Source organism: Ochotona curzoniae, unplaced genomic scaffold (genome assembly GCF_017591425.1).
Source record: "Ochotona curzoniae isolate NIBS_2020 unplaced genomic scaffold, NIBS_Ocur_1.0 contig_1221, whole genome shotgun sequence".
NCBI classification, from domain to species: Eukaryota; Metazoa; Chordata; class Mammalia; order Lagomorpha; family Ochotonidae; genus Ochotona; species Ochotona curzoniae.
In genome coordinates this window covers 117,237-179,866 of record NW_024464993.1, presented here as the reverse complement: position 1 = coordinate 179,866, position 62,630 = coordinate 117,237, and the positions used below count along the sequence as shown (strand labels likewise).

At 47.9% G+C, this 62,630-nt stretch overlaps 3 protein-coding genes and 1 long non-coding RNA gene across 12 annotated transcripts; 1 reads left to right on the top strand and 3 right to left on the bottom strand.

Moving 5' to 3' along the window:
• Positions 1–21,819: 21,819 nt before the first annotated feature.
• LOC121167114 (patr class I histocompatibility antigen, alpha chain E-like) lies at positions 21,820–28,305 on the bottom strand. 2 transcript variants are annotated; one of them, XM_040996506.1, is made up of 7 exons: positions 28,076–28,305; positions 25,951–26,217; positions 25,493–25,768; positions 24,689–24,964; positions 24,501–24,602; positions 24,087–24,119; positions 23,534–23,804 (listed from the first exon to the last, which is right to left on the bottom strand). In XM_040996506.1, the coding sequence occupies exons 1-7, from the start codon at positions 28,140–28,142 to the stop codon at positions 23,800–23,802; spliced, it is 1,026 nt and encodes a 341-aa protein (XP_040852440.1). In that variant the 5' UTR covers positions 28,143–28,305; the 3' UTR covers positions 23,534–23,799. The 2 variants fall into 2 exon arrangements, with proteins under 2 accessions (XP_040852431.1, XP_040852440.1); XM_040996497.1 differs by lacking the exons at positions 23,534–23,804; positions 24,087–24,119 and adding an exon at positions 21,820–22,641 and having other exon boundaries at positions 24,529–24,602.
• Positions 28,306–30,239: 1,934 nt separating this feature from the next.
• LOC121167177 lies at positions 30,240–32,970 on the top strand. Of its 2 annotated transcripts, none has more exons than XR_005885560.1 (3): positions 30,240–30,413; positions 31,949–32,026; positions 32,748–32,970. It is a non-coding gene; the product is annotated as an uncharacterized LOC121167177 (long non-coding RNA). The 2 variants fall into 2 exon arrangements; XR_005885563.1 differs by lacking the exon at positions 31,949–32,026 and having other exon boundaries at positions 32,748–32,785; positions 32,900–32,933.
• A 5,110-nt stretch (positions 32,971–38,080) lies between these two features.
• On the bottom strand, positions 38,081–39,250 carry RPP21 (ribonuclease P/MRP subunit p21). Its single transcript, XM_040996559.1, has 5 exons — positions 39,142–39,250; positions 38,961–39,061; positions 38,798–38,880; positions 38,358–38,483; positions 38,081–38,218 (listed from the first exon to the last, which is right to left on the bottom strand). Exons 1-5 carry the CDS (start codon positions 39,196–39,198, stop codon positions 38,121–38,123), a joined length of 465 nt encoding a protein of 154 aa, XP_040852493.1. The 5' UTR covers positions 39,199–39,250; the 3' UTR covers positions 38,081–38,120.
• An 870-nt stretch (positions 39,251–40,120) lies between these two features.
• On the bottom strand, positions 40,121–55,051 carry LOC121167062 (E3 ubiquitin-protein ligase TRIM39). Of its 7 annotated transcripts, XM_040996444.1 has the most exons (8): positions 54,832–55,050; positions 54,293–54,426; positions 52,511–52,970; positions 50,316–50,411; positions 44,577–44,807; positions 43,472–43,494; positions 42,802–42,921; positions 40,121–42,102 (listed from the first exon to the last, which is right to left on the bottom strand). In XM_040996444.1, exons 3-8 carry the CDS (start codon positions 52,964–52,966, stop codon positions 41,529–41,531), a joined length of 1,500 nt encoding a protein of 499 aa, XP_040852378.1. In that variant the 5' UTR covers positions 52,967–52,970; positions 54,293–54,426; positions 54,832–55,050; the 3' UTR covers positions 40,121–41,528. The 7 variants fall into 7 exon arrangements, with proteins under 7 accessions (XP_040852378.1, XP_040852387.1, XP_040852374.1 ...); XM_040996453.1 differs by lacking the exon at positions 54,293–54,426 and having other exon boundaries at positions 54,832–55,051; XM_040996440.1 differs by lacking the exon at positions 54,832–55,050 and having other exon boundaries at positions 54,293–54,620.
• Between the last annotated feature and the right edge of the window lie 7,579 nt (positions 55,052–62,630).

The window sequence follows — 62,630 nt, the reverse complement described above, 5'->3', positions numbered from 1 at the left end:
TGGCTGTTGCAGTCATTTAGGGAGTGAGTCATCGGATGGAAAATCTTCCTCTCTGTCTCTCCTCCTCTCTGTATATCTGACTTTGTAATAAAAATAAGTAAATCTTTTTAATAAATGTAGGTTCTTAACCACATCCTGTGACTACTTCATTGACATTTCAATTTTGGCTTACATACAACCGGCTTCTAACCACCTTAAAATGGCTATAGAGTACTATTCAGCTGTCTCGTGTCTATTATCATTTTAGTATTTAGCAGTTCATAGTGTTGAAGCATAAATTTTACTGAACTTGGCAGATTTTAGGGTAGACTAAACTGGCTTATAACGCTAACAAGGCATATGTCAACAGTTGAGGTGCAGAACAGTTTTAGGAAGGGTGTGCAGAGAAATCTTCAATGCCTTAGTGGGGAGTAACTTATCTTTGTGTCCTACCTAGTAAGGTATATGTGGGTCCACGCTGACCATTTCCTGTCTAGTTCTAAGTTTTCCTTGTTGTTCTCTGTCTATGTGTTCTAATTTTTTTTTTATTTTTTATTCTTATTTATTTCTTTTTTGTTTTATTTTAGGGGGGGTTCCGGGGCAATCTTGATGGTCATTGCAGGAGAGGATGGGGATCCAAAGTTGGAATTAAGTAAGGACCAGAGAAAGCTCCTCTCCCTAGTCCTGAAAGAAGTTTACTGTTCTTACGTTTCTGCGGGCTGCTCAGGGCTCCTAGCTGTTGTTCTGATGACCTTGGATGCCGCGAGGAAGGATTTGGGCTTCTTCCATCCCATGTGGTAGATCCAAACGGGAATGGATGACCTCAGAGTTCTTGGCCATGGTCTCCTTGGCAGTTGGGATGTAGTCCTTGGTGCCCGCACTGATAGTCCTTGGTGAGGATCCGGGAGTCTCCAGGGTTGGGATACAAGCCTCCTCCTGTCCACCTGCTCCATTGTGGGGTCCTCCCCTTCTCTGTGCATGTGACCTCCTGTTAAGAGGTTGTCAGAATCGCTCTTGATTCCCCCGTATGTCTTTGTTGTTTTACTAATGTCTAATGCTGATTCAAGTCTGCTGTTTATGAGTTACCTGTTATGTTCTTGATAGGTTATACTTCACGTCTTCCTCACACAATCTAAGAAGATGGAAGATTTCTCTGATCTCCCGCCCCATTACCTAGTGGCATAGGGTCTTAAAAGTATGTTAGGTTTTACAGGTCTTTGATGTAGGTCATAAGCAGTCTGACGCATATTGATTGTTGGTTCATTGGTTACGTTACAATACCTTATTGCGTGAGATACAGGCTGTTTGACAGAACATTTTATTTTATTTTTTTTTTAAAGATTTATTTTTATTTTTTTTTATTGGAAAGGCGGATATACAGAGAGGAGAGACAGAGAGGAAGATCTTCCGTCCGATGATTCACTCCCCAAGTGAGCGCAATGGGTCGATACTATGCCGGTCCGAAGCCAGGAGCCTCCTCTGGGTCTCCCACGCGGGTGCAGGTTCCCAAAGCTTTGGGCCGTCCTCAACTGCTTTCCCGGGCCACAGGCAGGGAGCTGGAAGGGAAGCAGGGCTGCCGGGATAGAACCGGCGCCCATATGGGATCCCGGGGCGTGCAAGGCGAGGACCTTTAACCACTTGCGCCACCGCGCCGGGCCCTGACAGAACATTTTAAAACCAGACTTCCTGTTCCTTGATGCTGTCCCTGTCTGTCTCTCAGGTGTGGTAGGAACCCTTTTCACTGAGACTTAACAATGTCTACAGGGAACAAATGAAGCAGCAACAAATGATAGGACATTTTGTATTTTAGAACTGACCAAAATTGTGACGTGTTGATATGTCTCTGTGGTGCTTGCTGGTTCTGTTGTCAGGAGATAGGTAGCTGGATCTGAAGGACAATGTGGGTCAGTGATTGGCAGCTCCAGCCAAACTGCTGGACAGCTCCTGCACGGAGCTGTCACTATATGGGTGATAATTGACAGTCCTGGCCAAAGGACTGTCAACAGAGTCATAGAAAGTTGTGACTAACCTGCCCTTGGCACTTGTGGCAACCTGGGCTGGCCAGTAGGACAAGTCTTCTGTGCACAAGGGAAGCCTCTGTGTATAGTGTGCTGTGCAAGCCTGCCTCCCACGCACCAACAAGCTGCAGCTCCTGCTCCTTTCCCAGAAGCAAAACATGCAAGTCCCACAGAGTTGCAAGCCTGCAATCAGTGCTTGCTGGAAATAGCTAATATGGCTTCAGGATGTGTCTCTGCCTCCAACCCATGACTTTGAGTAATAAATAATGTAATAATAAAATTATCATGGAGGGGGAATATACCCAGTCCCATCTTGCACCCGATACCATGACATTCCAACTCCCAAAGGGGCTGTAACCATTTCTCTTTTGTACTTCTTGGAAATGGACACCTCCCTCTTTCCAGCCCTTCTATAAAAGTCCTGGTAAACTGCTGCTCAGGGAGGCGGTTGCTTTAGGGTCCTCAACTTTTCTATAGGCTCCTTTATTTGTCATAAATGAAAGAAGCTTCCATCTGAGCAGCTGCCCTTTGAGGCAGGTGAGTTGCTGACCCCTGTGGATCCCCTGTGTCTGCTAAAAACAACAGATTCAAGGGACTGTTGGGAGCTTCCCAGGCCTTTACCATGGGTTCTCATGTGAGATTCCAAAATCTGAGCCATTCTTGGCTTCACAGGAAGGGAACAGAGAAAAAAAATATTATTAGTGTATGATTAAGATGACTTGTGTCTTTTCCATCTAAAAAATTCTTTTCTTGTGGGCAGACTTCCAACAACCTTACTACTGCACTTGCAGATTAATGTGGGGGCTGAGACATGGTGGTTTAGAGGCAGGAAATCAGAGGATTTCTTAGGGTCAAACCAATACACCCGCCTACGTAGGGGAACTGCTGGCCTTACTGGTATCATCCACTGCTTACTGCCATCCATGAAAGTCATGGCTGGTTACCTGCCTGGCAGGGCTTGACCACAGTGGCCATTAGTGAGTATTGGGGCAGGGGTGGACCATGTTTAGTTGGGCCATGACACTAATCAGCTCATGAGAAAACTGGGTCTGGGAGCAGATTTTCTGAGGGGATCAAGGGCTCATCCCTGTGGGATTGCCATACCAGCTGGTTAATTCTAGTGCCGGGGGGTGGTGATGAGTTGAGCTGGGATTGGGAACAGGCTGCACTGATCCAGACTGCAGCAACCACAAGCACATCCAAGAATAGGGTCTGGGGTTGGGCAAGGCCACAACATCTACCAGTCCACATGCAGGCAGACACTGGTAGACAGACTGTTCCAAGTAAGGGCCTGTGACCCACTGGCACATGTGAATTCTGGGTCTGGGAGTGTACTTGGTGGGGAAACTTGGGGAATTCCCCAGTAGGCCATTACTCAGGCACATAGGCTGGTTCGGGGGAAGGGAACCAGGCCAAACCATGGTACATTGATATGTGTGGGAGCTAGGATGGGGTGCAGGACATGCCAAGCAAGGTTAGGCTTTCACACTACTGTCTTGTATGAAAGCCAAGGCTGGGAGAAGGCTGGGGAGGGCTAAGCTACAGCAACTACCAGTGAGAGTTGGGACTGGGTGTGGGTCATACTAGGCCAGGTTGCAGCATCTGATGGCAAAGGCCAAGCTGAGTGATGGGTTATGCCAGGCTGGATTGCAGCAACCACTGGCATACACAAGATCTGTGGCTGGGAGCGAGCCTGATCAGAGAGCTAAGGGAATGCCCTTGCTAGGCTGCAGATCCCGTTGGTGAGTGTGAGAGCTGACAAAGGGGCAGTGAACTGGGCTAGACATAGCTCAATTATCCCTTGTCATGTGAAATGACTAGGTCTGGGGTGTGCCAGACTGACTCTTGCAAGAGCTGAGTTTGGGTGTGCGACATGTGTAGCTGGGCTGTATCACTCAACAATAATAACCGGAATGGGTGTAGACTATTTTGGCAAGGTCACATCCTGCCAGAACAGGATGTGGGCCAAGTCAGGCTGAACCAAGAACCCACCAGTGTACACAAGATCTGCCACTAGATAGTGATCTGATAGAGGAGTTTGGGATACTCCTCTGTCAGAACACAGTGCCTGCAGGTGAACACAAGAACCAGGGCTGGGAGCATCCCAGACCAGGCTGGGTTACAGCACCCACACCATACATGTGGGTCAGGTCTGGGTATGGGCCAGGCTGGGCTAGTTCATAACACCCACTAGCAGATCTGAGAACCAGGACAGAGTAAACAGAGTACAGGACAATCTGGGTTGGGCTGCAATATCAGCCAGTTCACATTAGGGGCTAGCTGGGATTAGAGGCTGGTTGGGCTGGGCTAGACTGAAGCGCCCACCAGTGTGAGCTGAAAGTAGAGGCAGAGTGGACCAAGCCAGGCACGGCACTTGCTGGAGAATGTCAAAGTGAAGTGAGACATGTCTGGGCCATAGCATCCGGCAGCACACAGACACTTGAGGGTCGGGGAAAGGTGTTAGGGGAGCTGCAAGAGCTCCCCTGCTGTGCAACTGCTCCTGCTGGTGATAAGAACTGGAACTGGGAGCAAACCAAGCTGAGCAAGGCTAACACCCATTGGTCTGCAATGTGAGCTGGGTTAGGGAGAGAGCCAGGCTGAGATAAACGACCATACCCATGGAAATGTACATGAGCCAGCATAAGTGCAGACTGGCTGGCTTTGCTGCAACATAAACTGACAAATGCTGGGATTGGGAGCAAGTTCTGTCAGGCTAGACCACAGAACCACCTGGAAAATGCAAGACCTGAGGCTGGGAGTGGGCCTACCAGGGAAATTGTGGGCATCTCTATTATGGGCTGCAGCTCCCATCAGTAAGGATGAGAACCAGGGCTGTGGGCAGGCCAGGCTGGACATGCAGTGACAATGCCCACCAAAAGTGTGGGCTGGATAGTGGAGTGAGTTGTGCTGAGCTAGGCTCCAACCTCCATTGATGTGTATGAGAGCTGAATGGATGTGGGATGGACTGGACCAGTCTGCTGCACACACTGTCACAGAAACTGGGACTGGGGGTGGGACTGGTTGGGATTAATGGGGTTGTTCCATTTAGGCTGCAGTTCCCACTGGTATACATGAGAGCCAAGTGTGTGGTGCACAGGGTTAGGCTGAGCTGCAACATCCGTTGGCTTGTGAAAGAGATGGGGCATGGGACAGAACTGACCACGCAACTTCCTTCAACCACTAGTGTGTGTATAGGCCGATGTGGGTGATGGACTAAATTGGACCCCAAACTGGCTGGAACACACAGGAGTCAGGTTTGGTGTCACCTCAGATGAGGTTTTTTGGGGGACCTTCCCACAACTAGATCATGGACTCAGAACTTCAACCACAGTGAAAATCACAGGATCTGACCTGGAGTGCATGTGTCACAACTGGGTCTCCTTAGTTATTTAAGCTTGTGCAGGAGACAGCATGCCCAGCTGCACATGAGGGAAAGGACAGCCAGCATTGAGGCCTCCATAGGGTGTCTAGCATCACGGAGGGCAGAACAAATCGGACAGCCCTTCTCGCCAAGCTTTGATAGCAAGTATCTGGGTGAATGGAGACTCCAAGGTAGACTATATCGTCATTTGACCTTGGAAGGATTTTCTCAACCTTGGGACAACAATGTCAACAACATCTCAGAATTATCAAAACTACTTAAGCAGTTCCCTCAGAACATGCTGCACATTGAGGATGTGGGGTGATATAAGGTAGCTGTCCCCCATTCCTGGGTACTGATGTGGTTGTACTGCTGGGAGGAGCCCTCTCTCCTCTCTCCATATTTCCCAGATACAGGGGGTGGGGGAAGAATTTAGAGGCAGTTGTCTTGTCCACTTTCCCTCATTCCTTGATCCTGCCCCAACCTAATTAGTGGTCCATATGAGCATGCATCCCTTTTCACTATGTAAACACCATCAAAAGTAAAATGAATTTATTATTAAATTTTAAAAAGAATAATAAAAAAGAAAAGAAATTATTTTTTTGGTCCCAGTCTGATGGCTTAGTGCTTAATTCTCTGCTTGCACACTCCAGGATCCCATGTGGTGCTGGTTCATGTCCCGGCTGCTCCACTTCCCATCCAGTTCCCTCCTTAGGGCCTGGGAAAGCAGTTGAGGATAGCCCAAAGCTTTGGGATTTTTCACCCACATGGGATACCCAGAACAAGCCCCAGATTCCTGGCTTTTGATCAGCTCAGCTCCAGGCTTAGAGGTTACTTGGGTAGTGAACTGGCAAATGGAAGATGTTTCCCTGCTTATCTCCTCTCTGTAGATCTGTGCCATCAGGAAGGGGTCTGATACCCTCAGTGTCAGTCAATATTCTCCACATGAAATCAAGAGCAAGTGGTTACACGTTAGTGTTAGAAAACTCACTGCATGACAAAGGGTCAAGTCTATTCCAGTGTCAAGTCTAATTTAGTTAAAGAAATGTAGACCCTTAAAGTCAGTCCAATTCTGTATGCCAGGATCCTGTATAGACAAGGCCCTGAGCATATCAAACAGTTTAAGTCAACTTACTCACTTAAGCATTCCTGGGTGGGTATTTGGAGATTCAGAGATTGGTTGGGTTCACCATGTTGCTTATCAGGAATCTTGGCGCACTTCTGCTGTCTAAGGAGCGGACCTCCTTTTATAATAAACAGTTGTCATTATTCTTATTGTTCATCTGAGCCTCACCCTTTGTCCTTGCCTTCCTACTCTCTGCTCCCACAAACAGCACAAAGTGGAAGGCATTTGGAGGACAGCTCAGGGCCCGCCTTGCCTGGGAGCAGCTCAGGACATCCTCTCTGCAAGGGGTGCAGTGAGCCCAGTGCACACAGCTGCAATGCCAGGGCAGGACTGCCTGCTAGAGAGCTGGAAAGTGCTTGCTGTTACACTCAGGTGTGATAGATGGAGTCCAAAGAAGTGGACGTGGGACAGCTGCAGTGTGGTGCTCAGGAGTGCCTGCCTGCCCTCAGGACCGCCTGGGTTTGAGCACTTTCTCCTCCCCAGCACGACCCTGGAACCCTGGACAAGTTTTCATTCACAGTGTGCTGGAGAGGATGATGCTTTATGGATGCTGAGGGTCACTTGAGCTCATGCACATGAGGTACTTGTAGTGTAGGCAAGTGCATCATGTTTGAAGGCAGGAGCTGAGGCTTGATGGTTCTAGGTAGCCCTTGGTGTAACAGCACTGTAGCTGACCTGACACAAGGCTGCCTGCTGACCTGTGTGTTGGGTGGCAAGGCCCACTGATCCCATGCAGTACTTAACCCATGCTGAAGCTCTAGCCAATCTGGCTCAGCACCTTTAGCCAGCCCCCTGAGGGGAGAGCCCATGCTGCCCACTCTGCCAACCTGACAGACCAGCCTACTTTCTCCAGTCCTGCCTTCTGGACCCCCAGCTTTTTCATGTTACAGGAAACCAAAAGGTCTGCATATCTCAATGCAGACCAGCACCTGCTGGACGTGTTCGATACAGCTGCAGATGTTTTATATATATGTAGATATACATACAAATATATGTATATATATACAGAAATGTCATAATATTATGTCATTATAATTACTATAGGGGGAAATTCCACTCTCATCATGTACTTATGCTATGACACATATTGTTAACATTTTTTTTATTTATGTTAATTGGAAAGCTGCTTTTCTTTTTTTTCTTAAAGATTTATTTTTATTATTTTTTTATTGGAAAGGCGGTATACAGAGAGAGGAGAGACAGAGAGGAAGATCTTCCGTTCTATGATTCACTCCACAAGTGAGCGCAACGGCCGATGATATGCCGAGGAGCCTCTTCTGGGTCTCCCACGCGGGTGCAGGGTCCCAAAGCTTTGGGCCGTCCTCAACTGCTTTCCCAGGCCACAAGCACGGAGCTGGAAGGGAAGTGGGGCTGCTGGGATAGAACCGGCGCCCATATGGGATCCCGGGCATGCAAGGCGAGGACCTTAACCACTTGCCAAAGCGCCGGGCCCGGAAAGCTGCTTTTCACAGAGAGGAGAGACGGAGAGAAAGAGAGAATCTTCCATTTGCTTGTTCATTTCCCAAATGGTCACAATGGCCAGAGCTGAGCTGTTCTGAAGCCAGGAGGCAGGAGCTTCTTTTAGGTCTCCCATGTGGGTGCAAGGTCCCAAGATTTGGGCCACCCCTTCTGTTTTCCTAGATCACAAGTAGGGAGCTGGATTGGAAGTGGGGCAGTTGGGACACAAACTGTGCCTATATGGGATCCTGGCACTCTCAGGGGGAGGATTAATCAATGAGTCATCACCCTGGGACCATGACACTTCTTAGATACCCCCTAAAAAAGGGTGTGGAGATGTGGACACACAAGTTCCGCGCCAAATCTCTACAATTTGAATATTCAATTAGGCCTCTTCCTGTACACCACATTATGCCTCCTAATACTATAAAAAGACAGCTTGAACTTTGTTAAGGTCTTTTATGCTTTAGCTTTTTACTCCTTGTCTTTGAAACCTTTTTAGAGACGTCCTCTGCAGCTTGCCTGCACATCTCTATTTGAAAGTCAGATCACACAAAGAGTGAAACTGAGAGAGAGAGACTGAGAGAGACCTTCCATACTCTGGTTCACTCCCCGGGTGGTCACAACAGCCAGAGAAGGGCCCGGATGAAGCCCGGAGTCAGAGGCAGAAGTACTCCAGCCAACTTCTGCTGACATCCCAGGCCATTAGCTGAGAGCTGGATCAGAAGTGGCGCAGCAGGAACATGAACCTTTACCTATATGGGATGCTGGTGTTGCAGATTTATGCAGTTATGCAGTTATGCAGTTTATGCACTACACCACAATGTGGGACCCTGACACTTATATCCTGATGTTGCCAGCCATATCTGTATGTACTGGCTACATGCCGTACCCAAAATGGCGCCGGCCAGAGAGGCTAGATCTTGGTGCCTGGTGGATAGTCACGTAGCTTTGGCAGTACCACGCATGCGCCTAACGCATGCGCAGTGAGCTGCGGCGCGGCAGGCACGTAAACACTGGGACTGACGAATCCAGTCGCCCAGAACCCTGCGTAATCATGACGCCGACCTATCATCGACGGAGGCGGGGCCAGACAGCACATAAGAGTAGAAGCCTGCCGGGATTCACGCTTCCCTCCTCATGTTAGTGTGCACAATAAATTTTACCGCAGGAGACTTCACACGCGTCTGCGTCTTATTGCTGGGCGGTAAGACACGTGGGCGCGACAACTGGTGCTGAATACCCGGGACCTGGAGGGAGCCTCCCGTTCAAAACGGGACGGAGTCAGAACTGCGGCCATAAGACAGGTAAGGAGCTCTGAGAGGGAGAACTTTCGGGTGACTAGGAGCATAAATCGGAGGTATATGAGCCGCCGCTTCTGGTCATAGACATGGGCGCACAAGTCTCTCTGGTGAAATTTTTGCAGATGGTTTATGCCCCGCATAAGGGAGCGATCAGAGAGAGTGACGAAGCCCTTCAGTCTGCCCAGGATAGTCTCTCAGAAACAGAGCGGGAGAGGAGAACCGGTTTGAAGCAAAAAATAAAGGTGAAACTTAAAGCAGTATCTTCCTCATCAAGTTCGGAGACTTCCGACGCTGAGGAAGGGTATAAGTGGGATAGGCGCTTAGAACGTAAACCTGCAGGAAATAGACAAGGATTAGAAAAGGAGAAGAAAGATAATGGCGGTGCTACTGCGCCGGCCACGCGTGGCCCATGGCCTCAGGACTCTGGAGCCATTTCATCAATGGTTCCTCCTCCTCCTGTGACGCCATCTGCCCCGCCCATGAGTTATGGTGCCGGCTCTTCCTTCATCGATGCAGCCGCGCGCCGGGAACTTCAAGATATGTTCCCCGTCTTAGAAGAAGAAAGGGAAAGAGTTTACAGACAGGTAGATGCAGCATTAGTGCGAGAATTGGCCATGTCTGTAAAGCAATATGGTCTTCATGCCAATTACACTTTGTCCCTGTTAGAACGTATGGGGGGAATGAATATGACTCCCTCTGATTGGCAATTTGTGGTGAAGGCTGTTCTCCCTAATATCGGATCATATCTAAATTGGAAGAGCCTATGGCAAGAGCTTTTGGCTGAGACCGCCCGGGCAAACCAACAGCGCGGCGGTGATGCTTTGACCTGGACTTATAATATGCTTTCCGGACAAGGCCAATACTCTGATAATCAAAAGAGATATCCATGGCCAGTTTATACTCAAATTTCTACTGCAGCTATAAAGGCTTGGAAGGCCCTTTCACTTAAAGGGCAAGAGAAACTGGGCATTACACAGGTTAAGCAGGAGCCGGATGAGCCCTTTGCTGATTTTGTGGCACGCGTAATGCAGGCCGTGGAAAGGACCTTTGGAGAGGGAGATCAGAACACTAGAATGGTAGAGCAGATAGTTTGGGAGCAGTGTAATGCAGAATGTAGAGCCCTACTCAAGGATCGTAAGTCCAAGGGAATTTCAGATTGGCTAAAGGTTTGTAGGGATACAGGAGGCCCCTTAACAGCTCATGGACTAGCAGCCGCCATTTTGAGGTCTAATCATAGGGAGAGAACATCACCTGTGTGCTTTCAGTGTGGTAAACCAGGACATATGAAAAGGGAATGCCGTGCAGGGCCTAGCAATAAGCCTCCTGGGATGTGCCCACGGTGCCGCAAAGGTAGACATTGGGCCAATGAGTGCAAGTCAGTGAAGGACATAGAAGGACGCCCTCTCTCGAGCCAGGAGTCAAAAAACGGGAGATGGGGACCGAAGGCCCAGGTCCCCTTGACCGACCGGGCACTCTTCCGTCATGCACGAGGGGACCCTGCCAGGAGCGACACGCTGCAAGCCTGGACCTCTGTGCCACCACCGGAGTCCTCTTAAAACCAGAGGACGGCATTACGCCGGTACCGGTCATCTTAACAGACACGGTACCACCTGGTGCGGTCGGGCTTGTGATAGGCCGAGCAGCCTTGAGCTCTCAAGGTTTTATTGTAACACCTGGAATTTTACATCCGGAAGCTAGCTCCTTTTCAGTGCTGTGCTCAGTTGCACGAGGTGCTTTTGCTGTTGCGCCAGGTGATCCTATAGCCCAACTCATATTTTTACCAGCTTTAATTAGTGCAGATAAGACTGTTCAGACCCGAGTAGAGGTTCCTTATATAAATTTAATGATGGATATGGTCGATAGACCCATACTTGAGTTGCAAATAGAGAATAGACCGTTTATGGGACTTTTAGACACAGGAGCTGATAAGAGCATCATAACCTCCAAGTATTGGCCGCGTGATTGGCCTTTGATTCAAACTTCTCACAGCCTACGCGGTCTGGGGTTTGAACAAGCTCCATCCCAAAGTGCCAGAGCCCTACAGTGGAAGGATAAGGAAGGCAATTGCGGGACAGTCACACCCTATGTCCTGAACCTACCGGTTTGCCTTTGGGGAAGAGATATTCTTAAACAGATGGGGATACGATTAGTCTCCAATGCCTCCGGTTATTCTGAAGTCTCTCAAAAGTTGATGGATAAAATGGGCTATATTCAAGGAAAGGGTTTAGGTAAACAGAGTCAAGGTATTGTCCAGCCAATTGAGCCCCGGGGAAATCCAGGCCGTAAAGGTCTGGGTTTTTAGTAGCGGCCATTGGCATGCAGCTGCCCATACCTTGGAAAACAGCAGAGCCGGTTTGGGTTCCCCAATGGCCGCTTTCTCTTGAAAAATGCCAAGCTGCTCAACAATTAGTTCAGGAACAGCTACATTTGGGACATGTGGAGCCCTCTATTTCTCCCTGGAATACTCCTATCTTTGTTATCAGAAAGAAATCAGGGAAGTGGCGTCTCCTACATGATTTAAGAGCTGTAAATGCACAGATGCAGTGCTTTGGTCCCGTTCAACGTGGCCTTCCAGTTTTGTCATCCCTCCCTAAGCAATGGCCGTTATTAGTGGTTGATTTGAAGGATTGCTTTTTTTCTATACCGTTAGCATCGAAGGATAGGGAGAGGTTTGCTTTTACTATTCCCTCCATTAATCATGAAGAGCCAGATAAGCGATATCAATGGAAAAGTTTGCCCCAGGGGATGGCTAACAGTCCTACTATGTGTCAACTCTATGTTGCCCAAGTGTTACAACCATTGCGAGATCGTTTTCCAGCGGCCCGCGTCGTCCATTATATGGACGATATTTTAATTTGTGCTCAAAAGCAAGATCAGTTGTTACAGATTTACGTTGATCTGAAGCGGGCTCTACAGGATTATGGCCTTATGATTTCATCCGAGAAGGTTCAAATGCAGCAGGTGAAAGCCTTCTTAGGGTCTTTAATTACAGAAACATATATTAAGCCTCAAAAGATAAGCCTCAAGATTTCTCATTTGCGAACTTTGAATGATTTTCAGAAATTAGTGGGGGATATCAATTGGTTGCGACCCTTCCTTAAGATCTCTTCTCAAGAGTTACGGCCTTTGTTTGCTCTGCTTGAAGGCGATTCTGATCTCGCTTCCAGGCGAACCCTCACCCATGAGGCACAGCAGGTCATAATAAAAGTCCAGGAAGCTATTGAAAAGGCTCAATTAGTACGCCTAGATCAAAATCAGCCTTTTGAGCTATGTGTATTGCCTACAGAAGTTTTCCCCACTGCTGTATTATGGCAACAGGGCCCGTTACTTTGGATTCATTCTCAGGTTTCTCAGATTAAGTCTATTCAATGGTATCCATCTGCGATCGCGTCAATAGTGTTTAAAGGATTAAAATTAGCCTTAATTCATTTTGGGCGTCATCCGGACCGCATAATAGTCCCCTATACTGTTCAGCAATTACAAGTGCTGAGTGGGTGTAGCAATGAGTGGTCCATCTTAATGTTTATCTATCAGGGAATTTTTGATAATCATTTTCCAAGGCATCCATTACTACAATTTTTACAGCGACATCCTGTGGTTTTTCCGATAAGAACCAGTGCCTGTCCTCTCCCTGGCGCCCTTACAATTTTTACTGACGGTTCCTCGACAGGAGCCGGAGCCTTAGTTGCCGGAGATACTGTGATAAAAAAGACCTTTGCGACGGTTTCTCCTCAGAGGGTAGAATGCCATATGGTGCTTTTTGCCTTACAAACCTTTCTAGAACCTTTGAATATTGTTTCTGATTCTCAATATGTAGTTAATGCAGTGAATGTTTTGGAGGCCGCTGGCTCTATTTCAGGGTCCGGCCCGGTGGCGGATCTCTTTAAACAAATTCAACAGGCCATCTGGCATAGAAGCCACCCCTTTTATATAACCCATATCCGAGCTCATTCAGGTTTACCAGGGCCATTAGCTCGAGGGAATGCTCTTGCCGATGCCGCCACCAGAACCCAAATCATGATTATGATGGTGTCTCCACCATCCTCAGGGGAGAAAGCACGCCAGTTTCATTCACAATTTCATGTTTCAGCCCAGACCCTCAGACTCCGATTTGGGATCACTAGAAAGGAAGCGCGCCAAATAGTTCTTGATTGCCCTGCCTGCTGCGAATTTAGACCTGCTTCACATGAGGGGGTCAATCCTAGGGGATTGAGACCCAATCAATTGTGGCAGATGGATGTGACGCACGTCCCATCCTTTGGGAGGAACCAATTTGTTCATGTATCTGTGGACTCCTTTTCTGGTGTGCTCTTTGCATCAGTTCTAACTGGGGAGAAGGCCATCCATGTAATCCAACATTGCTTAGAAGCATGGGCCGCATGGGGTAAACCTGAGTGTATTAAGACTGATAATGGCTCCGCCTATACTTCAGCCAAATTTCGTGATTTTTGCATGAAGATGGGCGTTAAATTAGTGACTGGCATCCCTTATAATCCACAAGGTCAGGGGATAATCGAACGTGCTCATCGCTCTATTAAGGAATTGTTACAAAAGCAAAAAACCACCTGGGAATCGCTTGGCCTCGCCAGTCAGAGCCCTCGGGCCACTCTAGCCCTGGCTCTCTTCACCATCAATTTTTTACAGCTGGATGAGAAAGGCCTCAGTGCTGCAGATCGTCATTCCCTCAAGACGGCGCAAGAGCAATCTTGGGTCAAGTGGAAGGATGTTCTGGAGTCCAAATGGAAGGGCCCAGACCCAGTTATTAGGCAGGCTCGAGGAGCCATTTGTGTGTTTCCACAGGACGCCCCAGTTCCAGTTTGGGTTCCAGCTCGATTGACTCGTTCCTGTCCATCACCGCCTTCTGACGTTTCTGCAACTGCTGGAACGCTTGCACGAGGATCTGACTTGGGGAAGATTCATGCAGACCCGCAATCAGAAACTCCTCCTACAATCCCACAGGACAATGGTGCCCCGCCCAGTGCAAACACGGCTGATGGTGCAACTAATGGTCTGTATGGCGCTTGTGAGGATCGTGATTGCTGAGCCACGATGAGGAGTTTTGAGTGTTCCACGACCCTTACCGGTCGCCCACTCAACCCGAGTGTTTCCTTGATTTTTTCTTCTTTGGATTTGCCTTTTCTCCCTTATGATGATATTAAGGAGAAAGTGAGTAAATTTTTTATTCCCCCTACAGGACACGCTTTGTTTTCAAACGTCTCCTGAGAATTTTAGTGTCAAGGTTTATGTGTTATTCCTTTTCAAAATGTTTCAATGGCTGCTAATCTTTCTTGCCAGCTTTCTTCCTATCTTTTAGGAAATTGGACGAGAGAATTTGATACTTTACAGTCGGAGTTGAGAATTGCCATTGTCCAGATTAATTCTACACGGGTGGATCCTGTTGTTGCTGAAACCCTGGCCACTTGGATTTGGAACATCACTTCCCATATTAAGGAATGGGTGGGAGTGGTTGTGTTGATTCTGCTCTTATGTGCAGGCTGTGCCTTATGCCTTTTTTGCCTGTGTCGTCTGAGACACCGCGCTCAGCGAGCTTGTGTGACAATACATCAAGCCCTACTAGCCATGCAGTATGGTGACTCCCCCATGGTATGGTTGAGCATGCTTCAACAGGCTTAGTTAAGAGCATGGACATCATGGCTCCTGCACCTCAGGTCATTATGGCATTGCACTGAGTTCGAGCATGATGCATAATGCACCTGACTAGCCCTTGCACCTCGCAGGACTTATCCATTGCACGCGAGAGGGTAGTCAATCTTATAACTAACTTGTCGAGACATTGCTCTTTACAACCACCGCGGTTGTAGCCCATGACGGGTAAGATAGACCCAGACAATTATCGGTCTAAGACAGGGACTACGTCAAGCCACGCAGCCTCCCTATGACGGATCGTGCGCCTTGAGTCTACAACCTAAGACAGGCCCATACCAGCTTATTTTTCTATTGTATAAGAAGGAGGGAGATGTTGCCAGCCATATCTGTATGTACTGGCTACATGCCGTACCCAAAATGGCGCCGGCCAGAGAGGCTAGATCTTGGTGCCTGGTGGATAGTCACGTAGCTTTGGCAGTACCACGCATGCGCCTAACGCATGCGCAGTGAGCTGCGGCGCGGCAGGCACGTAAACACTGGGACTGACGAATCCAGTCGCCCAGAACCCTGCGTAATCATGACGCCGACCTATCATCGACGGAGGCGGGGCCAGACAGCACATAAGAGTAGAAGCCTGCCGGGATTCACGCTTCCCTCCTCATGTTAGTGTGCACAATAAATTTTACCGCAGGAGACTTCACACGCGTCTGCGTCTTATTGCTGGGCGGTAAGACACGTGGGCGCGACATCCTGAGTGTTCACTTTTCCTTTGCTTTAAGTCAATACTGCTTCTTGCATCTCTTGATGTCTCCACCTTCAACACTTTCATACATGAATGGAGAGCTTGGAGTGAGCCCAGAATGGCCTATTGTCCACCACACTTAGACAACCCTGGTAGGGATGGTGTTGTGGGGCAGAGAGTGAAGGCACCCCTCGATGCCAGCATCCCATATCAGAGTGCCAGTTCAAGTCCTGGTTCCTTCATTTCTGATCCGACTTGTGGAGGCAACAAATACTTGGGTCCCTGCCACACATACAGGACACCAAGATGGAGTTCCTGGATTCTGGTTTTGGCCCAGCTTAGATCGGCATTTGGGGAGTGAATCGGTAAGTGGAAAATCTCTAAGTTGCTCTGCCTTTCAAGTAAATACATATACATACATACATATGTATATACATACATACATACACAAGCATTCAAAGAAAGCATATACTTCGTATTTAATCTATGTTCTACCATCTGGGCTTACATGGGTGGAGGGAACATGGTGGGAGGGCAGGCTGATGATTCAGTTGCCCTTGCAGGCTCCACAGCCTGGTGCTGGGACCAGAGAAGGTGAGATTTCCACTGAGAAAGGCCACTCAGCCCCTGTGTGGGGAAGCACTGGAGGGTGAGAATGTTGAGGGTGAAGACTGGGGGGAAGGTTGGAGAGGGTCCAGCTAGGAGATGTCACCTGTCATCTCTCTTCGTCCTTAACAGCTCCTCTCCCATGGCAGGTCATGTCCCATGTCATACTGCATCTTGGCCCCCAGAGGCACAACTGGAGAAGGAATTGCAGGGCACACCCTCCACTGAGGTCATAGTGGCTGGGCCATGATGGACCCTCCTGGGAGAGGTGACCTGTGGCATCTGGAGGACACAAGCGACTCTGACTTTATCTTTTGTGGTCACAGCTTCTGTCAGTTCAGCATCACCGAGTGTAACTCTCAGATCCACAGGGTGCCATTTGCTGTCTGTCCCTCAGGAAGCCAGCCGGGGAGGGGAACATTGGGCCCAGGTAGATTCTAGTGTTTGCTCTCCGTCTTCTAACTTGCAGGCCGAGCTGTGCAAATGCAGCACACAAGTGTTATTCCGTGAGCTGCACAGGTGAGGCCCCTTTCCTGTCTCCAGCAGGCCCAGCAGACCCCAAGTGTGCTTCATAAAGCTCCCACAGATCGCAGCGCCACTCAGAGCTGCTGGGAGAAAAACAGTGCTGAGTTTCACCACGCTGGGAGGAGAAGGCTGCATCTTCTCTTGGAGAAGATCCTCTATTCAAGAGGCCCTCAACTCCCTCGATATGTGATGACAGCAGGAGCAGGTGGCCATGTGGACAGTGTTGCAGGAGAGTAGCCAGGGCTGACAAAGTGGGTGATACAAGTGCTCGTGGGGCATCGGCATCCTCCCCACGAGGGCTGGGTCTGAGTTTAGAGCAGCTGAGGGAAGGGAATGTCCTGAGGGAATCAAAAGGCTCCCAGGAACTTTGTCTGGTTTCTCTTCCCTGGTGTCTGTGAGCCTGTCTGCCCCAGATGATGAGCAGGTGGCGCCAAGAAATCACACCAGAAGAAATCCATGGTGTCAACTCCTGTGTCCTTAGTTCCATTTGAGGCAGCCTGAATCCTCCTGTGCTGAAGTCTCACCAACAATATCCTGAGAACTTTGATTTAATTTTCTTATCTCTAAATTGGAAAATAAATGAAGGAGGCATTGTGGCAAATTTGGGTAAAGCTGTTGCCTACAGTTGCAACAGGATCCCATATAGGTGCCAGATTGTTTTTTAGCTACTCTGCTTCCAATCCTGCTACTTGCTTATGGTCTGGGAAAGCAACAGAGGATAGCCCAAATCCCTGGACCCTGGCACCCACATGGGAGACCCTGATGAAGCTTCTGGCTCCTATCTTCAGATGGGCTCAGCTCTGGCCATTGTAACCATTTGGTGAATGAACCAACAAGTGGAAGATTTTCTCCATCTGTCCTTTCCTGGTTGCAAATCTGCCTTTAAAAAATAAAGTAGGGCCCAGTACAGTAGCCTAGTGGCTAAAGTCCTCACCTTGCATGTGCTGGGATCCCATTTGGGCACCGGTTCACATCCTGGCCACTTCACTTCACTTCTAGCTCCCTGCATGAGATCTGGCAAAGCAGTCGAGGATGGCCCAAAGACTTTGGATCCTGCACCTACATGGGCAACCTGTAGGAAGTGCCTGGCCCTTGGCTTCAGATTGGCCCAGCTCTGGCTGTTGTAGCCACTTGGGGAGTCAACCAGCAGATGGAAAATCTTTTTCTCTGTCTCTCCTTCTCCTGTAAATCTCCTTCTCTTTGTAAATCTGACTTTCCAATAAAAAAAAAATGAAGAAATATTTTTAAAAAATAAAAGAAATCTCTTTTAAATATCTTAAAAAGAAAAAAAAAATAGGCCCAGTGGCATGACCTAGCAGCTAAAGTCCTCACCTTGAACGCCCCGGGATCCCATATGGGTACCAGTTCTAATCCCAGCTGCTCCACTTCCTATCCAGCTCCCTGCTTGTGGCCTGGGAAAGCAGTCGAGGACGGCCCAAAGCTTCAGGATCCTGCACCTGTGTGGGAGACCTGGAGGAAATTCATGGCTCCTGGCTTCAGATCGGCACAGCACTGGCCATTGCGGTCGCTTGGGGAGTGAATCATTGGACGGAAGCTCTTCTTCTCTATTTCTCTTCCTCTCTGTATATCTGACATTGTAATAAAAATAAATAAATCTTAAAGAAAAAAAATGGTGCTGGCCTTGTGATGCAGTGAGTTAAGATTCCTCTTGCAATGCGGGCATCCCACTTAAAACCAAAATAAAGAAATCAAATTGCATTTCTCCATGTGTGTCAGTGTGGAATAAAGAATTCACACCAACCAGTGGGAGTTGTAGCCTAGACGGAACAACCTACAATAAATCCAACAGGCTTTTTTTTTTTTTTTTAAGATTTATTTTATTTTTATTGGAAAGGCAGATATACAGAGAGGAGAGACAGAGAGGAAGATCTTCCATCTAATGATTCACTCACCAAGTGAGCGCAATGGCCGATGCTATGCCGATCCGAAGCCAGGAGCCTCTTCCGGGTCTCCCACGCGGGTGCAGGGTCCCAAAGCTTTGGGCCGTCCTCCACTGCTTTCCTGGGCCACAGGCAGGGAGCTGGATGGGAAGCAGGGCTGCCTGGATTAGAACTGGCGCCCATATGGGATCCCGGGGCGTGCAAGGCGAGGACCTTAACCACTTGCGCCACCGCGCCGGGCCCCCAACAGGCTTTTAAGATTGCTGGAGTCCAGCTACTGCCAAGTTCGGAGATTGGGAAGGGTGCGTTGAGTCGGCGATAAAGAAAGATCGGACACTGTCACTTCGAGTGCTCTTGCAACAGCTCAAGAAGCTGTCCTTTTTTATTTACTCAGACACCTCACAAGCTTCTACACAAACAACTAATTGTTCTATCTTTACTTCAAGACTAAGGGGTCATATAAAGACATTTGGTCATTCTGTCTGCACTTCAGGGCTAAGCAGGTGCCCCTAAAGATAATTCTTCAAAATACTGTATTCATATTCTTCAAAGCAAGCCATTATTAATTCTTCAGTAGTAGCCATGGAGCAACAGCCAGGACTCCAAGGCCAAGGCACATGCGATTATCTGCTAATTAGTAATACATTCCTACCACATTTCTGTTTTTACAATTCACCCATTATTTAGTGGGAAAATAGGTTACAAGGGAAAAAATGCAAAAATCTAAAACCAAAACTTCAAATGTTAAATCCCCCTACACCTATAGGCTCTACAACCCCATAAACAATGAAACAATAATTAAAAGTATATTTTTTTAATAAAAGCATCCTTAACTCCTTTAGCTAAAAATTATAAAAGCGGCTAAAACAATTACATTTTCTACACTCCTAAAAATTGCAAAGACAAGCTAGCTTTTCAGATAACAATAGGTATATTTATTGCCATAGCAGTTTCAGCTCTCACTCTGATCACTTGCATTAATATTTAGGATATTTATCAAGCCCCTTCCCAGAAGGTGTGCTACATGTCTGGGCCAGATTCTGAGGCAATGGTTAAGTACCCAACAAGGTGTCCAAAAATGGCATGGGCTTAATTGTGCTCCTGTGTGTAAATTGTTAAAGATCCACTCACCAAGACATTATCAGTGACATTAACTCTCAAGCTCATATCAGTTGCAAAACCATCTCACAGGGGCAAACAACAATGCCTCAATAGATTGCAGAATTCTGGGCCTGGTGGCGAGGCCTAGCAGCTAAAGTCCTTGCCTTGAACGTGCCAGGATCCCATATGGGTGCCAGTTCTAATCCTGGAAGAAGTTCCTGGATCCTGGCTCAAGATCGGTTCAGCACCAGCCATTGCGGTCACTTGGGGAGTGAATCATCAGACGGAAGATCTTCCTCTCTGTCTCTCCTCCTCTCTGTATATCTGACGTTGTAATAAAGATAAATAAATCTTTAAAAAAAAAAAAAGAAAGAAAGAAAGAAAAAGAAAGAAGTCTTCGTAGGGTGTTTGAGTGTCCATGCAAACAGGGGGTGAAACTGCATCAAGGTGGTCAGAGAGGCCTCCGCCAGGTCCTGCCAAACAGGGGAGCTGTCTCTTCACACCTTCATGTCATCCACACCTGCTGCATGGACCCCAACAGAAGATCATTAGTTTTTGTGCTCCTACTTATTTCTAACCAACCTAGCAATACAATGAACAATGTATGGGCCTATAAGTAATGCTGAAAATATTAACGTTAAAGATCTGCTAGTACTGAAAACAGGGTGGTGATGCAGGGCGAGTTTGTAAACCAGCTCTGGAACCACCAGTAATTTTCTTGCTCTCTGCCTCTAAGATCATCTCTCACTAGGACTAAAGTGTCTCTGATTGATATGTTGATTCTGTCTCTTTGTTCTTCCTCAAGGGAGGAATGCGCTCCTAGAAGCATAAGAAATGGGGTGAGGCACATTTTATATTTTACAAGGTAACTTTACCAGGGACCAGAGACCCTAACTGCCTATTATTCCAGTTGACTCCTCACATTTCCTCCCCCAGAAGAATGGACCCCAATTGCTGTTAGGGACAGAAGGATGATGACCACTCCATCTGCTTCGCTGAAAAGGGGCACTGAAGGACCAATAGCAGCAGGGGCTTGTTGGGAGGGGGCGGTCAATCTAGAGGTCCCCAGTAGAATGCAGAAAATCATGAGAGGTGCTTGGAGTTCTGTTTGGGCTGAGTGCTTCTGCTTGTTACTTTTATAGAACTTTATAGACAACAAAACATAAGGCAGTTATAATCTTTCCCAACCTAGCGTGTCATGTGTTCAGTTGGAAACCCTAATTTGAATACTTGAGCTTTAGATGTAAAAGAATGATCAGGTTTTAACCTTAGTTAGAGTAAATATTAGACCTGAGTACTTTAGTCTAAGACTATGGATTAGATTTATATTAGTTTAAATTATTTCCTTTAAGTCTCAAATTTTGAAACAAATTAAATGAATGAAACTTTTCTGAGATGCATAAAATTGCTAACCTAGGTCAATTAGAAGGCACAGAAACAATGCAAGGACTGACGTGTAGCATCAGGATATAAGCCATCACACAGGACAGGTAAATACAAGCTGACTTTAACGTTTCCATAGCATTAGCAATTTTTGCATTTAACTTTTGAAAATGTCATATTAGTTTTGCATCTAGGAAAAAAAATGACAAGTGTTTGATTTTAAAACAATTATACTTTACAAATTGTTGTAAGACCTAAGAGTGTCAAAAAGACATCCAGTCTAGAACATAAAGCACAGCACTAAAAACTTTTGCTAGACTTAAATCATAGTGTATATGGGAAAAGATTTAAACTAGTTGCGATTCCTTTTTTCTTTAAATTTTTATTGCAAAGTCAGACATACAGAGAGGAAGATCTTCCATCCAATGATTCACCCCCCAAGTGACCACAACATCCGGTACTGCACCAATCCAAAGCTGGGAGCCAGGAGCTCTTCCAGGTCTCCCACGCGGGTGCAGGGTCCCAAGGATTTGGGCTGTCCTCGACTGCTTTCCCAGGACACAAGCAGGGAACTGGGTGGGAAGCAGGGCCGTCGGGATTAGAACCAGTGCCCATATGGGATCCTGGCGCATTCAAGGCGAGGACTTTAGCTGCTAGGCCACTGTGCCGGGCCCCTAGTTGTGATTTATAATAATCCAACAGTTCATAGTATTTTAACAAGATTTTATAGAACTTTATACATTTTAGGACAGAGGCAAGCAATTAAGAAGTTCTATAATTTTAACAAGTCACCTATTGGCAATTGGAGAACAGAAGAATCTTAAGTAAGTGAGAAGAGAACCCCAAATAATTCACAGAGTAAGGAAGACTTGAGCTCTGCTTCAGAGCACACAGGGTGTCCTATGCCAGTGAAGTCTAGCAAAAATTTGAGAAAGAGATTGGCAAACATTCCTGTAGGGAGCCTAGGCAGGGGTGCAGGCTGAACAGTGATGAGCCAGTCAACTTTTCCCTGGATGTTCTAAACTGCTGGATTAGTCTCTATCTCTGTCACTGAGCTTATTTGGGGATCCTGAGAGACCCTTATGGTCACTGTAAGAGACAGAAGAGGGCAAAGCTAGAGCTAAGAACAGAGAAAGCCGCTCTCCTGTGTCCAAAACGACACTTACAAGCTTCTTTATACTGTGAGAACCACACAGGGCTCCTGGGTGCTACTCCAGTGTGTCAGTGGAGGATCCTGGGCTGCTTCAGTCCCATGTGGGAAAGCTCCCTAGAGCTTTGTCTCCAGCTCTGTCCTTGCACAGCAGCCAGAGTGGTCCCTGATCAGAAAGTGCACTTGTCCTTCCTCTACTCAGAGCTTTCATGGCTCTGATCTCACTCAGACCCAGGGATGAGCCTTCCAGTGTGCGCACGTTCTGCTGGACAGCGGTGCCCCGATCCAGCCTTCCTGACGCCTCTGTGCTCTGTGTGCAGACTCTCAGACTCGCTCCTGCCCAAGGCATTTTCCCTGGCTGTCCTCCGCCTGCATAGCACCTGCCCAGACACCTTTGCTGGTGACTGATTGTGTCCTTCTAACCTACCTCAAGGTCACCTCTTTGGGGCAGTGCACACTGACCATGATGGTGAGACAGCCAGCTGCCCTGGCCCTCACACACACTCTTGGCCACCTTGCTCCAGCACTGAGTCTGGCCCATAGCATAGTCAGCTGAGTGATGAGTACGCTGCACTTGCCCCTTACAGACCTGGTGGCTTCATTAGTGGAGCCTGAGACAGAGGCTGCCTGTGGTCACTGCAGAGCGGTGTCCTCTCCCACTGGAGTCCAGGTGGCCTGTGCTTTCTCACAAGTGTCCTCTGCCCTCCTGCTTCCCTCCTGCACACACACAGGTAAAGGCCACTGGAGCTTATACACAGGAAGAGCAGGTACAATCAGCCAACAACACTAAGGAATAAAATGAACACAGGAACACGGGAGCTGAGGGATGACCAATCCAGAGTTTAGGGTGCTCCAGCTACAAGCAACCTCCACTGCCTCAGGTCCATGATACAGGGCAGCCTGGCCACGCTGAGTTCTGTGATGGCAAGTGTTTGTGGGCAAGTCCTACTGGAGAGATTAGAACACTGGTGCAGATGAGCCAGCTCAGCAGTGACCACGACAAAGCCTGATGGGCTGAGCAGTTCTTGGGCCCAGACCCATCCTCACCCAAGGCCTTCCAGCCTCTCTTTTCCCATTTTGCAACACACACAGCATCTGGAAGGCTCTTGGTGCTTGTTCATTTTCTCTGTCAAATTATAGCAATTTACTGCTGTAATTAACAATCTCTCAGGGCCCGGCGCGATAGCGTAGTGGTTAAAGTCCTCGCCTTGCATATGCCACTGGGATACCATATGGGCATTTGTTCTAATCGCCATCGCGCTGGGCCCAAAGTTAACAATTTCTCAAACAAGAATTGCAATGAGGAATTGCTGTTCAGATTTGCACAGGGAAGGATGGAGCTGCAGCAGGTGCAGCTGATTTGAGACAGGGATGGAGGCGCCCACGCTGGGCTGGAAGGGCCAGGCTCCCACCTCACACTGTGCCACAGGAACACACTCAGATGTCTTTGCAGCAAGGGAGGGCAAGGCTTTTTGAAGACACAGAGGTGGAAACTTGAGCAAGACTTGGATAGTTCAGTCCCCCAAAAAACAGTTGTTTCAAGCTACAAAAACAAGGTAAAAAATTCAGGTCACTACACACGGGGACATAAACATCACTGCACACTTTGCAAATGCACAGATGCAAGGAATCCTCCAGTCACTCTGTATCCCTCTGTCACGCCCCTTCTCTTCTCCAGGCCCTTCAGGTCTCACCTTTCAAGCTGTGAGAGAGCAATCAGAACTTGGTCAGAGCTACAGGGTGCACAGGGCAGCTTCCCCATGGGCATCTGGCCAAGACAAGGCTCTTGGGGCTCCCCCATCCCCAAACACATCCCAGTGCTTACCTGCAGCCTTAGTATAGCTCCTTCCTTTCCCACCTGTAACAGAAAAGAACTAGTGAGAAGCAGGGAGAAGGCAGGAGCTGAGGACCTGCCATAGGAACCCCAGAGGACTCGCTCATCTCAGAGAAGTTTCTAGACCTATGGCTGTAGACCCAGAAAAGGGTCAGAAGGTGCCTCTCCTGGAGGTGTGTCCTCAGCTGGGACCTCCCCCTGACCTGGGGCTGCTGGAACTCAGGTCCCCATGAGCAGAGTCATCCCCTGGAGTGTTCATCCTTCACCTTCACTCAAGCTTCACACCAGAGCCACTGTGAGCATCTAGGGTTCAGCAAGGGGTGCAGAGTGCCTCCCAGGAACGGAGTAGGGGGACCTTCTCCCTGGCGGACCGGGGACTCAGACTCAGCACTCATCCTGCCCTACCTGAGAGCTTCCTCTTCATCATCACCACAACAGTGAGCACAGCTCCAATGAGGACCAGGCCAGCGATGACTCCCCACATGGGCACAGTGGGCCGAGGAGGCTCTGAGAGGGGAAGGAAGGGTGAGGGCTCTGATCCAGGTCTCAGCCCCACCCTTGCTGAAGGCTCTGCCAGTTTCTGTCCTTCTTACCCCATCTCAGGCTGAGGGGCTCAGGCAGCCCCTCATGCTCCACGTGGCATGTGTATCTCTGCTCCTCTCCAGAAGGCACCAGCACAGCTGCCCACTTCTGGAAGGTTCCATTCCCTGAAGGCCTGGTTTCTACCAGCTCCGTGTCCTGGGTCAGGTCCTCCCCATCTCGGTGCCAGGTGAGTGTGATGTCCTTGGGGTAGAAGCCGAGGGCCCAGCACCTCAGGGTGGCCTTCTGGTTAGAGACTGGGTGGTGAGTCACATGTGCTGTGGGAGGGTCTGAGGGAAGATTTGGAAAATTCAGGCCCTGTGTGGTCTTAAGGGATACGAAAGCTACACCCAGAGGACCATCCTGAGAGTAGACTGGACTCTGGGTAGGGGGAGGGGTGCAAACCCAGACCTGGCCTGGACACAGGCTTCAGGATCATGCCTTGTTCCTGCACTAACTCTAGCATGAAGGTGAGAAGTCCCAGTGCCGCACAGCTCAGGTCCCCTCGTGGGGTGTGTGCGGTGGGATTCCACTCTTCATTCACATTGGTGGAGGTGAGGAGACTAGGAAAAATCAGATTCAGCTGTTAGATCCCAAGACCCTGAGCTGGGCGAGAGGCCAGGCCTGAGAGAGCAGCATTGCTGGAGAGTCACCAAAGGCTCAGCAGTATCCTTCTCCACTCTGAGAAGGGTGGGCCTGACAGTCATTCTGAGGAGCAGGACCTAGCAACCTGGGAGGATTGTACCCTATTTCCCTCTAGCCCTGGGTGGCCACCAGCTAGTGAGGAGTGCGCTGAGGGTCCTGCAAGTCCCACACACCTGCTCTCTGCAGAGTGTCCTTTCCCATCTCCAGGTATCTGTGCAGCCACTCCACGCACTCGCGCTCCAGGTAGGTCCTGTGGTGCTCTGCCTCACTGGATCTCTCAGATTTGAGCTTGCTTTTCTGGGCTGCTGTGTCGGCAGCGGTCCAGGAGCGCAGGTCCTCGTTGAGGGCAATGTAGTCCTTGCCATCATAGGCAAACTGCATGTACCCGCGGAGGAAGCGCCCGTCCTCACCGACCTCACAGCCATACATCCATTGGAGCGTGTGAGAGCCTGGAAAAGGCACAGTGACTTAAATCCACTGCCCCCCTGCCTGCTGAATCTGAGAACTGAACTTGTACGGTGAAGGTGGGTTTCTGGATGAAGGTCAGACCCTGAGAATCCGGTGGATTTTGGCCTGTCCATGGAGCCCCGGGAGGAATCACGATCTATGACCCAGGCCCACTAGCACTCACCGGCCTCGCTCTGGTTGTAGTAGCCAAGCAGTGTGTGCAGGTTGACTCTGAAAAAGAACTCGGTGTTCTGGGCATGCCGTGTATTTTGGTCCCAGTACTCCTGCTCCACCTGCAGTATCCACGGTGCCCGCGGCTCTGTCCTCCGGTTCACGTCGCTGTCGAAGCGCACGAACTGCGTGTCGTCCACATAGCCCACAGAGATGAAGTGGGGCTCCCTGAGGCCGGGCCGGGACACAGCGGTGTCAAAATACATCAGAGAGTGGAAGCCTGGGGGAGAGAGGGGCTGAGACTATTAGGTCCAGTTAGGTCCAAAAGATCCCCAGACTGTGGACAGACAAGTTACAGGTGCAACCACGCAAACCCAAAGAAACTTTATTGCTAGTCTCATCCAAGGCAGTGGAGTCCTGACAGGGACCCCCCCTTGGTCCTCCTAGGCAGCTTTTTTTTTTTTAATATTCATAAGAATGTTTTATTTTGACAACCATATATTCATAACACTTTAAAATTTCTTTCAATAGTTCTATCTGTATTTAAAGTTTTCTAGGGTAATTTAAAAAACAATAACATAACAATGTACAATTTATTATAGTGACAGATTTCCCAAACGTGTTAGGTCTTATTTTCTGTATTAAAAAAAAAAAAAGCCTGAGTGAACTTGATGGGAAAGACAAGGAACTGAATAGAACAGCTTTGACTCTTACGCAGCGTAAGTATTTCCAGATTAAACAGTGAATTCAGTGTTGGATAAAGCACAGCAAATAACATTTAACATCAAACAAATTTTCCAGAAAAGTCCTTCTTCATTCTCCCCCAAATAGGGATTACAGGATCTTACTTTTCGGTTGCATACAGGTTAGGATAGCATTTCACCATGTATGCCTCTCCGTGAACACCCTTATCCATCCATCCTGGCAGCTTTTATATCCTCCTAGTCAGGTACACCAATCAGCCCTGCACCTTCACACAGTGCAGACCAAATTACGCAAAGGACTGTGAGAGCCAACTGGTCCCTTGCCATCACCCAAGGCTAAGGGCTTTTTTTCTCTTTCACTTTTGATTACATTTCTCAGGGGCATTGTCAACTTTGGGAAGTGAAACTTAAGACCTACTTTCTTACTTAATGGCCCGAGTGCTGTTAGTCTTGTCTCTTTACACTTAAGCAAAAGCAATCAGTACAGAAGTAAGATTAGCAGTTAGATGATCAATACTCAATTACTACCATTCTTTTTTTTTAAGATTTATTTTATTTTTATTGGAAAAAGGCGGATATACAGAGAGGAGAGACAGAGAGGAAGATCTTCCATCCGATGGTTCATTCCCCAGGCGGCCACAACGGCTGGAGCTGAGCCCATCCGAAGCCAGGAGCCTCTTCCGGGTCTCCCACGTGTGTGCAGGTTCCCAAGGCTCTGGGTCGTGTTGGGGGCACTGACCATTTCCTGCCCTGTGATTGGCCCTTTGCCCTGATTGGTGGGCCTTGGTGATCTTTAAGCTGATTGTTGACAGATAAGCGGCGGTGGGGGGCTTTGTGGGGGAGGGGCTGGAGCGCAAGGGAATTAGCGGTCATAATGGTTTCAGCGGAAGATCGGAATAAAGCGCCTCTGAGACTCTCTCAAGTACGGGGTGATTTCTTCCGCAGGACGGGAGACCCCCGATAGGCCACAGGCACGGAGCTGGATGGGAAGCGGGGCCGCCGGGATTAGAATCGGCGCCCATATGGGATCCCGGGCGTGCAAGGCGAGGACCTTAACCACTGCGCCACCGCGTCGGCCCAATTGCTACCATTCTAATGTTGCATAATATTCAAACACCTTTTTATGACTCATTACCTTTTCCTCATCTACTTCTCACAAATCCATTAAGATCCCTAATTAATCCTTATCATTACTTTAAACTATTCACTAATCTTACAAGACCCGGGCCGACCCTTGTTTCCCAGCTCTGTGGGGCTGGGCTGGGGAAGACACTCAGGAAGTGTCAAGACCGCGAAATGCTGTGTGGGGAGAAAGGAGGGTCTTAAATATGGTGAGAGGGGAGAACAGGAGGTGTAGGGCGTGTGAGGTCCCAGAGAGACAGCTCCCCTCGCTCCTGCCCCGCAGAGCCCGTCTCCCTCCCGACCCGCACTCACCCGCCCGGGTCTCGGTCAGGGCCTGGGCCCCCGCGAGCAGCAGGAGGAGCAGGTTCTGGAGCTCCATTATGTCATCTCCGAGTCCGGGGAGACTCTGACCCCGAGTCCAGGGAGACTCTGACCCCGAGTCCGTGCAGACTCTGACCCCGAGTCCGTGGAGACTCTGAATCCAAGTCCAGGGAGATGCCGATCACAAGTCAGGGGAGATGACGATCCCGAGTCCGGGGAGATGACGATCCCGAGTCCGGGGAGATGACGATCTGGAGTCCGGGGTGATGACGATCTGGAGTCCGGAGAGATGACGATCTGGAGTCCGGGGAGATGACGATCTGGAGTCCGGAGAGATGACGATCTGGAGTCCGGGGAGATGACGATCCGGAGTCGGACAAACTGACTCAGAGTCCAGTTATACCGGTTCGCGTACGGGCTGCGCTGATAGGCTCTTTTGGAAACAGCTCTCCAATGCGAGTGCGGCCAGTGCAAGCGACACCAGTAACGAGGTAGAAAAATCTGCTTCAGGTTCTTTAGGTTTCATTTCAAAGAAACTCGAAACCGGAGGGTGCCTGGGAGCTCAAGGCTTTACTTTTGAAAGCGCCAGGATCCCGTACGGGTGGCAGTTCTAGTCCCAGCGACCCTGGGAGACCTGGAGGAAGTTCCTGTCTCCTGGCTTGGGATCGCCGGTCCGTTGTGGTCACTGAAGATCTTCCTTTCTGTATATCTTACTTTGCAATAAAAACCAATCTTTAAAAACAGGAATTTCTTGAGACAGGAACTCTGGAGTGCTCTGCTGGGAACAGAGATCCTGAGGGACAAGCCAGGGCCGGGGGCCTGATCCATCCCCGCGGGTACCGAGAACTCTGAGTCGCGCAGACTGTGCAGTTTCGAAGTTAAAATGTTCTTGATCTCTGGCTATAATAATCGCTGATGCGAAGCCAGGAGCCAGGAACTTTTTCCAGGTCTCCCACGCAGGTGCAGGATCCCAAGGCTTTGGGCTGTCCTCGACTGCTTTCCCACAATTAGGGAGCTGGATGGAAAGTGGGGCTGCTGGATGAGGTAGAACCGGCACCTATATGGATTCTAATCCCGGCAGCCCCGCTTCCCATCCAGCTCCCTGCCTGTGGCCCGGGAAAGCAGTCGAGGACAGCCCAAAGCTTTGGGACCCTGCACCCGGGTGGGAGACCCGGAAGAGGCTCCTGGCTTCGGATCGGCATAGTATCGGCCCGTTGCGCTCACTTGGGGAGTGAATCATCGGATGGAAGCTCTTCCTCTCTGTCTCTCTTCCTCTCTGTATATCTGACTTTCCAATAAAAATAATAAAAATAAATATTTAAAAAAAGATATAAGAAAACACAATGGCATTTATGAAACAGAGACACTTACATGAAATGATATACAAGAATGAGGTCATGGTATTAAGAATATTGTCACAGAATTACACCTTCATATTATCACAGAATCTGAGAATCATAGAAATGAAATGATTTAAGATATGAATTATATGGTTTAATCCATAGTAAAATGGAAAAGTGATTGCAAAATAATAGAAACTAAAAGAAATTCTAATATCATGACACAAGTTTCACTTAGAATAGAGAACAGGAAATGATTCATAATTCAAGAATTTATTTCGTGTTATACATTCATTCTGACCAACGTTTTTTTAAAGATTTATTTTCATTTTCACTTGGAAGGCAGAGTTGCACAGAGGAGAGAGATCTTTTATACAACATTTCACTCTCCAAATGTCTGTAATGGCTGCAGCTCGGTTGATCCAAAGCAAGGAGCCAAAAGTTTCCCTGGAGTTTCCCAATGGGTGCAGGGACCCAAGGTCATGAGCCATCCTCCTCTGCTTTTACAGGCCACAAAGAGGGATCTGGATTGGGAATGGAAAAGCTGGGACTCCAACTGGCATCCATATGGGATGTTGCTACCAAAGGCTGAGGCCTCAGCTACTACACCACAGCACTGAATCCTCTGACCAAGTTTTTACCACAGCAGATAAAAAGAGACCTGCAACAAGACACAATAAAATGACATTTCTGTAAGGAAATGAAAAAAAGTGATCCTCAAGGCTTTAGCAGGCAACTAAAAACCATGGCATCTGGCAGCTAGAAGATGCTAAAACAATGCTTTCCAAATGCCAAGGAAAAATACTTTCAACATTTTATATCAAGCAAAGGTGCAAGATTAGTGGTCTAAAGACATGTTAAGTTGCTGAAGTTTTTACCATTTTATTTTTCATGTTTTCCTCCTTCCCTTAGAACATTACTAGATGGGAAACAAAAGCGATGGAGAAATCAAAAAGTTGGGGATACATGGGAATCAGTGTAAGAGACAGGTGAGCCTTCCAAGCCCTGTACTGTGCAGATCCAAAGTTCCTTTTCTCTTTGGACACAAGGCAAGCCACTCTGTCTGTGTGCTGAGTAGAAAGGACTGATCTGCTCTTCCCACAAGCCTTGGTTCCTTTATGAGAAATAGAAACCAGCACAGGTTGCACAATGATAAGAACTTGCTATTAGTGCTAGCTGGAAATAACATGACTGAAGGCTGTGGTTCCCAGTGACCTTCTAATCAAATGGCATGATGGTAGGGCAATTCCATTATGTGCTGGCTGCATGGCAATTCCCATAACTTTTAAAAATAGCCCCAGAAATGAGTGGTAGTCCAGTCCCATGCCATCCCTTTTATTTTTCATTTTTCCTCATGACTTTATTGATTTTTAACATTTTTTTTACACAATTGAGAAGGATGCATACCCATGTGGGTCTCTTATTAGGTGAGGAGACACATGTGGGCCTCTTATTAGGTGAGGAGGATCAAGGTATCAATTTTTTTTTCTGTGTCTGCCTGGAGGGAAGGTACGATGTCCACTTCTTGTCTATGGCCATACCACCCTAAATGCGCTCAAGCTGGTCTGATCTCGGATGTCCACTTCTTGCTGTCAAACTACATCAGCAGGGCCCGGCGTGGTGGCCTAGCAGCTAAAGTCCTCATCTTGCATGCACCAGGATCCCATATGGGTGCCGGTTCTAATCCTGGCAGCTCCACTTCCCATCCAGCTTCCTGCTTGTGGCCTGGGAAAGCAGTCAAGGATGGCCCAAAGCCTTGGGACCCTGTACCCATGTGGGAGAGCTGGAGGAAGTTCTTGGCTTCTGGCTCTGGATCGGCATAGCATTGGCCATTGAGGTCACTTGGGGAGTGAATCTTTGGATGGAAGATCTTCCTCTCTGTATATCTGACTTTCCAATAAAAATAAAACAAACAAACAAACAAAAACTACATCAGCACTTAGGGGTGGGTGATGATCCTTTGGTATTAGAGTCCCTGACAAAGGGAAGAGTGTTCTGAGGGTTTTACTTGAGAGGTGTTGATAGCCCTGAGACTTATTATCTTTATTATTCCAGGGTTGAGAAAATTTTTCCAAGAGTCTATTGTTTCACAAAGTCCATGTTAGTGCAGCCACAGATCCAGAAACTTGTTGCGAAGCTTGATCAGGAGAGTTGTCCAATCTGTTTTGCTTTCCGTCCTCTGCTGGCCTAGATTAGCTGACTTTCATGTCCTCTGTGTACATCTGGACATGCTATCCATCACACAGGCATCAGCAACTGAGGAGGCTCATTTCTGACACAAGCGCTTCAGACTGGACCACATATCCTGTGATTTTCCTTGTGGCCAAGGTCTGAGTCCAGCTAGTCCAGTTGGGGAGTACCCCAGCAAACCTTACCTGGGGTGACTTCAGACTTGACTCTTATATGTGCCAGCTAATTTAGAGTCAGGTGTGGCCTGTCATCTGCACCAGCCAATGCACATATTGGTAAATGCAACTGCCTGGTCTGTTCCTCCTCCCACACCATATTTCATGTCAATTGATAGGTGCTGCAGCCCAGCCCAGCCCAGCCCTCCACAGATCCAGTTCCTACACATTCCAGTGGATGCTACAGCATAGCCCGGGTGAGCTCCAATAACCCCCACTAGGCATACAAGCAGCCCTGAATGTTGAATGTATTGGCATGTGCTGTTGTCTAGTCTGGCCCACCCCATATCCCATCTGGCTCTCATGAACACACATGTATGCCGCAGCTCAGCTGAGCTCAGCTCACTCCCACACCAATGAGTGCTGCCACCTTGCCCAGCCCAGTCCATCCCTAGCCATTACTCTTATGCTAACCAGCACCAGCTGCAGTGCAACAGAGTAGAGCCCATGGTTTCATATAAGATCTGCTGCTAGCTATGGATCTTGTGAGTGGTGGCTGGTGCTTCCACCCAGCTTGGCATGGGTTCAGTCTCAGCATTCATTGGTGGGTGTTTTGGGGTAGCCAGGCCAGGCACAGCCCTCACCCTCTTCTGTGCCAGTGGGTGTAAGGCTTGGCCCCAGATCCAGCCCAACATACTGTGACAAGTGTTAAAAACTTATCTAAACTGGTCCACCCCAGATCATATGCTCTCCAGCAGGAGCTACAGCTCTCGTGCCATGACCTGGCAGGAAACTGGCCATGACCTTCCTAGTAGTGGAGTTCTTCAAGTTTGTCTCCCAACCCCAGATCTTAGGTCTGCCATCAGTCCTGGCCTGACATAGCCTCCTCCCAGCCTCTGCTCCTATGAGTGCCAAGTGAGTTCTTGTCATAAGCTGAGTTTCATTGTCTAGCTTGGATTGGTCCGTCTCCACTCCCAGCTATCTGCTCAGCCCGCAAGTGCTGCAGTCCCACAGAGGTGAGACTACAAATCCCTTACACAATCTGCCCCCAGAGCTGGATCTCTTGTGTTGTGGTGGGTGTTGTAGCTATCTGTCATGGCCTAGCATGCTTCTTTCTTCTTATTTTCCAGGGTACTGTCGCTGGGTTGATATGTCTAAGGCCATGGGTGAGCCAACAGCTCCTAGTTTCCCTTTATTTAAAAGGAGATGGGTCAGCACACAGGATTTGTGCCATTTTGACCATGATGTGGACTTTAGAGCTTTATAGACCCTTGGATGTCCAGAACAATAGAGAAAGCTCAGGTTGGGTCTTTCCCCTCTCATCCCCTCCCACAATTAGAGAGAGGGGACAACAAGGAGATTTTTCATCTGTTGGTTCACTCTCCCAAACGGCTGAAATGGCCACGGCTGAGGCAAACCAAAGCCAAGAGCCAAAAGCCAAAAATCCCTTCCAGGTCTCCGATGTAGGGGGTAGTGACTCAAGCACTGGTGACATCTTCATACTTACCCCAGGCAAAATAGCAGGGAGTTGGATCAGAAGCGGAGCAGCTGGGAGCCCAACTGGCTCTTAGAATGTTGGCACTGCAGAAGGTGGTTTACCTGCCGCTTTCACAATGCTGGGTCACATTGTACTTTTCTTGATCTGCTGTTCTGGCAACTCCCTTCCCACTCCACCCACATTCTTGGTAAGTCCTTTCATTTCTCAAGGGTTGATGCCGCATACCACAGACTCCAGATCTTTATTGTTGGTAAATTCACCATTTGGGGGGTATTTCCTTCAGCTTTTGGAAAGATACATAAGGGAAATGTCATGGCTTACAATATTAATTTTCTTTCACAATTATGTGTGTGAATTTGTGAGTCAGGCCACACACACCTCTCTAACCCCACACAGGAAAAAATAGGGTCATTGTGTGGCGCTTACTAGGGTCACAGCTGAACCTTCTGTTACAAGAGTCTGAGTCACTGCAGATCTATTTCCTTTGCAGCAGCTGCAACAAGAAACACAATCCCAGAGCTGGTACCTTCTCTGTCTCTCAGGACCACACAGGAAGCCGTCCCTGTGTTTAAGCTGAAGGGTGGGATGACCTGAGAATGCATCCTTGGGACTCTGGTATTCAAATCGCTTCTCTGGGCAAAGGGTTGGCAGAGGGCCTTTTCACACAGCTGAGCAATCAGATACAGCAAGGCTTTGAAACCAGGGACGATGTTATTGTCCTCAGGCACAACTCGAGAGAGCACTGAATACTTGCTCTTTTCTTTTTTTAAAAAAGATTTATTTATTTTTATTGTAAAGTCAGATACATATATATATATAGAGAGAGGAAGAGAGACAGAAATATCTTCTGTCCAATGATTCACTCCCCAAGTGACCACAATGGCCAATGCTATGCCGATCCAGAGCCAGGAGCCAGGAACTTCCTCCAGGTCTCCCATGCAGGTGCAGGATCTCAAGGCTCTGGGCCATCCTCGACTGCTTTCCCAGGCCACAAGCAAGGAGCTAGATGGAAGTGGAGCTGCCAGGATTAGAACTGGTGCCCATATGGAATCCTGACGCATACAAGGCGAGAACTTTAGCTGCCAGGCCACCATGCTGGGTCCTTTTCTTTCCCTTTTAAAGACTGATGTTTATCCATTTGAAAGACAAGAGTTACAGGTTCACACCTCAAACAACCCCAATGACCAGTGCTGCGCTAGTGAGAAGCCAGGAACCTGGAGCTTCTTCCAGGTCACCTGTATGGGTTCAGGGGCCCAAGCATTTAGGCCTTTCTGCTTCCCTGCTTCCAAGTCAGCTGCTTTTAACTGTTTAGGCACAGCAATGTACTGCCCCCATGTGAGAGGCTAGACTGAATTCAGTACTGCTGGGTTGGGCCCAAGCTCTTCCTGGAAGTTGAGGGTTATCTGGGGAGTTAACCAGTGGGTGGAAGATTTCTGTGTTTGCCTTTCAAATAAGATTGAAACAAACAAACTAAAATATATATATATATTTATATATATATAAATATATATATATAAATATATATATAAATATATATATATAAATATATATATATATATTTACTTCAAGCAAAAGGTGACATTCTGAGGATGTTAACAAAAAAAAATTAAACTTGAAGCAAATGCATAAATTGCTTGTTTAAATAAAAAAAAAATGAGAATGTCTATGAGCCTGGTGCGATGGCGTAGTGGTTAATGTCCTCATCTTGAACATGCCGGGATCTCATATGGGGACTGGTTCTAGCCCTGGCAGCCCTGTTTCCCATTCAGCTCCCTACTTGTAGCCTGGGAGAGCAGCAGAGGATGGCCCAAAGCCTTGGGACCTTGCACCCACGTGGGAGACCCAGAAGAGGCTCCTGGCTTCAGACTGGCTCAGCCCCAGCCATTGCAGGTGCTTGGGTAGTAATCATTGGATGCAAGATCTTCCTCCCTGTCTCTCCGCCTCTCTGTGTATCTGACTTTCCAATAAATCTTAAAAAAATTTTTCAAGATAGATATTTCACTCAATATGTAGTCCATTTTGGTTTTGCTTTGTATATTTCAGCACAGGAATTTAGATTTCTACCAAGAGAGTGCTCTGTATTCTATTGGTCTTTCAGTGTTACAGTTCCAACTTATTTCTGGAATTTTCAGTACTTCATATGTACTAGTCTTATCAGTACTGATTGCATGAATTTATCTTATTTATATTTTTAAAGATTCATTAATTTTTATTGGAAAAGTAGATTCTGCAGTGTGGGAGACTGCCCTCTAGAGCTGCACCCAGTAACTGCCTTAATCCATTGAACCCCATTGATCAAGATATAGATAAGCTAGAATAAGATTATGAATTAGATTAAGTTTGTAGTTAAGATTTAGAATAGAGAGTTAGATTATGAATTAAAGTAAGTTTGCAGTTTAAGAATTAGACTAGAGAGTTGTTAAGATATAGAGTGTGAGTTAAGCTAAATATCTTTACAAGTTTTGTGGTTTTGAGATGGTTATGCCCTGAGACATAGGTGCTTGGTCCCCATGACAATGGATTCTCAGAACTGTTAAGATCAGTCTGTGCTGGCCTAGTTAGCATGCCAAATTTCTGTGTGCCAACCGCAAGTATCCTGCTTGAGTTGCCTTGTCAAAATGACATCGTGTTGAATGTCTGTCAGACGCTCTCCCCCATTGAACATAAGAGCTAGTGTATGAAAGCAATAAACTGCCACTTGATCAGAATCCTGTCTTGTGGTCGTTTCTCTCTTGCCTCCTGTCCCCATTCCTTTGTCCTATAGGTTTGATTCCTGAGTTGAAGTTCTGCGGGCCGGGACACTGCAGCAAGAGGAAAGAAAGTGAGAGATGTCTTCCATCCGATTCACTCCCCAAACTGCTGCAATGGCCAGAGATAAGTTGCTCTGAAGTCAGAGGCCAGGAGTTCTTCCACATGGGTGCATGAGCCCACCAAAAAATTCTGCTTCACTGCTTTGTTAATCGTAAACAGAAAGCTGAATTGGAAGTAGAACAGCTGAGACATAAACTGCTACCCATAAGGGATTCTGGTCCTGTAGGGTAGAGGATGGGCGTAGCCTTCCACACCGTTAAGCTGGCCCTGAATATACCAATTATTGTTTGTCCTTTTTAAAGATTTACTTACCTTTACTGGAAAGGCAGATATATAGAGAGGAGGAGAGACAGAGAGGAAGATCTTCCTTCTGATGGTTCACTCCACAAGTGGCCACAACGGTTGGAGCTGAGCCAATCCAAAGCCAGGAGCCAGGAGCTTCTTCCAAGTCCCCCGTGTGGGTGCAGGGTCCAAAGGCTTTGGGCCGTCCTCAACTGCTTTCCCAGGGCACAAACAGGGAGCTGGATGGGAAGCAGGGCTGCTGGGATTAGAACTGGTGCCCATATGGGATTCTAATGCATTCAAGGTGAGGGCTTTAGCTGCTACATTATTGCGCCGAACACTGAATATGCCAATTTAAATTTAGAATTTTCACCCATGGGAAGTTTTCTGCAAAAGAATACCATTCACAAAGCTGGGCCCGGCGGCATGGCCTAGTGGCTAAAGTCCTTGCCTTGGGCATGCTGGGATCCCATGTGGGCGCCAGTTCTAGTCCTGGCAGCTTCACTTCCCATCCAACTCCCTGCTTGTGGCCTGGGAAGGCAGATGGGGATGGCATAAGGCCTTGGGACCCTGCACCCGCGTGGGATACCTGGAGGAGGTTCCTGGTTCCCGACTTTGGATCAGTGCACCGCTGGCTGTTGCGGTCACTTGTGGAGTGGGTCATCGGACGGAGGATCTTCCTCTGTCTCTCCGCCTCTCTGTATACCTAACTTTGTTGTAGAAATAAATAAACCTTTAAAAAAAAGTTAACAGCTGATGCCAGGTCATACCTTTCAGAATCATGGATAGATCTACATATTCTAGGGCTTGGGAGTAGATATAGCATACAGTGGGAAATCAGGGATTAATGGCCATAGAATGGTGAATTTTAAAATGATTTATCCATTAAAAAGGCAGAACGATGAAGAAAGAGGAATGCAGGAAGAGACAGATATCCGTTGACTGGGTCGCTTGGCGATGGCTGTTCAGGGTTGAGTTAGGGCTGGGCTAGGCTGAAGCCAGGCGAAAGGAACTCCATCTGGGGGTCCCACCCAGGTGAAAGTGGCCCAAGTACCTGAGCCATTGTTTGCTGCCTTTCTAGGGGCATAGCTGGAACTGGACTGGAAGTGGGACAGGTGGGACTCAAACTGGTAAGTGGCAGAACAACCTGATGCACCACACCCTGGCCCCCAGCATTCTGATCTCAAATGCAGTCAGCAGCCACACTCTCAATACATTCTCTTTCCTCTAGTCTCCCAATCCCAATCCTCCATTAGTCATGCATTTCATGTTCACTATGCTAAAGGACCTGTTTGGCCAGAGAAGGCTGCTTCAGGCAATCCTGGCCAATAATGCAAAGGGGCAAAAAGTGAGATCTAGAATAAAACTGCCCAGAACTGAATTCTAGCCCTGACACCTCATAGCCAAGTTTCCTTGTTCAGTTAATGTTTCCTACCCTGACTTTCTTGAACAAGTGATTTGCATTTTCTAGATTTTATTGTATTCTGGAAAATAATTTCTCAAATGGTTACAGTAAATGAGATAAAAGCAAAGAACCTAGGAAATAAATATCTGGCCCAAATCTAAACCACAACACTAACTGCTGTGGCCATTTGGAGAATGGATCAGCAAATAGAAGATCTTTTTCTCTTTCCTTCTGTCATCTGCCTTTCAAAAAAAATAAATCTTTTAAAAAGAAAGGAAACGGTTATTGCACAGCACAGGATCACACAAAGCAAAACAGAGTTAAATGTATTTACTTGGGCTTCAGGGGTAACGCATCACTGGGGCCTGGAGCTCTGGGTCTGCGCTGCCTCCTCCGGCAGCGGGGCCGGAATGGAGTTGGCCGTGTCTGGCAGAGGCTGTGCAGGTTTGGGATCTGAGGAGAGCGGCAGGCAGCATCAGTTCCTGTGGCTCCTGACACCCAGCAGAGCCCACCCAAGTGTCCCCTGCAGTCCTCCAACTGCCACCCCCACCTCCTCCTGGCTGCCCCCATTTTCTTCACTACCTCCCCCTACCTGCTTGGTTCCCCAGCTGCGCCTCAGGCCGGTCTCCCCAGAGCACGTGCCTGGGATCGTTGAGGAACCGCTGGCTGCGCTGGCATGTCAGGCAGGTCTGCACTGTCCAGCGCTGCCCCTTGCGGCCTGGGATGCCAGTGGCAGGAAGGAGTAGAGAGCTTGCATTAGCAGAGACCAAGGTCTCAAGGCGACAAACACCTCACCCTTGCCGGGAATCTCCTTGTCTATCAGGAATCTCACCACCACCACCGCAGGTTAGCATCCTGCTTTCGGGCTGCTACACTGTTTTAACTGTTTCCACCTTCAATCTCATCAGACTGTCATTCCCCTAAGTCTAGCACCTGACAGATTTTGGAAAACAACTTCTTGGGTGAACAAGTGGCAGTGGAGCGTACGCTACGACGCTCGGGAGAGGCCGCCATCCTGCAGGGAGTACTCACGTCTCTGGCGCTGCGTGCAGGTGAGGCCCGGGACGAGCAGGGAAGAGCAGCCGCGACACAGGGTCCTCTTCACCGAGGGGTCCCTGGGGGCAGAGGGGAAGGCGGGTCCCTACGCCTGCCTGGCCTCCCCGTCCCACACCCGCCGCCGCCCGCCCCGTCTCACCGCCGCAGGACCAGCCGTTTCGCGATGGTCCGCTCCGTGTGGCAGTAAAACCTCGCCAGCGCCTGGTTCTCCGGGTCCTGCGCGAGCACACAGTGGGCGGCCTGGGGACGGCGGGGAGGGGTCACTGCCAGCCCGAAGGCACCGGGACCGCTTCCCTCTGCACGTCCTAGCCCGGACTCACCTGGTAAAGGAAGTTAAGCCTCTGAAAGGCCTCGCGGTCCTTCACTGGCCCCGCCATCCACACAGCGCCCGGCGTCTCCGGCTGGGACAGCCTCCGGCTCCGCCCACCGCGCACGCGTAAGGCATTCTGGGAAATGTAGTCCCGGGTCGGGACAATCCACCCACTGCCGCCTCTCAAAATCTTGTATAAAACCCTTTCCCCTGCTCTCCAATCCTTCCATGAACCTATGAGCAGGTTTGGTGTCTTTAAATGCAGATTGCGGAAGTTGTGTGTGAGGTATGTCCAGCTAGACCTTCCGCATCAGTCTCCGAAGCTAAAGGATGGGGCGGCCGTGTGTGTTGACAAAACTAAGTGCCCCTCGGGCTTGTGGAAGGGGCAAAAACCGTGGGGTGCTGCGGAGGAAATGCCTCTCGCCCCTCAGAAAACAGTTTACTCTCACTTTTCCATCTACTCAGGGAGCACTTTGTGGGGGCTACCCACCCACACAAAGTGAGTCATGCACTAAGTCATCCTCATTTGTTTCCCATTACTAGTTTTGACACATAACAGACATCTGTCAGTAGCATCCCCTGCTCCTGAAACTACACCCCAGCCCACGCCCTGACCTCTTTCCATCTTCCATTTGTTCTGCCTTCCTGTTTACTTCTGATTCAAGGAGCCACTGGTTCTTGAGGACACAAGTCCAGAGGTGGCCAACCCTAGGGGCAGTGCATGCATGAGCTCTGGGAGGTGGGAAGGTTTTCTCTCTCCTCTGGGACCCCTCGTGGCAGGCAGCAGAGAACCAGTCTCTAGCTCAGAGGAGAGAAATCAGCTGATGCATGGGCGGGGTTGTTTCAGGGTCCTCAGATCCAGAGGTTAACACCCATGCAGACCATGATCACACACAGAGGGAAAGCTGGGGAACACGTCTCCAGAGCTTGGTGGTTCTCACGCATGGGTGTGAGGCCACTGCCAAAGCACCACATGACACAGGGATCGCTTCAGTGGATCCTTTGTTCCATATAATTTTTTTTTTTAAACCAACCAAAGTATCTTGCCACAAAGAACCATAGTCAAGGCACAAAGGTAAGAGGAGGAGTGCGGACGTGGTCCTGCTGAGGTGGTAGGAAGAACAAATGCCCTTGGAGAGCTGCAGTTGCTTGTCCTGGTCTTCTTTGGAGATCAACACACAAGCAGCAGGTCACCCGAGATGCTGGAGTTTGGCTTGGCATGCAGTGCTGACCCTTTTTTATGCACCCTACCGGTTGTTTAGTTTGGCCTAACATTAAAAATGACTTTAACATTCTCTGAAAAGGGGAATGGTGAAGGGTGAAAAGATGATGGTGACAAACAAGCCAAAGCCTGCCTCGTATGAACAGCAACACCAGGCCAGATGCACAAAGGCTGAAGGAGGTCACTTTTCTGGCCCTTTCTTACTCACACACACACACACACATACCACCCTCCTTTACCCTGTCCTCAGGGTGAGAGACTCCGCTACCTTGCACACTGCCTGCTGCCATTTTTGATCCCCCTTCTCTGATGCCTGACTTGCTCCTTGCCCTGTCCCCTTGGGGAAAACTGGGAAAGGGTAGATGTGTCTCACCAGCTCTTCCAACCTGCTTCTGGGGAGCAGCAGGGGGAGTGACTTCTTGGAGCCAAGCCACCCCACCACGAGGGAGCCAGCAAGCAGCCCGCTCTGCTGGCAGGTGAGGTGGGGATCTGGGGCCTCCTGTCTTTTCATCTGCCCTTTTCCCCTACATTTCTAGTTTTTTGGCCATTCTTCTTCATAATCACAAACCCACCCTGGGATCAGAAGGTGAAGAAATCCTCTACCCTTTCATTTGTCTCTAGGACTTTTCATGCCTTCTGTCCTGACCTTCATTTTACTATTCTTCGCCCTTGAAACAACTCAATTTTCAGATGTGTGACAGCAGCTGTCACTCATCTTCTCTTCAATCTAGAGGTGCACAGACCTGTCACCTTCCTCAGGAAACAAAACTATCCTGGGTTGAAGCGCCCCCTGGAGGATCTTGTGGTGTTCTGGCTTCTTTCTCCAGTTTAAGTTGGCGCCTCCCCTGGACTTTTTTTTTTTTTTTAAAGTAAAAGACCCTCCTTCCTTGCCAAACCATTCCTGTGCAACAGAAAACCTGGTAGACTCCCGGGGGGACACGAGCCCCTGGGAACCAGCTCCCCATCTTAACAGTTAGGAGGGACGCACAGCTGTGCTTTCACTGCAGCCCATTCATATCCACTCCTGCCCACAAACCATCAAGGAAACCAGAGTTTCTCTGAGATGATTCCCGACTAACAACCAGGCTGACATGAAGCCACTCCTGCAGGCCATGGGAAGGAAGGCCTGTATTCTGGACCCTGCCTTATCCCAATTTTTCCTATGTCCCACCCGGTCACTCCCAATCCGTTGGAGGCCTGATGGTGAGTGGTGCAGCATTCTTCCGACCGGCCCGGATACCTGGATAGAAGAGTGGCCAGAGTTTCTCTGTGAAAGTGTCAGTGAAGGTGTAGATATGAGAGCGGTCTGTGACGTTATAAAAAGACAGCGTGCCAGCCTCATAGTCTAGGAATATGCCCACCCGCTTGGGTTTCACTTTGATATGCAACGGGGTGAATGGGGTGGTGGTGGCTGCATATTTGTCCCCATTCCACAGCCGTACCCGCCAGTAGCCAGTCTCAGGGAGTGGAGTCAGCTCGCCCTTCCGGCTCACGGAGTCCCGGCACACGCCCACTGCCCAGTGGGTCTTGTCGCCCACCTCCACCTCCCAGTAGTGTCGACCTGAGGTGAAACCTTCAGTAGCCAGGACACAGGGGTAGAAGGTGAAGCGCCGTGGCGTATCTGGGAGGTCCCGGAGTCTTGTCTCCACGAACTTGACACTCTTACGATCTTCAGAGAGGACTAGGTTAGGATGAGCAGTCTCGGGGTCCAGGGTTACATCCGCTGGCGGGAGAAGCCAGAGTGGGGAGCTAGATGAGGATGGGAATAGCTAAAGTTCCCTGCCTCACTGTCCCCGCCTACCCTCAGAGAGCCTGGTCCCTGAAGGGTTAACCCTCAGACCACAGTGGCACCCAAGGGAAGGGATGAGCCTTCTCATCCTAACCCTCAGATAAAGGAATAATGACCTCTGACCCTGCAGGGACAGGCAGTCTAGGTTCCCACCCTTCCTATCTCCCTCCGACATCATCATTTAGTTCATAGCAAAGAGAAGTGCAAGGCATGGTCTGTGGGCCAGAGAGCAAAGTGTTAGGGATACTGAGCAAGACAGCACTGGGGTCCAGCCACAGGATGACCCTGTGTGTATTTTCTAGGAACTGTCCTGATTTATGACCATTTTCCCTGCATAAATATTAATGACACTTCTGTTGATGCTTAACTTTGTCCTAATTTAGACAGAGTAAATTATATGGTGACCCTACCTAATAGCTTGGGTAAACCTATATTTAACCTTTCTGGGTTCCTATTTAGAAAAGTATGGATCTAAGAACAGGTGATACATTAGGCTTCTTCTCATTTTGAGTTCTGTGACTCAGGGTGACCTTGAAAATTGAGCGAAAGTGTGGTGTGTGTGTCAAGAGAGGTGGGGTAACTGAAGCCCATATAAGTTAGAGTCTGAAGATTTTGTTCTCTGTGGTATTTCCCTCTGCTAATTTCCTTTTGGGAAGAACTCACCTATTAGTTGTTTAAGGATTTTCCTTAGGGCAAAATACTGTCGGGGAAAATTGCTGAAGTTCTTTTCCAGCTCTATAGATACTGATGTCACCTCCATGGTCTTCACCTTCTCACATCTAGGAGGGATGGGAGATCAAGGGTAAGGTTAGGCCAAGCTGAAGCCAATTACCTGTCCAGATGCTGTCATCTTTAGGAAGAAATTAAAACTCTATGTCCTCCCATTTTCTCCCTCCTCCCTGAAGACAAGTGCTTCCTTCCACCAAATTACAGAAAGCCACCACTTCCCAGGATAGGTACTTGACAAGACCAGCAGTGGGTATGGAGAGGGGTGTAGCATATTTCAGATCAATGGGAAAGTGCCTGTCCTACCAATCCAATCCCTTCCTCCTGCCATCTTGTTGGGACACACTTTTACCAACAGGCACAAGGAACTGGTTCTATATTATCACCTGTTTTACTGAGAAGTCCTGATGTTCAAAGGGGAAAATGTAAGGGAGATTATTGGTTCTGATGATTTTGTTCTCACGCTGGTTTCTTGATGCAAGTGACCTCCCACATCCTATCAGACTGCATGGCTTTCCCTTCCTGACTCCCCCGACTCCGTGCAGGACCCTCAGTCTATAAGCCAAGCCCTAACTCACTCAAAGAGACATAAGGATCACTTACTTTTCCAGGGTACTTTTGACATCCTAGAGGGAAGGAGAAAAGAAAGCAATATTGGTTCTGGTGCTCAGGGGTGCTGAAGGCTACAGGTTTTCCCTTCTCCCAAGAGCTCCAGATCCAGCAAGGAGACACAGAACAAGCTGAGGGTTACAATGCAAGGGGAGCTCCAGAGGTAGTGGACGGTGCCCCCCAACCCGATCCCCCTTTTCAACTTTCGGTCATCATGAAGCTTGATATTTGGAATCACTTCCAAAAGGTTTCTTAAGTGTTTATCTTTGCTTCTCAGGAACACAAGGAGCTCCCTGTAAGGGACAGGGACTGTGTCTGCTGTTTACTCTGTCTCCCAAGTGCCGGCCACAGATCTGTCTCTCTAAGGTTCTTGGGTCACATGATTCAGATTGGCAGGTTAAAACAAACCACTGTTTCCTGATGTGGTCTGACACCTCCTTGCCAGTACTGGCTAACGAACATTAGTAACTGTGTGCCAATCCTCATTTGAGAATACCTGGGGTCCAGGAGACAAAGACGACAAATCTCTGCCCCTTAAAGATTTTCCAGTTTAATGTGGAAAGCAGGAGACACATACATGAAAGGACATAGGAATAAATACTGAGCAACATAACACGCAAATAAATGAAGTTTTCAGGATTCAATTGCTGGTAATCTGATCCTTAAGATGTATGTTCCCTATAGCCTTCCTAGTGTCATTCATCTGTTTAAGAGAACAAGACCACCCTCAAATATTTCAGAGGCATCATTCATATATCAAAGCAATGTATTATTCACACATAACTTCACGTGTTATTTAAGCTGTTTCTATTCTTTTTTAGCTCTAGGAAATTCAAAATGCAAGTCTTAAAAAAAATGACTTCCCACCCTCTGGGCACAAATGAAGTACATAATTATTGACAGGACATAATATGGTTGGAAAGGGATGGAAGAAATCAGAAGACTTCCTGTAGGCAAGGATCCTTCTGGGTGTATCTGGAAGGAAGGCCTGGAGCCTAGGGGAGCTGAGCACCACAGCGACCACCCCAGGCTCACACACTGGCTGTGCGAAGCTAGACCGTGCAGGATCTGAGGGGCTACGCAGGGGCAACTGTCGAACCTTAAGCATCTCGAAGCCCGACTGTAAGCACTTGCCCTCCACCTCTGCAGCTAGGTGGGCGAGGTCCCGGCGCCTGTCCCCGAGGTGAGCTGCGTTTTCTCGCAGTCGCTGTAGGATGTCCTGTTCCTCCTCCTCCAGCCGTGAGAACAACATCTGCTGCTCCTCATCCAGCCGCCTGTGAAGCTCTTCAAACTCCCGCAGGATCTGCTGCCGGCGACTCTCCACTAGTCTCTAAGGAGACAGGGAAGACGGCACATCAGCATAGCCGGCGGGGCAGAGGAAGGCTCCTGGTCCACCACGTGTGCATGTCAACAGACTTCAATGTCACTGACATTTGCTCACAGGATAACACTCATCCTCTTTAGGAGAACTTCCTGCTGTAAAAAATGGCAGTATCTCTGTCACTACCACAGAAAAGCTTGATAGTAAAGATGGGGGAGTATAAGAAAAAAAAAAATCAACATGTAAAACTATTTTTATTTTCTTCATTAACTTCTAAAGCAGTTATGCTTTTATGTCTTAATAAAATATACTCATGTAATAAGTACTCGGTGTGATGTCACCTACCATTATGGCATCATTACAGACATTTCTGTTATTCCTGATATCTGGGTTCTAGTCAATGCAATCTGTTGAGAAAAGGGAAGTACAGACACTAGAAAGCTAACCTGTCACCATTTGTATATTACAAGGCACATAAGGGTTAAAAATCAGAGAATCAATCATAAGAATAGAATCAGTAAGTTTAATGACTTGTTATGAAGCGTATGTGGATTTCGGGGCTAAACAGATTAAATAGTTTCAAGTCACTTCAGAGAATGTGTCCTGGAACAAGCTGCGAAAGTTTGCTAGTGAATTAGTCGCCTGAAGTCTGAATCAGACTTCTGGCACATATACCTATGGCATTCCTGAAATTTGATACTGTACTCTAACATTGGCCACTGCACTTTGTAAGGATTATTAGCCCTCTCTCTCTCTTCTGTGTGGGCACCCATGGAACAAACTCCAAGACTCATGTGACTGATGAGGATACACCAACCAGAGAGTGAAGCAAAGTGAGAAACAATATTGGGCCGGTGGAAAGAGGAAGAGACCAGAGCCTGGAAGGCCATGCTGGGGGTGAAAGGAGAACAGAGATGAAAGCCAGGGTGGGCTGGACAAGCCTGGAATTCAAGGCCTTCAGCCTAGCTCCCTACAGGGGTTGACAAATGCTGTGAGGTTCCAGGGCTATTTGCTGCTTTCCTTTCCACTGCTACCTTCTCAGGTGCAACACTTACAATAGAATTTATATTGACTTTTATTTTGAAGAAAAATATTGCCTTAGGTCATACATGTGTGAGCATGTGAGAATTTACGGGTGACATGGGTAGAAGTATGGGATTTGGGCACAGTGTGGTAGCCCAGTGGCTAAAATCCTCGCCTTGCACACGTCGGAATCCCATATGGGTGTTGGTTCCTATCCAGCTCCCTGCTTGTGGCCTGGGAAAGTGGTCGAGAATGGCCAAACACCGATGTGCAAGACCCAGAAGCAGCTCCTGGCTTTGGATCATCTCAGCACCAGCCGTTGCGGCCACTTGGGGAGTGAATCAGCATGTGGAAGATCGTCCTCTCTGTATATCTGACTTTCCAATAAGAATAAGTCAATCTTAAAAAGAGGGAGAGTCAGAGCACCCATCTGCTGGTTCACTCTCAAAACGTAACAGCCAGGCCAAGCCAGAAGTCAGGGTCTCCCACCAGAGTAGCAGGAAGCCATGTACTTATCACCTGCTCCTTCCCAGAAACATCGGCAGAAAGCTAGCCAGCCACTCTGCTATGGGATGTTCCAGCAAGCAACCAAACCCGTAGCATCACAAGGCCTGCATGGTGTGTGCGTGTGGGGGGAAGGCACTTCCGGCAAGGATGCTAGCACCCCTCCGGTGTATGAGGCAACCATGCACCTGTCCTGCACCATTGGCCATTGTTCTGCAATGGAAACCTTTTCTGTGTTGAAAAAAAAGGGGCCTGGTTTGAACGTCATTTTTATATGTAAACACAGGCTAATTCTTTCATGGTTTTAGTGTACTGGAGTTTTTTTTTTTTTAAGAATTATTTTTATTGCAAAGTCAGATATACAGAGAGGAGGAGAGAGAGGAAGATCTTCCGTCCTATGATTCACTCCCCAAGTGGCTCTAACAGCCAGAGCTGAGACAGTCCGAAGCCAGGAGCGCAGAGCCTCCTCCAGGTCTCCCATGCAGGTGCAGAGTCCCAAGGCTTTGGTCTGTCCTTGGCTGCTTTCCAGACCACAAACAGGGAGCTGGATGGGAAGTGGAGTTGCTGGAATCAGAACTAGTGCCCATATGGGATCCCAGCATGTTCAAGGCGAGAACGTTAGCCACTAGGCTACTGTGCCAGGTCCAGTGTATTGAAGTTTTATTTGGAAATGGCCCCTAAATAAAACTCAGTAAAATAAGAATGTTATTGCTTTTGTAAGAACTTTACAAAACATTACTATTTTGAAACGTCAAGACACCCACAGCTTGGCTACTTGAGGATCTGGTCACACTGTGACCAGATGGGATAGTAGGCAGTTTTTAGTCCCTGGTGAAATTATTTCTCAAAATGTACTTTCTGAGAGCACTTTCTCCCCTTGAGGGAGAACAAAGGGGCAGAATTAACATATCAATTAGCCATCTCAGAGTTGTAAAAAAGCAAGAAGTGACCTAACTAATCTCATCTCTAGGTCACTGTCAAAGAGATAGTGGCTCAGTGGGAAGAGGAAATTAACCAGTCCCACCCTTTGGGGTTTGATTTGAAACCAGATGCCATTGTGAAGGATTTTGTCCTTTGAGTAACTCCCCAGAGATGGTGCATAAAAGACACCATTAACTTCTTTCCTTCCTCCTTTTTCCTAAATAAATCCTACTTTGCAAACTAGAGTTTGCATGAAAATTCTTCTTTTGTGTGAGATGAGAAATGAGGTTGCTGCCACATTTTCGCATTACGCATCCTGCAACAACACTACCTCACCTGTCCAGATATGTTTATTACATTGATGATGTCAAAAACAGGTTCAAGTATATACCTATACTATAGGATTTCCTGGGGTGGTCACATCCCAAATATTTATAATCTAGATTTTATTGTCAGTTATTTTTACACTGTGGAACACTAGGAACACTATACTAGAACTTGGCAGTCTCTTCAAAATTATGCAGAAAGGTTATTTATGTATAATTTTAATTGCAGCAGTTAATAACAATCTTATGTTTTTTTTTTTTTAAATAAATTTAAGGTATTGGGTGCCCAGTGTGGTGGATTAGTGGCTAAAGTCCGATTTGCAGTCACTTCGGGAGTGAATCATCGGACGGAAGATTTTCCTCTCTCTCTCCTCCTCCTCTCTGTATATCTGACTTTGCAATAAAAATAAATAAATCTTAAAAAAAATTTTGACCTGATGTGGTATCCTAGTGACTAAAGTGTCTTGCATGCGCTGGGATTCAATATGGGTGTTGGTTTGTATCCTGGTGATCTCATGTCCCATCTTGCTTCTTGCTTGTGGCCTGGGAAAGCAGGACAGCCCCAACCCTCGGGACCCTGCACCCACATGGGAGACCCGGAAGAGGCTCTGGGCTGCTGGTTTTGGATTAGCTCAGCTCCAGCCACTATGGCTGCTTGAGGAGTGAATCAGCAGATGGACGATCTTCCTCTCTGACTTTGTAATAAAAATAAACTTAAAAAAATTTAGTATGTTCATTTATTTTTAAGATGTACTTACTTTTATGTGAAAGGCAGATTTACAGAGAGGGAGAAATCTTCCATCCATTAGTTCACTTCCCAAATGGCTGAAATGGCCAGAGCTGAGCTGCTTCTGCTTCTACCATGTGGGTGCAGGGGCTCCAAAGACAGTGACAAACTTTAGAAAAGAAGTACTGAGGATAACTGCAGGTGGGAGGAGGGAGGAGGCAGAAGAATTTAAATGGTACCAAAGGAATGTGGGTGGTGGTATCAAAGACCACTGAGATGATAATTTGTCATTTGGAAAATGCTAAGGGGCTGTGCAGGGTTGCACTCAGAGAATTTACTTGAGCAACCAGTGTCTTACAGGGGAGCGTCAGCAGTAAAATCACCTTCCTCTGCTTCTGGTCCTGAGCTCTGCTAGTGTGCAATCCTAGCACAGAGCAGATGATGGCCTAAGGACTTGGGCAGGAGACCCAGATGGAGTTCCTGCCACCAGTCCATCCCCCAGCTCTGGTGAGCATTCGGGGAGTGAGCCAGGGGATGGAAAAGCTCTCTTCCTTCCTCTGTCACTCTTCTAAATAAATTTTAAAAGCTTAAATAGGTTTAAAATAAAAAACACTATAGCTCTTGTTGAAGTATTTATGAGGTATTAAAAGACTTATTTCTGTATCCATCTTTTACCTTTAAGGTGATCAGCAGGAAGAGGACATTTAATGACTGGGAATAAGCTTCTGTTTTATATGTTTTAATTTTCTCAGGAGTCCTCCAAAAGAACAAAGAACTATTTTTAAAGCTCACTTTTATAACCAAATGTCATTTGCTGTAAAACAAAGCAAAGCAAAACAAAACAAAAAAAGCACCCTCATGTTCAGCGATCCCTAAATGTCAAGTCTGAATACTCATCATTTCTTCTGGAACCATTTGATTAGGTCACATTTCTGTCCTATGAACTTAGAGCTGTGCTTTCTGTACAATGTCATTTTCTACTTTCTCCATTGACTTTAAGCTCAAGGAGGGCAAGGACCGCATTTTGTTTATCATGGTTCTGGTGCCAAAGATAGGGTTTGGCCTTTTTCAGGAGCTGAATAAATATTTACCAATTCAACAAGAACCAGTATCCCTGGTTTTGCCACTTATTGGCTGGATGATCTTGGACCAGACAATTATCTAAGTTCCATTTCCTCCTGTGTACTACGGTAATAATACTGACATTATAGGCTATCTAAGTTTGCCCTTTGTCTTGTAGTTTGCTCTTTGTCCCACTTGTCCCAGAGTATGGCCTGTTTAATCTGGGCAACATCCTAAGACCAAGAACCACCCTGTAAGTTTGAAATGTCAAGGACATACAACAAATCAATGCATTGGACTCAATAATAGTTATGCTTTTCCTGTTAACATGGTTACTGAGTGAGCAATGCAACTAAAGAGATGCACAATTATGTAAAAGAAAAAAAAGTTACTTTGAAGGACTAGGAAAGGCTGCAGGGAAAGTGACTATCCTTTCGCCTAGAGATGGTTAGGATCCTATCATGGGGAGACATTCCAAGAAATGAATCAACATCAGGTAACATATTGGACCTCTAGTTACAAGAATGGGGGCCTGATGTTACTGGCGAGTTCTCTTCTGGTTGCTCTTGGGTACTCCCTCCCGCCCGCCGCTTCTCGAACTTTCTAAGATTTCCTCTGCTCAGTCCCTTTACTCCTGTGCCTGCGTTTTTAGCAGGCAGCCTCTTTCCTTGCTTTAAAAAAGAAACAAAATAGAATCAGTGGGCATGAACTATGGACTCCTCAGTTCACCAGGGGCAAGATGCTATCTGCCCTTTATCTCACTCCCTAATATTTAATTCCTGATGAGCAATTTAAGTACAATGTTTAATAAAATTACAGTCAAGCCTTGTAAAATGCTACCAGTTTAAGAGAGCAAGCAGTCTTCTGCCAATGGACCAGACCTTGTGGATTACACACTGTGTGCTCAGTTTCCTTGTAGGCAGATGGCCTGCAGAGCAGCCCACAGGCCTTTACCTTGAGCTGGGCTGGCTTCTTCTCCTCCAAGGATTTGCAGCGGGTAATTTCCTGCAGCTTCTGCTCCAATGGCTCCAGGCACTTCTGCAGCTTTTCCTGAGGGGCAGGGAGGATGAGAGAGAGGGGTAATATTTGCTGTCAGGTACTGTTCAGAGGCTGACTCATTTGTGTTAAACCATGTTTGCCTCCTATCCATGGTCCATCTTGTGATCCAACTCCTTTCTCCTCACTTGTCACTTGGGTGTCACCTTCCTACTGGTCATTCCTCCGGCCACCAACTTTTCTCCATCATCATTCCAGGTCACATTATGTAATTTTCTCCTCGCTGAACTAAGACAGGTTCCACCTGTCACCTTCTGCTTGCTGATATCCTCCTTTAAACCTATCCTCCGCACCCAACTATACCTACAGAGCTAGCAGAAGCTTAATTACTTATACTGTAAATTACATTAAATCTTGTTTCTAATATTTCATTAACATAAGGAAAGTCCTCCAAGCACCAGCATTCCATATGCGTAGCAGTTCATATCCCAGCTGCTCCACTTCTAATTCAGCGCCTTGTTTGCGGCACTAGGTCTTGGGCCCCTGCACCCATACCGGAAACCTAAAAAATGTTCCAGACTCCTGACTTCACAGATCAATCCAGCTGCAGCCATTGTGGCCATTTAGGAAGTGAACCAGTAGATGGAAGACCTCTCTGTCTCTTTTTCTCTTAAAAAGAGAGAGAGAGAGAAAGACAAGTGCTAAGACATTAAAAAAATAAACAACCCGCCCCTCTCTGGTTCCATAGCCAGCACTGTAGATAATCCTCTGCCTGTGGTGCCAGCAGCTCATACAGGTGCTGGTTCCTAGCTCCAGGTGCTCATCCTGATTCAGCTCTCTGCTTATGGCCTAGAAAATCAGCAGAGGATGGTCCAAGGCCTTAGGCTCCTGGCTCCAGTTGTTGTGCCGGTTTTTGAAACCCCCAGATAATCATCAAGTCTGAAGTCGGAGCTGAGGCAAAAAGGTGGTTTATTCAGGTTAGCCTAGGTAACCCAGCGACCTCCCCCAGCCCAGCATGGCTGGGCGGGGGAGGGGCAGCCACAGCAGAGGCTGCAAGGATCCACAAGGAGGACCAAAGAAACGCGAGCCAGACGCCAAGGGAAAAAGGCCCAGAGCCCAAGCCCCCCAGTTCTTATACATTTCAAGCTATTAATTATACAGTCATGATTTAGTAGGCTTCTGTTGGTGGGTTTGAAACAAGCAATTTTCAAAAAGTACAAATCGATGAGCTATTGGGCTGTGAATCTTATCAAACACCAGGTACCTCCTTCCTGAGGAGTGGTCTGCCTACGTGAACTGCCAGGTGTCCTGCCGGGTGTCACGTAGACTATCAGGTCTGAGGTTCACACAGCCCCCAGCCAAGCCATTAAGGCGGAATCACAAAAGGCAGAAAACGCCTAGGTTCTTCACAGTCACTGCAGCCACGTGTGGAGTGAACCAGTGGGTAGAAGATCTCTCTCGGCAACCCTGATTTTTTATTGTGAGAGACAGAAAGATCTTCCATCCACATGTTAAGTCTTTCACGTAAAATAAATAAATCTTAAAAAAAAATTAGTTTCTATTACTCAAACACATATCCTATGTTCCAGCAACAAATTAAACCAGCAGTCACTATCTGAGAAAGAGCTGATGTCACCTAGCCCCAGCCCCAACGGGAAAACCGTCAGCATTCTAAACAAGGTGGCAGGACAAAGAAAGCAGACTACTTCTTAGTTTTTCTTAGGCTTACTCTTTTTCCTGAAATTTCATTCATTCATGAAAAACATGATATTCCAAGACCACACGTACCAATATTAATCCACAAGACTCAAATGTGTGGCAAAAATTTGAAAAAAAAAAAAAAAAAGTTTGGGTATCTCTCACCACTGCTTTTCATGTAGAGGACAACTGACCAGACACTGAGACAAAATCCCAAGCTCTCTTCTCTGCTATAAACACAGCTCGCTCTAAGTCCAGCCCATCCCACTTGAGTCTCAGGCCTATAGTTCCAGAACACTGTGTCCTATGTGGGTAGCTCTGAGGCAACCAACAGAAGGACCAGACACAACCTTGCCCTGTGCAGTGTTCAGTTCTCTCTACAGGGAGAGTATCTCACTCTCCTTTGCTTCCCTCCCTTTCCCCCACATATGGGGGGGTCAGGTTGAACTGCCCACCTTATACTCCTGGGTGGCATCGTCCAGCGGTACAACGGTGTGGGCCCGGTGCGTGTGGGAGATTGCACAAATCAAACATACAGCCTCCTGGTCCTCGTAGCAGAAAAGGCTGAGGGCCTCGTGGTGCTGGGGGCAGAGGCTTTCGTCCCGGATCTTCCGCTTGACCGCCTGGAGCTGCTTGGCAATTTCCACCATGCTTCCGAGCTGCCGGTTGGGCCGGAGGCTGCGGTAGCGAGAGGTTTTCCGACACACAGGACAAGGGAAGTCCCTCTCCAGGTCCTCCCACCAGCGGGTGATGCAAGCCTTGCAGAAGTTGTGTCCACACTCAATGATGACTGGCTCCTTCAGATACTCTAGACACACGGAGCAGCTTGCCTCCACCTGTAAGTTCTCCAGAGCTGCAGCTGTGGAGGCTGCAGAAGTCCCGGCCTCTAACAGACTTGTCTCTGCCATCATTTAACTGGGGGAAGGAAAGTGGACATTCAAAGAAAAGGTTAGCTGAAGGTTTCACTTTTTTTTTTTTTTAAATTCCCGGCCTGGCATTTACTCTCACGCTACACACAGTAACTCCAGTCTTTCATCATCTTCTAAATTCAACCTTCTGTTTCCTCATTTCTAAAACTCCCAGGTGTCAATGTGTTCTTTTCAGAGTCAGATCTTCAGTCACAGCCCAGCCTGCTTCTCCTGATCTAGGTCCATTCTACTTGAACTTTAGTTTTCAGACCAAAGTATCCTACTTGCACACATTTTTTTTTTCCTAACAGACGAGAGAGGAGTGAAAAGTGGCATAAAATTCAAAGTCTTAATTAAGATTTCTGAAATGATGTGTAGAGGTTCATGTCACAGAGAAGTTTTTCATTACAGTATGCTGGAGCCCAAGCCCGATTCTCTGCAACAGTCTCGCTTGGTGATCAATTCAGTCAGTCAGGCGAAGGCAGTGACCGCTCTTCAAGACAATGTGACAAGCCTACAGGACACGGACTCTCTGCTTGACATGTCTTACTCATCCCACTGCTAGCTGTATGGATTTGGAATCTGCGCCTCCTCTGAGACATATGTTACTGAGCCTAGGCCGGTAGTTTCTTGAAAGCTGACAAGTCTGAATTCACCAAAGACTGAAGTCCTTCAAAATAGCTAATGACTGCTAATTCCTTGGACAAACGCTATCTCCAATGATTAGGTTTCTGAAGTGGTTGAGAATTAAGAGGAAACAAATGAGGCAATCAAGCGACACCTGAGAAGACCTGGAAATGCATAGGAGATTTATAAAACAAAAGCTGGCCTTCCACCCCATCCTTACAACATCAACACTTTTCACTTCATAATCCCCTCTACATTTCCCCAGCCCTAGCCCCCGGGAATTTAACAAGACACATCTGGTAGGCCTAGGTGTTAGGAAAGGACAGCCAGGTTAGCAAGGATCTTTCTGGTGTCAGTTTTTGACACAAAGTATCTGATTTGCAGCAAGGGCTGGTAACTTATTTGCATCTGAATTTCTACCCTCCACAGGGGAGAAAAGTAAAATCAGATGGGACTTTCTCTTGCCTGTGGGAATGCAATGATTGACTAGCACCCCTGCTCCCTTCCCCAGTCTTGCAGAAAGGAAGCCTCCTCCTCACCTGTGATGAGTGGCATTGTATGCACAGTGAGGGACCAGTATGATTCCACACGGGCCAAGAAGTGATGGGGAAGAAAGAAGGGCAAAGCGGGTGGGGAGAGATGGAGCGACCTGGAGCTATAGCGGCAGGAAGGCCTGGGTTGCCTCAGAATATCCTTCCTCACCCTCCATTCCACGTGTCTCCGTACAAGGACAAACTTCAGGGACGGCCTCCAGTCACGGCTATCATTTGGCGACCCTCTCCCGAGCGACGTCCCAAACTCGGTGCCCCCCGCGTCTCCATCTTCTCCCGCCAGATCTGGGGCAGGGTTGTTGGAGAGGAGGATGAGGAAACGTGATGGTGGGCGCGGGGTTGGGAGGCACGCGTGTCCAGGTGAGTCAGAGCCGTTACGTGCAGGTGGGATGCCTGCCGCTCTGACGCAGCCGAGACCCGTCGAGATGCGGCCAGGAGTTTCCACCCGGGAAAGCGAGAAGCAGCAAGGATCAGGGGGAACCGCGGGGTAGCCAAGCAACGCCGGACGCGCTGACGTCGCCGGGGCGGCAAAACGTCCGCCCGGGCCCGAGGCGGGCGGAGGCAGCGGTGGTTACGTGCGGGGGGCCGGTGACGCAGTCGCGGGGCGCGGGGACGCGGCGTGCAGAGCTGACCGGCGGGGACAGGCCCCCGGCCCCGGCCCTGGCGCAGCGGCGGAGGGGCGGCACCTACCTTCCCGGCTGCGGGGTCCGGGAGAGCGCGGCTAGGAGCCGCCGGAGCGCTTCCTCCCTCCTTCCTCCTCCCCCAGCCCCCGCCCCGCGGCGCGCGACACACAATACTCGCCGGAAGCGGAAGCCGTTCCGCGCCCAGACCCGTGTCAGTGGAAGCCGGCGCGTCTGCCGGAGGCTGCGGGAGGGCCTGGACGACGGCGGGGGGCCGGCGGTGAGCGCCGGCGGGAGGAGCCCCGGCCGCCGAGGGACCCGCGGTGACAGGTGCCGGAGGCTCCGGCGTCCCGGTGACCCGAGGAATCTTTTGGAACGGGAAGGCTGCGCATGCGCGCGCCCGAGCGCGGAGAGCCCATGGCCGGCCGGGGCGCCCCGTGAGTCCGTGCTGTCGGGGCTGCGGGCCCGGACCCCTGGCGCTGGCCCGGCTCTGCAGGTCCTCCGTGGGGTTGGAGGGATGGAGTGGAGGTTTGCGAGACGCCGCAGCGGGTGGTCGGCGTTCAGCCACACTTGTCCTCTCTCAGAGGGGCAGCGCGGCGAGCCGGTGGCCAAGCTGAGGCTGCGGCCAATTGCGTGGCGGACCTGCAGGTCCCGTCTGCACGTCACTTCCGACTGGTTGAGCTTTAGGCTTTGCGAGGATTAGGTGAGTTCTCCCCGCAGCAGGTTTGTAACGCTCCTTATCCTGCCCCCTGCTTGGGCGGACCTCTTCCGAGCGTTTCCACCCTTGTCGCTAGGGCGGAGGCCGCCGCGAGGCAGCTTGCTTTTGGGTCTGGTCAACGCTAGTCTAACGGGTGAGAACCAGGGATTGCCCTTTGGGAGCTGCGATCTCTGAGTTCTACCATAGTGCTTGCATGGGAGACTTGCCTTATAGCTCCTGCTCTGCAGCGGAAAGCCTTGCAGAATTGCGAGTGTGGAGGAAGAGGTGAGACAAGTCTACTGCTAGAGGAGGAGTCAGTGCTGTCAGGGGTGTGTCCTAACGGGTAGAAAAGGTAGCCCGCTTCCTGGGATGCCGGATGGGCTAATTGAAAGAGCAAATGTTGGTGTCCTTGCAGAGGAAGTAGTCTGGCACCGGGCCGCGTTAGCTGCTCATCCTGGGTTCCAGAGGGCGTTGACCTGCAAGAAACATGATCAAGTGCCTGCGGGTTACGCTGAAGCTTGCAACTCCAGCACTCCACTTCGGAACCGAGGTTCCCCGTTACTGTGCCTAGAAATACAAAGGAAGATGTTCCGTCCTTGGCCCGTAGGGGAGAGACTGGGAAGGGGTTCTCCTGTCCTGACTTTCCACTGGCTCTGACCCAGCCGGCCTTTGGAGTCATTTGGGGTTTGAACCAGCAGGTGGAAAATCTTTTGTCTCTCCATCCCTCTGCTTCAAAATGTTGCAGGAGCCACAGCGGGAGGAGTCTGCTGCTTTAGTTGCGGCAGTCTGTCTCATCTCCAAGAAATGTGGCAGCATATCTGAATTTTTTTTTTTTACAGCTCTTTGTGTTGTCACTGTTGCGCAGTTCCCTGTTAAAGCTGGCCTTCTCTCTCCAATTAGGTCACATTTTTTTTCTGCATGGGTTATCGAGTTACAGTCTGTTGTGTTGCAGCTTCTCTGCAGGAGCGGGGTAGGGTGCTGCCATCTTTGTCTCCTGACTTTGGACAACGATGAGGCACTTGGAAAGAAGAGGAAGTGAAGGTTTATTGGAAGAAGCAGAGAAACTTCTGTGGCAGCAGGGAGGGGCTGCCTGCCTGGAGCTGCCTTATTTCTTTCTGACTTTTGATTCTGTATTCTAATCCTTTCATCATTTCTTGACACTGGCATTTTGGGTTTTCTTTATTGACTTTTTCATTGTCTTCTCACAGGAAAAGCCTCTATTGTGATTCTGAGTGGGAGAGCAATAAGTATAGAATTTAGTTTGGGTGGGGTTAGCATTTTTCCTGTTTTCTTCCTATCCAAGAATGGTTTGCCTTAATGATTTAATTCGTGTTTAATTCAGTAAGATCTTAAGATTTTATTCGTGCAAACTTTATAATTTTTTTTTTAAAAAAAGGGTTTATTTCTTTTCGTTGGGAAAATAGTGAACATTACAGAGAGAAAGATTTTTCTGTCGGTTGGTTTGCTCTCCCAATGATCACAACAGCCAGAACTGAGCTTATCGGAAGGCAGAAGCCAGGAGTATCTTCCAGGTGTCCCAAGACGGTGCAGGGGCAGGCCCAAACACTTGAGCCTTTCTCCGCTGCTTTCCCAAGTCATAAGCAGGGAGCTGGATCAGAAGTGGAGCAGCTGAGACAAGAGCCGGCACCATATGGGATGCTGGCGCTACAGTTAGAGGCTTAGCGCACTGTGCTATGTTGCTAGTTCGCCTCTTTATTTCTTTTTTAATCCTTTTGTTGTTGTTTTTTGAGCAAGGCAAGTGGAATGAATTCTCTGCGTTTAGGATCCCTGTTTCTCTCCCATGGTGATGATCAATGAAATAATGAAAATGAGAAGAGGAGCATTGTGTGTGTGTGTATATATATATATATTTTGTCCAGGAAGAGTACGTAACTACAGATGAAATTTTACTTCATGCTTTCTTGGCTAAACAACTTGGGGGCAAATGGTGGGGCTCACAGCTTTGGGAAGGCAGCCCAGATCCCTGCCAGGACTGTGGCTGTGCTACCCAGCACACACTGCTCTGCTGCCTTGGGTCTTCTGGGGCCTCTGCTGTTGTGTTGTGCTCATCTGAGTGTGAGATTTTAGCACTCTGATTTTTTGAGCTGTTCTCCTGCCTTATGTTTCAGTCTTTAATGAATGCATTTAAGAGTAAAAGCTACTAAAGTTTCAGTAGATACTTGTATCACTTGTGATCCTAAATCACAAGACAGATGGATCCTGATCGTGGATTTTGTTGGCTGTTGATTGAAAGTTGAATTTTAACTTATTGGAGGAGGTTATTCCTGTTGTCACTAGTAAGGAGAAGAAAATTCTCTGTGTTAGTCACTTATTTGTTGGGACTTTTAGGGGGCACAATAGGTAATATCTTTCTCCATGCCAGTTGCAACACTTGAAAGAGATACAAGAATGAACCAGAGATGGAGGTTCTTTTCTCTGTGTCTCTTCTCTCTGTAAATATGATCAGACTTTCCAATAAAAATAAATAAACCTTAAAGGGTAAAGTATCACCTGTTCATTTTGTGAGGCTGTAATTGGAGGGAATAGCTCTGAAATAGCCAGTGGATTTGTTTATTTCCTCTTAAATTGAACTTGCACCAAACCTCCACTCCAGCCCCCATCTGAACTTGCCTTCTAAGCTAGGCTTGGCTGGGGAGAGAGGAGAAATCATGCAGGCTTGAAGGGAAAAAGGACAAGGAGCCAAGCCAAGCTTGCTCAGCTCTTGCTTCCAAGCTTTCTGGTTAGGTCAAGCCTGGAAAGATGGGGGCTGGGGAAGGAGTTGGAGGATAGTCCTAGTTAGGAAGTGAAAAGTAATGGATTGTTTCCCTCTAAAACTGATAGGTGACCAGTGTTGAGACTAGGTTATACTGCGAAGAATGCTGCTGGCAGGTCTTGGAAGCAGTCTTTCTGGCTTTCTCTAGCCCATCTTTGACTTGCTCCCTCTTCCTGCCTGTGACAACAACAACATTTGTCTAGAGTTTCAAGTCTCTAGCCAGGTGTCCTCTGTTACACAAAGGAAAGCAAAAGATGAGGGAAATGCGGAGTGTCCTCTCTGATCTGATTCTTCGGGTACTGCCTCTCCATCTACTTAGGTGCTTCGGGGTAGCACAAGTGTGTTTCCATTTCGCTTTGTGGATGTTTGTGATTTCTGCACTTCCCTGTATATGGTTTGCTTATTTATATATATATATAAAAAGTTCCTTACATGATGTTTTAAAATATTTTTAATTGCATGAAAGAGAGACAGAGACATACAAATCTTTCACATGCTGCCTCATTTCCCGAATGCCTGCACCACTGCAAGGCCAGCCTAGACCTCAGGCCAGGACCTTTTTCTCAGCATGTAACCGCTGTGACATATAGCCAGAAATTGTTAGAAACAGCTACAGATTCACTGTTTTACAAGCTGGTCTTCAGTGCAGCCATAGGTCAGCTCAAGTGACTTAATGGTGTTGAGGAAAATATTAAACACTTTCCTTGGTAACACTGAAGACTTTCAATGTGAATAAATACTAGGAAGCTATTGGTGGTCTTGGCTATAGAGTGCGCTGCTGAAAATGGATTTTGGAATGTTTTACTGAGGAAATAATTCCCAAGTGGATAACAGAAAAAGAACAAGTGTGGGAATGTCAAGAAGAAATGGATGCCCAATTTGAAGTTAGGGGATGCCCAAGTTAATTACTTAAAAATACAGGTTTACTGATGAGAAGTCCTGGGAAGGCCTAAGCTGGGCTGAGCCACAGTGTGCTGTGGCTGGGACTGCGGTACCTGAATGGTCCAGACTGTACGGGAAGGGTGTTGGAAGGCAGTGGTTATCCATGAGTCTTCTCTGCTCTTCCTGTTTTCCCTTCCTCTCAGGAGGTAGTTTGTAGGTAGAGTTGGAGGTCAGCTGCTGGCAAGCATTGTATCTAGTCAGAAGCAGGGTGAGTAGGAGGGTGCAAGTAGAGCATGAGGAGAAAATCATTTAGAACAGAAACCTGTAATCTAGCTAAGTGACAAAGGGAGATAATGGAATACTCCATGGTGTAATGAGAAATATATTTGATGTCACACTGTCAAAACTTCAACTGTTACTTCCTACTGTTACTGATTATGTAACTTCAGCACTTTTCACCTGTAAGTTGCAGAGTCACCTGTAATTTTTTGTAAAGGAGTGGTCTAGTGAATTCCAGATTTGTATTGTGAAAGTTATTTATAAAACAATTTGATATGACTTCCTATATTTTAGGTTAACTGTAATATACACGATGCATCATGATGGAATTACATCTGGATTGTGTCTATTCTGGAAAGTAAGGCTTGGCTACAAAAGCAGCACCAGGTGAATCTAGGAGGAAAACTTCAACAAACAAGTAGTTTAGCACGCTGAGGGATGCCATGCACTCCTACCAGCAATGTATGGGCAGTTGTGGTTCCTTTATCTGTGCCATAGGTGCTATTGTCAGGTTTTCTTGTTTTGTCATTTTATTGGTGAGTGAATACATTAGTGTTGTGGAGTGGAGAGAGATCACACTGGACCCACGTGTAGGATATTAGAAGGAGTCTTTATTGCTAAAGCTGGGTAACAGCAGCTCCCACTACATTCCAGGAACTACTGCCCCAGGTTGGGCGGCCCAAATCAGGGATTTTTAAGCTCTCATCCTTCAATCAGATTGAGAGCCATGCAGTAAAAATAAAGATTCCATGTGCAGCAGGCAGGAAGGGAGTTACCAAAGCCCAAAGTTTTCCTGTAGTTAATTAACCTAACCTGGTACAATAGGAGGCAGGAGCTGAATGTAAGGGCCTCACCAGTCTTGAATGGCACTAGAGGAGGTAAAAAAGGTGGGGTTCAGAAACTCCATTTCCTCCTTTCCTGCTGTCAGTTAATCTGTCAAGTGGATGCTAGCCATCAACCACTGCACCCCATTAAATTAGCAGGGAGCTGGATTGGGAACAGAGAAGCTGGAACTCAAACTTGCACCCATATGGGATGGCAGCATTGCAAAGGAAAGTCACCAAGCTGGTATCCTTTGTTTTCTTGTAGAAACATTTCAGAATATTAGGCTTTCTAGATTGTTAAAAATGTGAGGGAAAGGAAACTATTGACAGTCTTTTTTTTTTTTTAATGTATCTATACTTGTACCAATATTATGATTTCAAACTATCTTTTTTCCATTGTTTTTGCCTATTCTAGTTCTTTCACCATTCCTTATAAATTTTAGAATCAAATTATGGATGTCTACAAAAAGTATTCTGTAAATCTATGGGTGACTTCAGAGAGAACTGACAGAAAAAGCAAAATTAAGCCTAATTTTTGAATATATTTATTTAGTATTTAGTATTGCATCTGATTCCTGAAAGAGATTGCATACAATTGGTAGTCTTTCTTCCTTCGGTGTTAGAATTCACAGGGAAACCTTTGTGCCTTTTGTTCCTTAGGTGAAAAGTGTGCATGTGGGAATTGTCTGTAATGCTGCCATTTTCCCTCCTTTACGTATGTGTCATGAGGGAGCTGTTCTGTTTGTCTCCTGAGTAACTGTGGAGGTCTCTGGACAAAAGTGTGCAAGTGGCTAATAACTCCTGTGTCTGTGGCTGCCGGGCGTTCTCTCGTTTCATGCCGTCCTCCAGCAGTTCACAGATAACACCAGGCAAGTGCTTCGTGTCCGTCTACATCATGGCGCCATTGTTCTACAGTGCTCTGCCTCTGGTGACTTGGGTAGCTCTCTAAAGAGATTGAGGAGAGTTATGATTTTGTTGATATTTTGACTTTTTTTTTTTTAAGGTTGATTTATGTTATTGGAAAGTCAAATATACAGAGAGGAGGAGAGAGAGAGATCTTCTGTCCATTGATTCACCTCTTCAAGCAGCCACAGCAGCTGGAGCTGAGCCGATCTGAAGCCAGGAGCCAGGAGCTTCTTTCAGGTCTCCCATGTGGGTGCAGGGTCCCAACACTTTGGGCCGTCCTCAACTATTTCCCAGGCCACAAGCAGGGTGCTGGATGGGAAGTGGAGCTGCCAGGATTAGAACTGGTACCCATATGGGATCCTGGCTGGTGTGTTCAAGGTGAGGACTTTAGCTGCTAGGCTACTGTGCTGGGCCCAGATCTTTTGACTTTTTCTTAACAGCACCTTAACAATGATCTTTGCAGCACTTTCTTTCTTTCTATTTTTTTTTTTAAGATTTATTTTCTTTTTATTGGAAAGGCGGATAGACAGAGAAGAAGATCTTCCGTCTGATGATTCACTCCCCAAGTGAGCGCAACAGCCAATGCTATGCCGATCTGAAGCCAGGAGCCTCTTCGGGTCTCCCACGTGGGTGCAGGGTCCCAAAGCTTTGGGCTGTCCTCGACTGCTTTCCCGGGCCACAGGCAGGGAGCTGGATGGGAAGCGGGGCCGCCGGGATTAGAACTGGCGCCCATATGGGATCCCGGGGCGTGCAAGGCGAGGACTTTAACCACTTGCGCCACCGCGTCGGGCCCTGCAGCACTTTCTATATCAAAAGTGGAAGCCTGAAGTCAAAACTGTTGTGTTCTACCTTGATAGTTGCATGTTTATCGATAAAGGGCTTGGTTACATAGAAACAGATAAATCCTGAGTTGGAGTGCTGAGACAGGGTGACTGTGGAATTAATTAACATTGCTGCCAGCCTTGTAGAGTGATGTTTGTGTTTCCTGAAACTTGTCATGAGTCAGATAGTGCCTCAGGCAGTTACTTCAAGGTTTCTTGGCAAGGTCGGTGCCTCATTTTAAATCCTCTAGTCTCTGGCTAGACAAATTTCCTTACTCCTGGGCTGATTATGTTGCTGAATTTGTGTCACAATCTGCCAAGGAAGGTGTTTTCACATGCCGCCTTCTGCTGGCTTTTCCTAAACCTTGAATAGGGATGTAGCCCTTGTATTAGCCATTGTAATGGCAAGCTTATCTTTGTTTCTGCCTAGTCTTTTATTTATTTTATTTATTTTTTTAAAGATTTATTTATTTATTTGGAAGTCAGATATACAGAGAGGATGAGAGACAGAGAGGAAGATCTTCCATCTGATGATTCACTCGCCAAGTGAGCACAACAGCCAGTGCTATGCCGATCCGAAGCCAGGAGCCAGGAACTTCTTCCAGGTCTCCCACACAGGTGCAGGGTCCCAAAGCCTTGGGCCATCCTTGACTGCTTTCCCAGGCCACAAGCAGGGAGCTGGATGGG

Excerpts from the sequence above, each read along its gene's own strand:
- LOC121167114 (XM_040996497.1), bottom strand. The coding sequence starts at position 28,142 with ATGGAGCTCCAGAACCTGCTCCTCCTGCTGCTCGCGGGGGCCCAGGCC. Across the intron at positions 24,965-25,492 it reads GGACACTCTGCAGAGAGCAG|ACCCTCCCACAGCACATGTG; the intron begins GTGTGTGGGACT and ends ATCTTCCCTCAG. Across the intron at positions 24,603-24,688 it reads GCCCCTCAGCCTGAGATGGG|AGCCTCCTCGGCCCACTGTG; the intron begins GTAAGAAGGACA and ends TTCCCCTCTCAG.
- RPP21 (XM_040996559.1), bottom strand. The coding sequence starts at position 39,198 with ATGGCGGGGCCAGTGAAGGACCGCGAGGCCTTTCAGAGGCTTAACTTC. Across the intron at positions 39,062-39,141 it reads GGCTTAACTTCCTTTACCAG|GCCGCCCACTGTGTGCTCGC; the intron begins GTGAGTCCGGGC and ends CGCCGTCCCCAG. Across the intron at positions 38,484-38,797 it reads CTGCACGCAGCGCCAGAGAC|GCCGCAAGGGGCAGCGCTGG; the intron begins GTGAGTACTCCC and ends CTGGCATCCCAG.
- LOC121167062 (XM_040996453.1), bottom strand. The coding sequence starts at position 52,966 with ATGATGGCAGAGACAAGTCTGTTAGAGGCCGGGACTTCTGCAGCCTCC. Across the intron at positions 42,922-43,471 it reads GTCAAAAGTACCCTGGAAAA|ATGTGAGAAGGTGAAGACCA; the intron begins GTAAGTGATCCT and ends CATCCCTCCTAG. Across the intron at positions 42,103-42,801 it reads CTTAAACAACTAATAGGTGA|CTCCCCACTCTGGCTTCTCC; the intron begins GTTCTTCCCAAA and ends ATCCTCATCTAG.